This window comes from Uloborus diversus, chromosome 1 (assembly GCF_026930045.1).
Source record: "Uloborus diversus isolate 005 chromosome 1, Udiv.v.3.1, whole genome shotgun sequence".
In the NCBI taxonomy this organism is placed as follows: domain Eukaryota; kingdom Metazoa; phylum Arthropoda; class Arachnida; order Araneae; family Uloboridae; genus Uloborus; species Uloborus diversus.
Genome location: NC_072731.1, coordinates 141,575,634 through 141,647,722, shown reverse-complemented (window position 1 = coordinate 141,647,722; position 72,089 = coordinate 141,575,634). Strand labels below are relative to the sequence as shown.

Here is a 72,089-nt window from a genome sequence, read left to right as displayed (position 1 = left end):
GTTTTACATTACTTTTGCGATTATGTTTCATGCATTTCTGCATTCTTTTAAACAGCTTTACTTAATTGCAATAATTACTATAATTGGTTGACTTCACATTTTAATATTATTGTAAATAAATCGTAAGCGAATCGTAAAAGATGTCATACATTTTTTCGAAATATTCGACTCCCTCCTTTTTTCACAAACTGTCTTCACTTTACTCCCTCTCTTCCCCTTTTCACATGCCACGCTACATTACAAAGCACTTTGTCATAAAAAATGCTCTTCTTTCAACAAAACTGTGCGATGTGAAACGTCTTATTTCACTCCCCCTCCCCTCCTCCGTATCACTAACTGCAACAGTTTGACATCCTCCTAGTTCTCAAAGCGTAACATCAGTCGTGGACGACCCCTTACGCAAATCTTAAAATCAATTTATAAGGTAGTCTTTTAAATGCCTCTTGATTTTTTTTTTCAAAAGACTGGAGAGGGTGAGGGGGAGGGGGTTAAAAAAATGTCACCAGTCTATGATTTTTTTTTCTTTTTTGAGCAATCACGATTGCTTATTGTTCTCACTTCACTGTTTTGATGTCCTATGATTTTATTTTCCCCCCGCCTTCCTCTGCACCACCACCGTCGGCCGGTCGCCTCACGATGATGCTCCTCTACCGAAAACCGTCTCCAGGTTGCGTCACTTGCCTACACACACACGCATACATACACACAACTACACACACATGCGCACGCATACACATGCACACACATACACGCACATTAACAAACACATACACACTACTAACCACACATAAACATACCCCCCACACAAACACACAACTACCCACACACATACACATACCCCCCCCCCACACACACACACAAACGCGCACGCCTACATACACACACACTCGTGATCGAGAAAAACATAATTTAAATTCAAGATGTCAAAGTTCAAACTATTTTTTTTTGCCGGTCCACGGGTTGAAAAAGGTTGCAAAACGCTTTAGACGACGCAGATTAAAGCAAAAGTTGATCGAGTAACCTGCTTTTACGTAGTAGAACAAGAGTCGAAAAAGATAAATTGGTTTGCCCCTTTAAAATCGCGAATGCAACCCCTTTGAATACTTTTTTGATAAATTGAATGTTGCGCAATGAAGGATTACTTGATTTTAAAAATAGTAATAAAATGTTTTTGCTAACAGCATTACCAGACAGTTTCATGTCTGGGGGAATCGAAATTCGCAATAAATTTCCACTTCTCCATCATCCGTAATGCACCTGATTAGGTACACTTATCGAGCAAAGCCAAAACAGTAGCACACTATATACAGAACATACTCTGCCGTGTGCAGGTAAACGGAAGTATCTGCAAAACTGAGTTTTCGAGATATTTGAGGAAACGCGTTTTGGATTCAAAACTAAAAATAGGGAAATGTTATCGCTTTTTTTTTTTCAGTGGAAACCAAACAAGCAAGCTTTACAACAAACATAACGTACAATAATAAATGACGAAATGCAAAAAAAAAAATGAAAAGTGAAAAATTTGCTGTTACTGTCCTATTCACGTCAGTACTATTTTCGAAGGCGATAGTTTGACACGCCAAAAGGTTGTAGCTCCAGCCCCGCTTTTCCATTTCCAAACAATCTCATATAAACTGATTCCTCTCATTTTAAAGAAGTAAATGAAAAATCAGCAGACCATCAAACCGTCAACCCCAATAAAGTGAAACAGTTGGTAGTTCTTAAATGCTAGAAATTAAATTACTAACTTCGTATTTTGTTAAGCCAAAAGTGAGATATTAAGGGAGAAAATCAATCTCAGAGGTCAAACTTTTGCATCTCACATTAGTCAATTATTTAACTTTTAAAAGAGGAAAGTAAAATAAATTGTCGTTTGTTAGCTGTGAAATATCTTTAAACAAGTACAAACCTCCGGCATTTATCTTCTTTATCTCCCTAGACAATTCATTCTTTTCCGAAGTTACAATCGATCTCAAGTGTACAGCACTCACTTTCCAGAAAAATTCCTTAATCAGAACTTTCTATCCCCAGGAAAGAGTCTGAGCACAAGTTTAAACTTTTAGGAAATACCTTTTTATCAACTAAATCAATAAAAATAACGTTTTTATTTGTAGATCAATTTACAAATTGGGTGTTCTAGGCGTAGTAACAAATTGCTTAACGCTAAAAAACTTTTTTAAAGTGTAATATTTCTATTTAAGGCAAATCTCCTCTTAATGTATCTTGAATGTATCAATATATATTAATGAATCTATGACATGGTTTAAAGTAGCGTAACTTATCAACTCTAATTTTTTGTTGCAGTTGATAATTTAGGATATTTTTATAACTCCTTAACTTATATAGTGTATGTTATATTTAAGTTCACTGCTAAGAAAGATAGATGAAAATTTAAAGTTTTTTTGAAGTTTAGTATTTTAAAAGTTTAACTCTAAAAATCGTCATTAAATAACGAAAAACTGTGAAAGTGCATTTTTATTGCACTGAATAAGAGTTAGTAGCATTTGTAGTTAAAGTCTGATATTTAATATTTTTTCAGTTTCTATCCTGATATATTTTTCCTTCTAGCTCCCAGCTTTTGGCTCATAACTTTGGCACCAAACATTATCAAACATTCGGAAAATTTGACAGCATACAAAAGAAACATTATACTGGAATTAGAAGTAAAATTACTGAAAGTTTGATACAATGTTTGCAGTTAAAGAAATTAATTTTTCCATCCACACGTGCAAAAAATAGCCATTTGTGACTTTCATAATTTCGTAGCCAAATAATTTGGCAACTTATTTAAAAAATCCAGCTGAATATCTTTACTAATAATAAAGCTGAAAGTCTCTCTGTCCGGATCTCTGTCTGTCAGGATCTCTGTGACGCGCATAACGCCTAGACCGTTGAGCCGATTTTCATGAAATTTGGCACAAAGTTAGTTTGTAGCATGGGGGTGTGCACCTCGAAGCAATTTTTCAAAAATTCGATGTGGTTCTTTTTCTATTACAATTTTAAGAACAAAATTATCTTAAGATGGACGAGTAAATTATGAAATTATCATAACGTGGAACCGTAACATGGGAACAAGCCAATTGGCGAGATACGAAATTATCATGACGTGGAACCGTAACATGGGTATAAGCCAATTGGCGAGAAAATTCACCATACATTATTTGTAAATATACAGGCGAACCACAAGACCTTTTAATTTTTCTATTACGGGCAAAGCCGTGCGGGTACCACTAGTCGATAATATAATGAAATATTTTTCAATCATTCTCAAGTAGTAGATAAATGACAAGCGAATGTCCAAAAATATCAGTTCTATAAAAAATTAGGACACAACTACACTGAATGATTGAGAACAAAGGTTACTGATTTGTAAGCGTTGACTTGCGATTCGTCCTATAAGGAAAAATCATTAAAATACAACTCACTGGAACATTGATTTGTTTCAAAAAAAATTTAATTATTCAACTTGAAATTTTTTTAGTAGTTTTTACGTACACTTGGATATAAAATCAATAACTGCTGTTTTTTGTGCATGCGCAGTAAAAAAGGAATTCATTTGTATTCCTTTTCCTTCCTCAATGGTTTTATTTCAAATTTCAGTTACAGATATTTCTTACATATACCTTCAAGTTTTTTGAAAGTTAGGTAAAGTTTGGTGGAAAACTCCGCCTGTCATGAGTCTAAGACTCGAGAGAGAAATTGGCCCTTTTGTGAAAAAATGCTTAAAAATATAAGAGAGATTTTTTGCAACAGTATATAGAATAGGTGTCATTGCAAGTTATTTTGTAAAATTTACACTTTTTTTCTGCAACTTTCTGCAATACAAGATGATCAAAAAAATATTTTTCGCCTTGAATTAGCTGTTAGTACCTAAATGCACGCATTCGTCGTGTATTGCTTTAGAAATTTACAAAAACGTTAAACATTGAGAGTATTCGGATACCCTTGCTTATATAGTGTATGTAACCATTATGTCACACAAAAATACTCAAGTTTTTTTTCTTTTTGCCCAACGCTCTTATTATGTTTGCAGTAAGTATTTTGCCAACACAGGTGCTAACTTATTTGCATTTATTTTTAAATTATCATGATAACCTTTAGTTTTTTGACTTATGGACTGTGTACGTTTTTTAACAGACTTAGTTAAATTAAGTAATGATTGCTATGTAATTAATTAACCGCAATTCAAATATATATATATATATATATATATATATATATATATATATATATATATCGATGTCAGCTTTTACGATGGGAGCACTACAAAACTTGCAACCGCATATGAGGCAGGGAGAAGCAAAGAGATGTAAGTGACAAAATTAAAAATTTGGAGATAACCAGTACAAGTAATAGGAGAACCTCTCCTCTGCTTTGGGGCAAAAAATAGTAATATAGTAGCCCCACTTACATCCCTTTGGCTTCTCACCGCCTCATATGATCATACTGCCCTTGGTTAACTTCCGCGAATCTAGCTTACTGGGCGTCACAATTTTCCAATGGTAACGGCTTTGTACCTGTTGTGTTGCCACTCAACGAAATGGTTGCCTATCTCTTGGATATGTACTATATTAACAAATAGCGGGAAGCTAAAGCGTCTCCCCATTAGAGACAAACAAACAAAGAGCTTCTTTGGGATGCACTGGCAAACTAGGGCACTCAAAGCAGAAAGGTGACTCCTTTAAGCCTGGACTAAGGCAGAACATCATGCAATAGACCAACAACCCCAGTCATTACATAAAGAGACTGTAGTTCCTTCCTTGTTATGGTCTGAATGTACTTTAGCCACAGTTTGTTGGCACTCTCTGCTTCAATGAGATGACAGCTGCCTCCAGCTCGGTTACTCACTATTGCAGAGTGATGAGTCCACAAGAAAAACGAAACTGCAGTCTCCGGATGTGATGACTGAACTGTCGGTATGCTGCACGTAAGACTCTCTAGTTCATGAGATTTCCAACGCATACTATTCCTTCCATGTCTTTCAATACCAGAAACAATAAAATATTTATTTATATTTCAGGTCATAACGTGCAACAGAAACATTTATACCCTTCAGATCACCGATACGACCGGGAGTCATCAATTTCCTGCCATGCAGCGACTCAACACCAGTAAAGGTCATGCCTTCATCCTTGTCTACTCCATTACGAGTAAGCAGAGCCTAGAAGAACTCTCATCGATCTATACTCTCATCAGGGAAGTCAAGGTACGTGCTCCATTGTACAGTCATAGAAAAAAAACGAAACACTTTTAATTATTCGGCCATTATACATGCTAGAAAGGAAAGAAAGGTGTCATTCGACTTGGTTTAAAGTCTTCTCTAAAACTACGTAGGTAAAATTTTGATAAGGGACCACATACAAAGCAAAACGAGCACCAACTCTTGATTTTCAAATAGGAACCCCTATTTTTTGCTACAAAATTATGTTTAGACCGCAAAATAAAGCCAGGGTACGAAATTTCACTGCATTCCGTGCAGTAGAACAGGAGTTATTAACGAAAAACGTTTTAGGGACCGTCACCACATTGAAAACCCTTCTTTCAAGGTCACGGCTTATCAAGTAACGGAATGTAAGCAAAGAAAAGATCGAGATTATCCAGCTCAATTCATGATTTTTTGAAGTTCTCTCTTTTTTCCGTAATTCGATACTTTTTGGGCCGATAATGTTGCGCCAAAGAGCGATTTACGGTCAAAAACCTTTTTTTTTTTTTTTGAAAAAAAAAGTTAAAATATTTAGATTTTTGTCTATCAGGATTAACCTAAGAATGACGAACCGGGTTTGACTGGCCCATTGTATAGATCGTTGTTTGGGAAATCGAATAAGGACAAATTAAAATTAATGGAACTTTTTGCCTTTTCTAATATGAACCTATTGGATTGCTTATATAATCATTCAGCAAATAAGCCTCAAAGAAATGTAAATATCAAACCTTATACCTAGAATCATGATGTGAATATGTTTGATAAATGTGTTGCACCTATCTTACAGGTTTATTTTGGAATGAATAGAAAGTCTTTTGATGTCAACTGGAATTGCGCGTTTTTAATTTCGCAGAACATCGGCAGAAGTTTGTGCCACCGCACAAAAAAAAAAAAAATATATATATATATATATATATATATATATATATATATATATATATATATATATATATATATATATATATATATATATATATATATATATATATATATATATATATATATATACACGGCACAACGTGGGTAGACGCAGCATTAAATAGATTGGAGACACGAGCGAAGCAAGGTTTATTTATTCCGTGAAAATTTGCTCGATATACATAAAATGAACGAAGTATCAATCTGAAAAATAAAACAGAAACAGGAGAATATAAATACCCGTTAATGAGCAAACTGTTCATACTCGAACTTTATTTGGTAAAAATTTGGCTATATGAATTAACACAGTGGACAAACACAGTAATTGTTCTAGCGGCTTTTTTGTAATAAAAAAAAAAAGAAAATTTGTTTCAAATCCAAATTTGATGCGGAAGATCATAAAGTTCGGTAATATTAAAAAAGCATAACACAATTGGCGGTTTTAGTTAATGCTATTTCTAGCAACGAGATTCGAGATGGTCCAACCCGTTATTTAAAAAGACAAAAGTTATTTTAGCTTAAACCAAGGTGAACCGAAATCAGACTTCTTGTCATTTCTCCGATTTTGTAACTTAGCACATGCAAACAAAGCTTAGTATTTTTTGATTTTGTTTCGCGTACTATATACTAGCAAATGAACATTTCCTATAGTGTGATGCTATAGGCTGGCGCACCTATAGCAATACTACACGAAGTATAACCGACAGATGAGTTTAATCTATCCAGAGATTACAATTTCGTCCTTGCTACGGATTTCGCAGACTGGAATCGAAACTAATCGTGCAGGATGCAGAAGTCACCTCATTGAAGCTAAGAGTGCGAATAAACTGGTAGGTAAAGTAAATTTATTTGCTGTATGCTTACGGCATCTCACTGGTGAGATAAATTTTCTTCATCCACCAGTTTTTAGGCACTCTCGGCTTCAATGACATGACACCTGCTTCATTGTCCGGTTAAACCAGATGCTCGGTGCAAAGATGTTGTGCTCATTATTAGGAACCACTGCAGCCATCGAATGGGATAACCAAACCGCAGTGGAGACGCGGGCCACATTCAGCCCTCGCGGCTGATCCATGTGGCCGGTTGTTTGCTTAAAGAATAGGACCAGAAAGTTGAATTAGAGTGCCAGTGTCATAAAGGTGGACCCGAATATTCAGATATTGGATTCTGAAAAACATGCATTTAATAAGATAAGCATCTAGTAGTTGATAACAATAATTTTTTACAACTCTTTTTTTTTTTGGTCGATATTTTTCCACAATATTAAAAAAAAAATTGAAATTTTATCTTTGACTTGCGAGAATAGTTTTGATGTGAAATGCACGGACAATGACCGAGAAAATAAATAGAAAAAAAAAGTAATTAATATATAACTAAGAGTAGACAAAAACTCAACTTAATCTAACACGCAAATTAATGTTTTGTTAAATTTTTGACGAAGTCAAAAAAAAAAAAAAAAAAAAACGTTCACAATTAGCTACAACTACTACTTTCGTGCAGAATGAGGCTCAAAGCACGCGGCCCTCTACTGCTACTAAAATTTCCTCTCCTACCACATTGAAAATTATTCAAACACTTTACAAAAAATAATAATAATAATTCCTAAAAACCAGTAAACTTATCTAATAGCAAATATTACCTATTGACCCATCTGGATACTGTTAAAGGCGAAACTTCACACTGTCGGTTATTTTTCGAGTGCTTTTTCCCGATTTAGACAAGGCAATAATTTTTCCTTTTAGCAAATTATTACCGGGAAGAGCCATTAATTCTACACTGTCTATTGCAAAAAAAAAAAAAACAGAGGTATTTTAAGTGTAGCTTTTAATTTTAAAAGTTCTATAACATATTCTTTTATTAAACCTGGCTAATGAGCGGTAATTTACTGAATACATGAAGTAGTGTTTCGCATTATTTACACATTGACGTTTAAACGATATCCACAAAAAACTGACGGTTGCAATATTGTGTTGTTCTTCTGCAGACACAGCGAATAAATTTATTTAAATTTTTTAAAAAAATCATAAACGTAACTCTAATGCAGAAAACCCACGTTATGATTGGTTTGCTTATTTTGTTGAACAATTTCTTTCTTTTTTTACGAAGAAACCAACTTTCATAATTTCTGTTTTAAAAAAGTATACGGTCCCCTACAGTGAGAAAAAATGAAATTTTAAGCATAGTGCAAAAACTACTGAATATTTTGAGCTCAAATTTGGGATTCCCGCATAAAAGCTCTTCTAGATTGTTTTTCTGTTAAAATTTAATATGGTTTTAGATCATATTTTTTTCAAAAAATATTAAAAGAATTCATAAAAAAAACTAAAATTACATTTTAGGTGTTGTAAAAGGCGTTTTTATTATTGGGTCGATTCATATTTTGATATAAAAAAACAATCTTTGCCGTGCATAATCTAGTTTTTGTGTTATGAGTAAAAATATCAAAATACGTTTTAACATTACGAGAGGAATTTTTCAAAACTCGATTCTGAAGTAACTAGGATCTAATTAAACAAAACTTTGCATACAAAGTTTAAAAAGGATGCTGATCACAAATATGTGATAAAAAAAGGGGGTTCTCATTGAAAAATTTGAAGTTGATGCTCGTTTTAATATGAAGACGACCCCTTAACAACAATTTTTTAACATAATTATGTAGAACTTTTTATTCCTAAAACAATGACACCTCACACGTGTCTCTAGTGTCAATAGTCTTTGAATACGATCGAGTGTTTCGTTTTTTTTTTTCTATGACTGTACATGAACTGACGCAGATGCATATTTTACCCCCTTATCTAATCATTACCCCGTAATCTTTTTCTCGTCTTAGAAATATATACATCATGAAAGTCAACTTTCTTTTTTAATCTAAGTTTGTTTCGTCTTATCGGTAGCCAACGCCTATCATAGGAATATAACTTCATGGTATAGCTAATCTTTTGACTTTCATGCGCTCCATGCATCTAAGTGTAGGTAACATTAATAAACGCCTCCGAAACATAATTATAAATGAGACAGTGAGAAGCAAAAGGATGCAAGTGAACTATTTTAAGTTTCGAGTTAAACGCGTTTAAAGATCAGATCCTAGGCAGGATTTCATTGAAATTTTTTTCTAAATCATGCTATACTGCAGTACCTACCAGGACTACTAATACAATCTCTTTCCCCAAGACAGAGGAGAGGTTCACCTACCATTTGTACTGGTTATCTCCAAATTTTTAATTTTGCCACTTGCATCCCTTTGCTTCTCACTACCTCAAATGAGGAAGTGAGAAGCAGAAGGATGTAAGTTGACTTTTCTTTTTGAGTGAACTGCGTGAGTATTTCAAAACGGTGGTAAGCTTTCATTGAAAAGTTTTCCCAAATCATGCCTGTAAAGCCGCACCAGCCAAGACTACTAGAACCATTTTTTGCCTCAAAAACATAGGAAAGTTTCTCTCGCTATTTGTAACCGTTAACTCCAAATTCATATTCTTGCCACTCACGCCTCTTTAATTCTTGGTACAGTCGACTCCCGCTACAACGCGATTCGACTTACGCGAAATGGCTATAACGCGAATTTTTCAGGAGTAACGAATTTTTCGCCCACAACACGAATTTTTTTTGGAAGGAAGTATCAGCTTCGTTATTGGCGACTAAATATTGAGTTTGTGAATGTTATTGCATCTCTTTCAGCATCACTAACAACCAAAGTTCAAACCAAAGTAGTCTAGTGCATCAAATAACCACTCTCAGCTTCTTTCATTTATTTATTTTTTTCATTCTAAACATAAAAGTTGTTGAAATATAATGGCACCTTAGTGCACCTTCATCTAAAGTTTGTGAAGATGGGAAGAAAAAGAAAATTTCTGATAAAAAATATATAAGCACTAAAATTCTGGATATGCATGAACAACTACAAAACTTCGACGGTAGCGCGACATTAAGTATGAGTGAATGTTCCATACGTACAATTAAAAGTCAAAACTTAAAGATATCCGTAAAAGTTCAGAACTTAGTTTAAATACTGAAGCTTGCAGAGCAGTCAAGCAAAGTAAATATTTTGAAAATGGAAGCTGCTCTCGTATTGTGAATTAATAAAGAGATCAGGAAGAGGAGATGTTGCCACAAATTGAAACGTTATAAAGGCGGAGCAAACGCATTTTAAAATGTAGAATTAGATAAGAATAACGATCTTATCATGGAGCATAAATCATCACTATCTTCATTTTTTAACTCTTAAATATTGTTACTGTATCTGCTGTACCATTATAGTTTTTGATTTTAATTTTAACGTCTTTCTTTCCCATTGGTCATTCATTTTGTTCATCTTCAAGTATTTCATGTTGAACAACAGTTTTTTTATTTTTTAAATACAGTAAAAGTTCAGTTCTTTATGCAAGAAACTGTAGTGTATGGATAAGGAATGCTTTAGAGCAGTTTGAGGGGTGTTTATAAGTACTTGGTATGCTTTAAAAAATTTGTATGCATACATTTTTCCACAACGCGAAATTTTGACTAACGCGAGCAGTCTCGGAACGCATCCCTCGCGTAAGTCGGGACTCGACTGTATTTCACATGCGACGTCGGTCTTGTGCTGTTACTTGCGGGAGAGAAAAAATTATAGAATTGTAATCATGTTTTTGTATTTTCTCGTATTTCTATAGCTTTTGACTGAAAAAAGCTTCGTAGAGTGTTTCCTGTATAGAAACAACGTGAAAGATTTCTAATGTCTTTGGTGCTTTAGTGTCTTTGGGGAAGAAGGGAGGGGGGGGGGGTCATGGACGCCATTGAAATTTTCAAAGGGTGTGTTCAGCCGTATTTTTGTTTCTTTTACGGGGGAAGGGGGGATCTTGTTCCTAGGAGTTGCATTCGTGGTATATTTGGGAGATACACCATTGCTCTTAGCGGGCACCGTTGTTAAATGTTTCGAAATTTTCGTTTTGTTTTACGAAATTGCTTTGTGAGAATGATCCGAGTGAACGTTTAGCCAAATTGAAAAACATTTCTTGACATTTGAGCACGTTTTTCTGACCCACCCAAGAAAGCATTGTCTTAAACGACGAAATTCTGTCCCTACGATTGAAGAATCCCCGAAAGTGAACTTTCTGTTTCTGACAATGCGTCTGTGTTAAAAATTGTATGTGCACTTAGAGATAAAACAATACTCACAAAAAATTACTAGGTACAGTGCTGGCCAAATTATTAGACTAAGACTTTTAAAAGCAAATTCTTTATTGATTACATAACTATAGACACATTAACGAACGGTGAAATAATTATCTAATATTTAGTATGTATTCCCTTGTTCTTGATGAGCATTTTAAGTCTTCCGCATACTTTTCACACGGTTTACACCATTTCTTAACTTAATTTAAAAAAGGAGGCAAAAAATTGCTTATACTCACTATTATATATACTCGCATACACATACTCACTAATTACCTAAAACTAACTTTAAATGTAACAGAACACACTAATAAAAAGAACTAGTGAACTGTTTAAGCTGATTGAAGTTATGTTCCTGGTAGGTAGATAAACAAAGAACATAAACAAAGCAGATAAAGTTGCCACCTGCAAATATTAAATTATGCTAAACTAACGTAATAATCAATGCACAGTATGTACTGTACTTTATCAGTAAAATAAATAGTATTTTAGTACAAATAGTGTACAAAAAACGAAAAAAAAAACTCTTTATTCTAATAATTTGGCCAGCACTGTATTTATTGTTTTAAGTTTCAGTTTTCTCTTTTTGTAATGCCTCTTCCCCTAACACAACCTCTCTTTCTAGGGAAACTTGGAAGGCATTCCAATGATGTTGGTGGGCAACAAAAACGACGAAGAAGAAAGCCGGGAAGTGACATATCAAGAGGGCATGGGGCAGTCCCACAAGTGGAACTGCAACTTCATGGAGACGTCAGCCAAGAACAACACAAATGTCAAGGAGATGTTTCAAGAACTGTTGAACATGGAAAAATCGCGAAACGTCAGCCTTCAGAGTGAACGACGAACACTGGCCCAGTTCAGGAAAGATAAGATGAAAGGGAAATGCCTGATAATGTGAACTCACTGTGTTCTTTCTTGATCTTGGGTAGCCCATTTTAGTCAGACATTTTAGAAAATCATGATGATGACAACGAAGAGTGTCGCGAATTATATTTTTTAAAATTCGTTTTAAAATACAAGATGCCGAATTATGTCATACACAAGGGATAAAATATAGCAGTTTTGTTACGGGAAAAAAGACGAATTGACGAAGTTCATTTTAAATCCGATATTCATTAATTAAAAAGACAGCAATTCATTACTTTCTTCCCCTCTGTTTTTCGTCGGAGATATCTGTGAATAAGGCGGGAATTAAATCTTTGATAATGTTCATCACCAGCTATTTATGACGAAAAGTCGACATATGAGGCAGTGAGAAGAAAAGGGATGTAAGTGGCAAAATTAAAAATTTGGAGATAACCAGTACACATGGTAGGTGATCCTTTCCTCTGTCTTGGGGCAAAAGATGGTACTAGTAGCCCTGGTAGTTGCTGCTATACAGCATGATTTAGAAAAATAAATGAATGAAAGCCTACCTAGGATCTGATCTTTAAACGCTTTTAACTCGAAACTTAAAATAGTTCACTTGCATCCCTTTGCTTCTCACTGCCTCATAGGACCAAATTCCTTACTTATTTTAGCTTTGAGCATGTGTATATGTGTCATTCGAAAATATGTTTTTTAAAAATCAAAACAATTAATGTTTTTATGAGGTGGCTGAAAAAATCGATCTACATTGCAGCTATAATATTGATTGTAAAATGAGATTGTTTTTTTTTTTCCTTCTTTTTTTAAGATCATATCATCAAACCATAAAACAGATGATGGTATTTATTATTACGAAAGCTAAATTGCGCTTAAAATATCGAACGCATACTAGATAGGTATTACAGAATCAATTAGAAACATTACCTTTTCTAAAGTTTTATGACTCATGCAGTAATACTAAGTTTGCATAAATAAAGCTATCAATTAATGTAAGGTCGCATTGCAGTCAACGAGCATCCTTGAAGAAATACTTTATCAGGTCTAAATCATCAGAGTTTAAAATATACGTGAACATCATGAAAAAATGTAAAAAGCGTTTCTCAATTTGTTTAATAGTTTATACATTTTATTTTTTAAAGAAGCCGAAGAAATATTTTGTTTATTTTTCTTAATCAGATATCAAAAGTCATCAGCGGCCAGTTAGAGCAATCATTCCCAGGATTTAGATTGACAACCAAAATGAAGACTCACTTGCGAGAAGAAAATCCGTTTAAGGCGTCACGCCTAAGAGGATTGGTAACCACTTGATTCTTTCTTATAAAATGAGAAAAAATATAAGGAAAAAAATATTTCATTTCAATAGTAATATCAGCAGGTCACTTCAATGACTATTCAAGTGACCATTTTCAACATTAATATTTAAAATTGTACTTGATTCTTTTTTTTTTTTTTTTTTTCAATGTATACTATTTGTGAAACCTCCGGATTCTCTGAGTCTTCTAAAAATACATACGTCTTTCTATTTTTGCAGACAAACTAATGCCTTATTCATCATTATCGTTTTGTAAATAGTATTTTTTATTCTTATGGCAAATATTTGTTTCGAAGTCGCCTTCTTCCCAAAAGCAACCAATTTGGTTTTCTCCCTCGGCAATATTCTTTTGCATATTTCATTCAATAGACGATGTATTTTTGAGTTGTTTTTCTATCATTCGAAGTAACAAGATTCACAGTATTCATTAAAATTAATAAGAATTTTTATAGGAAACATGGAAATGACTAGAGAAAAAATCGACTACAAAGAACAGTTCACTAAGAGTTATTTCGCAAACGACTTTTTTTACGTACATACGTAATTGAATGATAAATAAACATCGAACGTATTCTTCATCTTATGCATGCGTATACGGTTTGTCCCAAAAGTAATAAGAATAATTTTTTTTGCCACGAGACTATATTTCCCACACCTGCGCGACCAGTTGCAAGTGATAGAGGGGACTTTAAGCTTTCCAGAGACACCAGGTTCACTTGTCTACGAGTGGTGGGAGACCAATTTTACAGAACCTCCGCGCAGAGCTTCGTCATGGAGAGAACTTTGGAACAATGCTATGCCATAAAATTTTGCGTCAAACTCCAAAAGACGACAATGAAAACGTTTGATTAGTTCACTCAGGCCTTCAGGGATGACTGCTTGTCCTACTAGCAGGTCAAAAAGTGGCACAAGTCGTCGGTCGTCGAGTTCACAGACGGCCGGGAGGAAGTCGCCAATGAGGCTCCTGGGCGCCCATCATCATCGCGAACAGACGATAATGTCCCTCGTGTGAGAGAATTGCTGAACAAAGACAGCCGAATGAGTGTTCGTTTGATGTCAGAACAATTAAATTTTCCGAAAACAGATGTTCATCGAATTGTTACGGAAGACTTGGCCATGAGTAAGGATTTTGCGAAATTTGTGCCAAAAGTCTTGTCGGCCGCCTTCGTTGTCAACTCCTATCTGACCCGGATCGGTGTTTCACCGATGCCACTCCCCACATCCCCGACAGACTTCTTGCTCCCAAAGGTGAAAAGGGAGCTGAAGGGAAAGCATCTGGAGACCCTAAACAACATTCAAAAGACCAGGACAAGGTGCATTAATAGCATTCTCAAAAGCGAGTTCCTGAGGACCTTTGATGCATGGAAAACGCATGGACAAATGTTTATAGACGCAGGAGGAGACAATCCTGAAGAGTATTAAGTTTAATTACATGTTTGATCAATAAAACCAAGTTTTTTGAAAAAAGTCTTATTACTTTGGGACAAACCGTATAGATGGTAATTTATTTTTAAGTCGTTGGTATTAGATTGAGTTAGAAAACCAGAGACTGATTACCTCAGATATACCATCATCATTTATACTTTCTTTCTTCTTTTTTTCTGGAGGGGGGGGGGAAGAGGTTCAAAATCAAACTGCGTTGTGCATATTTCATATTTTTTCTTTTTTTTTTCTTTTTTTTTGTTGTTGTTCTCATGTATGAGTTGTTTCTCTCTCATTCTCTCTCTCTCTTCCTCCAATTTATTCGTATGCATGCGCCTGTCTATCAACGAAATATTTATAGGACCCATACTCTTTAAAAAAGCATCGTAATTACTCCTTCAATTGGCAGCTATCAACATTTAAATGGAAATTTCAAAATCAGAAGTGAAACGTAGATGGCAGTAGCTATGTTTCTTTGGTTCTTTGAGATCCTTGAAATAAATCAAATACGTCATTTGTATTTCCGTATTGAAAATCGGAAATACGGCTTTAGTCATGTATGTTTCTGCTTTTTGTACTTGAATTAAAAAGTTTACATCCTGAAAAATGGGAGGCAAATGAAATTGAAATTTTAAAAGATTGCAATTTTTAAATGTTAAAAAATCGAAGTATTACGTATATTTTCCTTACATAGAAATTTTGGATTTTTTTATGCAATTAAACACAATGACTTCGAGTGTAAAGTTTTTAAAATTAGCTATATTTTGTTAGTTTTTTTTTTTTGCAGACTATAGTAAAAATAAAGATTTGAGGGTACATTAATGGGTTTATTTTTTATGAAGGCGTTCCAAACCTTCTTTATGTACCCCCACTAGCAAAATAAAACACTTTTCTATGTGTATATATATATATATATATATACTATATATATATATATATATATATATATATATATATATATATATATATATATATGGATCATTCTCCAGAAAACGTAACCTATTAACGCAAATATTTTTCAATTTCGAAACCTTTTCCTTTCTTTTTTTTTTAATTCTTACATGAAAGTGTTACCCTACTAGAAGTAACCATAAACAATGGCTCAGCTAAGTTCCAATTATTTTACTCATAAATTAAAAAAATTAAAAAATGCCTTGTTCATGGAAATAAAAAAAATAAAAAAACTTTTAATATTTAAAAATCGAGGCCAATATAATATCAAAGTAGTAATTTTGTTAATTGTGCAAACAATCAGCAATTTTAATGATTAGTGGGAATATAATATTAAGCTATCTTAATTAAAGTACGGCCTCATTAATAGTTTCAAATGTATGTTAAAAAATAGTATTTAGTAAATTTGAGGATATAATGGCAATTTATAATTTCGGTAGAATGCCTATTATTGTTTTATTTCTCCTCCATCAGTTATTTTCACCTTAGAAATAATGACATTGATAAGGTCTGTCACGAGGATGAGAATCACGGAGGTGAGTCTCTTTCTATTAAAAGAGGCCAAAAAAAATACATTTTTCATGCATTTTTTTTTTCTTCGTTGCTACAATCTGCACATGTTAAACGTAAGGAAACATGTTCACTTCTTTTTTTACATTGATTTACATCCCTGAAATTCAAGTTCATGTAGAGGAGAAGTCAGAGTAACCACACTAAATTTTTAAAACAAAATCTATCTTCTTGTTTTTCGAAAAAGATCTCACAACTTCAACTATGGCTGAAAATAAACAAGGAGGCTCCCTTGTATCATGGAAAATAAAATGTGATGTTATTACTACCACGTGTTAATGAGGAATGGCATTTTGTGTATTTAGGTAACGGAGGTGAGAATTTATTGTGTGACATAACTTCTTGTCCTTCTAAAACAAACTAAAACACAATATTAAAAAATTAAATATACTTAAACAATTAGTATTTGAGACATTTATGAAAGGAATAATAAATAAATAAGCATATACTTTTAAATTAAATAAGTTATTAAGCAACAGAAACAGGCACACTAGGTGTCTGACATGCCACGGAGGTGAGAATTCACATGTTATGAACCAAAAATATACTAAAATGAAAATTATTACTAAAAAATTGTTAGCAGGTTTAAATAGATATATTTTTGATGAAATTAAAAATCATTGTGAAATGAATTTGTTCCTAAAAGTTTTTACTGTAAATGGCGTGTGACAGAAAAGTTACACTTTCTGAAGAATGGACCCATATATATATATATATAGTATATATATATATATATATATATATATATATATATATATATATATATATATATATATATATATATATATATATATATATATATATACTGTTAAAAAAAATGTATTCAAAAATGAAACTCTGAATGTATTCATTTTTTTTTTAATACAATTGATTCAAAAATGAGTAAATGTGGCATCAAATACAAACATACGAGAAATACGAGTCATGAAATGAGTACATGTGTTTCTCAAAATTGAACCTTATTGATTCGGAGCTATATTGAGTAATGAAAGTATTCAAAAATTAGTAAATTTTCATTATTTTTGAATACCCATTTTTAACAGTGTATATTTCTCCGATTTGTCCCACACGTAACGGTGAAATCACCCAATTCAGCATGAAAAATAAGAAAAATTCCATTAAATATCCCATTTCTTAAGAAAAGGAAAGATTTTTTGTTTTATTTTACCCTACTTAAAAATCCAATAAGGATATTCAATTTGAAGAACGGAAACGAAAACTCTTTGGCTGAAAGCTTCATTTCACAAAGATAATAAATGACGGTGAATTTTGGAGAAAAAGTATTAATTTCTCTTCTCAATTCAATATTGACAAACCATAAGAAAACTAAAACCGATCCCAAACTGAACAAATTTGGCATTTTATTGGAATCTCGAGTATTGCATTAAGAATCAGATTTCAACAATGGATGCTTTTTCCTGGAAAACCTTCTGTGTGTATCTCACATATTCTCCGCGTATAATATTTTTATTTGTTCAAACCGATAAAATTAAGAATTTTTCCTTTTGCAAGCATGCATGGTAATAGTAGCAAACACAGGCTTAAGCATTATGATGATAAGAAGAGGAATATGTAAACGAGATAAAATGCAATAGACTGTAATAGTCTTTATAGCTTAAAGGTATTCTACTAATTACAGAAATACGTCAAAAAAAAAATCATGTGAATGCGGTGACAATGAAATTAATTTTTTTTGAGTTAAACGAATTAAGTACAATCTGTTCTTAAAATTCAGTTTTATTAACGTCTGTCTAGCCGAAAAAGAAATTATTCCTTATCTTTTTAATCTTTAATGCGTGCTTTTATTAATTTGCTAAAGAAAATTTCCCATACAGCTACTTTAGCCTAAAATGTCGTGGTTCGTATCCAGAATTGATAAAAGCAATTAAAATAATCTTTTAATTTCAGTACAGAAAAATTAACTGCATAACATATGCAACTGCTAACATGTACTAATGCAACTGCTAACATATCTGCAATTTTCATAACGCATAAATTATCTACTTTGTATCAATGAGTGCATGAAGCGCACTTAAGCTATGAATTTCAAGTTCAAGCATTCCATGTGTTTATAGCAGATTGTGCGCATTGTTTCGTGGCAATTTCGTACTTTTTTGACTTAGCCAGCTATTAAAATGCCAAAAATGAAAACCATTACGTTAAAATGTGAGCAAAAGTAACTCCTTGGTTTCTGTAACTATTTCAGAAGGTTCGCGAGTTGAAAATACAACTAGTTCCTGTAAGAAAAAAAAGCATTTTTTAATATGAAAAAAGACAAACTTTTGGTACAATTTTAGAAAGAATTTTAATGTTTATAATACTATACTTTAAATGTTTTTGAAAACAGTCATCGTTTCTTTTTTTTTCTAAAAGGTTTTCCGTGATCCAACTTAATACAAATTATTCTCAGTCCTCAATTTTAAACATTAGATAATCGCAGTGTTGTCTTGTATGTCGAATTAACTGATCTCAGATGTTCCAAAATGCATAATTTCGTATACTTATCTGAATAAATAGCAAAAATATTGAGTGGAAATGATTTTTTTAAACAATTTTTACTGTAAATCTAAAATTGGTGTTGCAATGTTCTTTCTTTTTTTTTTCTTTCATCCACCTTGTTTTTACTTCATGTCAATGATATCAAGAGAAATGTCTGGTAATTTAGCTGATTAAAGTCATAGACCTTCAATGTAAAAGGAATGTTTCGCATTTTGAAGTCTTAAAATACTGAACTTCAGAGGGTCTGAAATATGAAGCCACAAATGTCTTTGTTTTTCCCGTAAAACAGGAAAACTATCACTGTTTAAAATAGTCCAACACTAAACTATCTATCGCTATTCGTGATATAGAAATCAATTAACTCTTTGAGAGACGTTTAGCCTTGTTTGAGGCAACCAATTTTTTCATTATTTGTTTCTTTATTTATTTTTAACTTATAAAGTGACTTCATTTGACTGAAACAAAATTAGAAAACTGGTTACCTCACACAGGGCCAGCTTGCCTCAAGCAGTTTATTATTGTTAACTTGACATTCTTCTTAAAGTTTGATAGGCTGATTCATAGTGTGTGCTACATTCAACAAAGTGAAATAATTTTGACTTCCATATATAACAGGTGATACTTTTAGTACTAGATAACCTAATTGAAAGCCATAGGTGCAATATTAAATGAACTATTTTTTTAGCGTATAGCTGGAAGTTTGTAATATCATAGAGCATTGTAGTTTATTTATAACATATCGAAAATAAATATCTATAACAAGCGGTTTTAAAGACAAAACATGGAGAATATCAATGTACATAAATTAGAATTTACGTAGTCTTTTTCCTTTTTAAAAGTAGAAATAATTTTATAAGCCCTTTTGTGAAGGTTTCTGAAGTGAGAAGTTTGTCCCAAATTAGACATAGGATGGTAAAGTAATTAAAAATACTTTTCCACTTTCTATGAAATTCGAAAGAAAGAAATTTTACAAAAGTTTAAAATGCAACGGGATTTCTAATGCGAGGTGATTGTAAAATAAATCTTTAAACAGTTTGAGTAGTAGGGTGGGCCGAAAAAAGGAAATTTTCCAGAAACAACTTCTAATAGCAGAAAAAAAGTTGTGTATTTCCATCCTAAACATGTGAAAAATGATGAAAAAAATTAATATTTATGTCTTCAGATCGGGCATTGGCAGCAAAGTTTGAAAAAAAGGTCAATTTTCAAATATTTTTATAAAAATTCATATGTTCGAAATTTTTGTTCTAATCCCGTTTACATGCTTCTTTTTAATACTTTCTTCATATATCTTTGAAAATATTTACATTAATTTACAGATTTTAGTTTGCTCATAAGCCGCAATGTTTCATGAAATTAGTCAAAAATCGACGTTTTTAGCTTATATTGCACATTGCTTTCTTCTACATTTGCATTCTTCTTTCAGATTCCAGTTATTTTTTTTTACAATAAATGTGCAATATACAACTCTTTGCTGGAAATTCAATGGTATTGTACTGCAATTTACCCAGAACCCACCAAAAGTAGGTGGCGTCACTTTGTGTTACACCCCGCCATTTTCAAGAAGACTATTTATAGAACTTATACATTTGTAAAAAAAAATTACATTCACAATAACTATATTATTTTAAACAAGTTTCAAAGTTTCGATCAAGGTTTGAAGTTGGACTTGTGACTCAATTTTTGCATTGATGATCGCGAGTATAAAATTTTTCCCATTAATTTATATTATGTCTCATCTGAAAATGCCCAACCTACTGACTCACTAACCAGCTAAATAACCCTTTCAACAGCCGGACTATAAAAGAATAACAAACACTGAAATATGGGTAAAGCTTCATCTGTTTTTGTATAATTCTATACAATTATCTTAGATCTCGATCGAAAGAAATCGAAAATTTTAAACTGGCTTAAAGAGCGAGCAAAAGTATGTTGTCAATGTAATACAGAAATGAAAATGTGATACTGATCTCCATCTCCCAAAAACCAAGATCTTTCAGTCATTGGCATTCGTTAACAAGTGCTAACCGAGTACTGGGTCTGTATATTTTTGAAGCTAAACTACCAACAGAATGAGAAGATTTGTAAATTATATCTTTAAAAATTATGCATCTATGGTTCGATAAAATTAAAATTTAAAGAAAAGAGCAAACGTCCATGAAACATAGACCTGTACACTTTTAAGATGTTACAAGATCTACAAGATAGGTGTTTGATAATCCTTTAAACATCATGGATCTGGCGATTCAAAGAAATGCTTACTTTGCTATTTTTTTGAGAAATTGTAATTGGTCATGGCAGTGGACAAGAGGTGAAATATACAGGAAATGGATTACAGTATGGTATGCAACGTAAAAGATTTCCAATCACGATGCACATCTATAGATATAAGAGAATTTTCACCTCCAACATGAAGATTTGAAGCTTTGAAATATAACAGTTGATTAATTGATCAACTTATTTATTTTACTCCACTTCAGTGATGATGTGTAAAACAAGGATATTTTATCACTTCCAGAAACTATACATTTGCTTTAGTTTGCATTTTTAAAATTCCCATATCCCACTCGGGCAGGTAAAAGGATTGTAGATCAGTGAATCTGTAGAAGTTCATTTGAGGTATTAGACGCAAGAGATGGATTTATCTGAAAAAAATTTTATTCGGAAAGATCAATGCCAAAACTGAGTCTTAAGTTCAAGTTCAAATCTTGCTGGAAACTTAGAAAATTGTTTAAAACCATATAGTTATTGTAAATGTAAGTTACTTTACAAATATATTATTCTTGCACAAAACTCTTGGGAAAAGCAGGGTGGAACACTAAGTGCAACCATCTACCTGTGGTGGGTTCTGGGTTGTTAATGCAATAAAATACAATTGCTTTTCCAGCCAAGAGCTTTTTAATGCACATTTATTGTTAAAAAAAAATATAACTGGTATCTACAAGAAGAAATACTGCAATGTGCGAAATAAGCTAAAAACGTCGATTTTTGGTTAATTTCACGTAACTTTGCGGCTCATGCGCGAACTAAAAACTGCAAAGAAATGTAAATATTTTGGAAATTTATAAAAGGAAGCATATAAACGGTATTAGAATAAAAATTTTGAACATTGGGATTTTTATAAAAATATTTGAAAATTGACCATTTTTTACCTTATTTTCAAACTTTGCTGCCAATGCGCGATCTGAAGACATAAATATTAATTTTTTTCATTATTTTTCCCATGTTTAGGATGGCAATACACAACTTTTTTTTTTGCTGTTAGAAGTTGCTTCTCGAAAATTTCCTTTTATCGGCCCACCCTACTGAGTAGCCCCAATGCTGAAGAATGTTCAGCTAGAGGTCAGTGGAGCGACTTAACTTTCCAGTAGATGCACTACAACTAAAACAGTTAGTAAAGAAAATTTTACAGGGGCTGTTTATAAAGTAAGTACCGTTTTGAATTTAAAAAAAAAGAACAAGTACTGATAGTGCAAAGAAATTTATTGCACAAAAATCTACCACCCTTACGCTAATATTTGTCACATTGCTCCCGTGATTTTCCAAGCATTTGTCATAGCGTGGTACATATTTTTGTATACCTATCCGTAGAAAGTAGTCGCCTGTGCAGCACAACATGGGGTAATATGTTCTCTGAGTCATGATTAATGTTGTGCCATCGACCGTCAAAAAAAGACTTTACATGCCAAAACAAATGAAAGTTGCTAAGAGCAAGGACGGGGCAGTTCGAAAAATGCTCAAAGACATCCCAGCCGAAGCCCTGTAAAAGTACTCATGGTTGACTAAACTGGCGGCAACTTTCCACGAATAGGTATACAAAAATTTGCACCACGTTATGAAAATGCTTGGAAAATCACGGGAGCAATTTTGAAAAATAGCGTAAGGTAGTAGATTTTTGTAAATTAAATTTCTTTTCTCTATCTATACTTGTTCTTTTTACTTCCTTTTACAAAAATAGAAATATTGTATTCGCAAAAAAAAAATTCACTCAAAAATCGACCTTAATTTCCATTTTACTCACCCCCGAATGAATATTGAGGTTTTTTTTTTTTTTTTTCGACTCGACCAGACGTGGATAAATGCATAAGAACGTATATACACGCAAAATATCCGTAATGACGATTCCCGAGTTAGTTACAACGAATTTTCTCGTGACGTCTGTATGTACGTATGTATATATATGTACGGATGTGCGGATGTGCGTATGTATGTCGCATAACTCAAGAACGGCATGTCCTAGAAAGTTGAAATTTGGTACGTAGACACCTAGTGGGGTATAGTTATGCAACTCTCCTTTCGGTTTTATTCGGGTGTTTCTAAAGGGGTCTTTTGCCCCTTTTTGGGGAGAAATCATTGTTAATTTCGATGCAAATTCAAGTGGTGCTATAATTTATCGGATACTTGGCGATAGATCGCCAAGTTTTGTCGCCAACTTGGTGACAAATTTTGGGTTTTTCTATTTTTTTTACATCTGTTTTAATTTGGCCACTGTTTCTGATATTTAGAGAGTAAACTATTGAATCACATTAAAATCGTCAGTAATGGGGAAATGACATTAAATTGGAGTAAAAGGAAGTCATGTGACGCACACATCAGCTCGTTTTGTTTTGTTTTTTTCAAAACGGTACTTTCTTTAAAAACAGCCCTCATATAAACAAGTATAAGAGCATAATCTCAAATAAAGGGTCACTTTTAGAAACATACCTCTGTAGCGTGAATTCTGAGGAAAAAAAAATAATAATTTTATGAATTCATTTGTTACTTGAATTAAATTTAAAGACGTCATTAAAGTGGAAATTAAAGTAAATATTGGTCTGAAAAAAATGTCATATTTATGTCTATAGAGTCCGACTACTCTCGAGAGCCAGGTTGTCCGTAGTATTGAAATTTTACCTTACCAACTAGTTCTTTTAGAACAAGAATCCTTCAGAAACCATCTTGTACTGAATTTTCCTCTAAACGTTAAGAAATATTTTTAGTTCTGTGTTCAAAAAATATTCCCTTCTACTAACAAGTTGCAAGATTGGTCGGTCTCTGAGTGTATGTACATAAATGTTAGTGTAAAAGTCCGAAATTTGGTAATTTTTGACAGTATTCGGTGAAAATCAACATTTGCATACCTAAGACATCGACGAAAGACCGAATATTTCCTGTTAATCTCCAGTGAAAGTCGACATTTTTCAATTTCGCTCTTTTACGGTAACAGTTATGCAGTTGACGCTCGATTTTACGAACCTCCAATTAACATTTACTCATAATTTAAAAACTGCTTGCCAGTAACGAAAAACCCTTCAGTTGAGGAATGTATTCTTTCATTATCTTTTACGAACTAAAAATGAAAAAAATCTCTTTTTCACGAAATCAATGTACGGTATAAGTAGCTCTTTCCTAAGAATCTCTGCCGCAGGAACAGATAATCTCAGGAAAAAAGGTAATTTCTTTCTTTGAAATTGTAATTTCATCTTCTTTGCCCTTATTTTCATAAAGAAATAAATTGGTTTCAAGGCGATCAGCAGATTTTGATCTTACGGTCTGAATTTCTGGATGTCTGTGCTTAAACACTTTTTTTTTTGCTGGTAAAAATAAAATAAAATGTCGACTGTTATTGATAGAACTAAAATGAACTGAAAATGAATGAAATAAAATAAACTGAAAATATGCGTACCATATGTAAAAGATAATTTTTTATTCGTTTCTATTTTGCAAACTCTCGTTTTTAGGAACTTTTTTTCTCTCTCTCTCTCTCAAGAAGTCTGTAAGATCGAGCGTCACCTATATTAGGTACTGTGTTTTTATGTTCATTTTTACGGAATCTCAAACGCATGGGATAAAAGACTAAAGCTCAGAAATTTCCCATGCCATGTGAACGGTCCAAATAATCCTTTATTGCAATACAATTGGTTCGTATGTTCTTTATATTTTTTCTTTTCTTCGACTGAGTATATTTACTTTTGTACTTCTTTGAACAAAATCTGGCAAAAACACCATATCAACGTGATTTGTAAAGCATGTACTACATCTGCATCAACAATGCTATATTTATTAACTACTCACTAAGGAAGAAAATGACTTGAGATTCTTGCATAGAAGAATGTAATTGCTGAGTTTTATTTTTTAAGATAACTTTCTTATTAAGAATAACGTAAGTGTAATTTCAGAGCAACATTTTGCTAATAGCCTAGTGAACTGTATTGAATGAAACGTGTTGGTTTTATCGAGCAGTGAAAAACAGCACGGTTTTTGAAACCGGGACTCGAAAAACGACATTTATTATGGAATTTGTTTATTTATTTATGCGTCTAATTTTTAATTTCATTCATGTTTTGTTTTATATTTTTGGCATACAGCATTTCATTTCATATTTTATTCGCTTTATGTTCATCAAAAATTGTTTTCATATTCAAACATGTTCAAAACCTAACATTCTTGGAACAAACTATAAGGTATAATTTCTTTTTTTTTCCGACGTGATTTTATATATTTTATACTCTTTTTTAACTTCTATTTATGTTTTGTTTGTAAAAAAACATTTCAGAAAAGTTTTACTCTTTTTACTTTTCAAATGTGTACATAACATCCATGCTTCTTTCAATAGTAATTTTATAGTAATGTCTGAAGTACGAAACTTATGTTATTGTCTAACAGTTTTGTTTTCTCTAACAGTTTTTTCATACAGTTTTGTTTTCTCCTTATTAATTATTTATTATATGTTATTTAAAAGTATGATGAAAAGTATGAAAGTTATTTAAAAGTAAAGTTTATATGTTATTTAAAAGCAAGTTTTATATTGCATGTATATTCAGTTAATTGGGTGAATGAGCAGAAATTGTATTCAATTAATGTTGTGCTCAAGTGTAAGTGCCTGTGTTACTGTGAAAGAACATAGAAAATAAACATTCATTATCTGTAATCGTTTGCCTCTTCATCTTTTTCTTTTCTTTTTTGCTTTTGTTGTATTGAATATCTTTGGGCTAACATAAAAAAATGTGAAATGTATTTTACTTCAGAGAACTATTTCTAACTACAGGAACGAACAAATAAAAATAATTAATTTATATTCTTTTTATTTCCGTGAAAATGTATTAAGGTACGTGAGCCAAATGAGGCCAACCTAGGTAAGGTCCAAATATCTCTTGCATTTATGACTGAATTGGCTCCGATTTTTGTATATTCATGAAATGACTTATAAAAATACGAAAAAAAAATCATTCCATGTGAAAATTTAAGTTTAAATTATGTTTGTGAGTAGTTTAACAATATATGGTCAGTTGACTTCTTTTGGAACATGGATAAACGAATCCCCAATAAATGCAGCTCTAAAAAAAACGTACTACCAAACTTTAAAAAAAAAAACTGATAAATTCTTTGTTGTCAGTATAAAAAAATATTAAACCACATTTAATAAACTCAAAAACTCCATATTTATGCAAATAAGAAAGATCGATCGTCTTATTCGGGGCACTAATAAATCGTTATTTTCTGTTTTTTTTTTTTTTTTTCTTTTTTTTTGGGGGGGGGGGGTTTCAGTTCTGCTCGCATTTCGTGCACTTATGTGCAGCTTTATGCAGCACAGGATCATATTCTCCAATCGGTCTTTTGGTGTCTTAGTAAGGACACCAGTGTCCTAATATTGTCAATCACGGCCTTATTGGACAACATCCTAATTTGCTAGGGTTGCCAAGTCAGAGGAAAAGTAACTGTACACAGAGATATTATTCTTTTTGAATTCGTCAATGACATAAATTAGGCTTTCCAGAGCAATTAACTTTTTTTTACTAGTAAACTTAAGTGAACGAACGGTGAAGAAACAAAAATTTACTGAAGATTAGGCTGTTTTAACAAGACTCTCTTTTAATAACTGTTGCTACACTTTTGCCTGTTGATAATAAACTGCGTGTTGATGACGCTTTATCGTCAGTTAGGTTTTCTGATGACGATAAAATCACGATGTGACAATTTTTGCCATACTATCTTGAAAAAATAGGGGGGGGGGTTACCTTATTTGACTCGCTCACCTTAATGCTTCTTCAATATTCCTGTTGTAAGGTCATGACACTGAGCTATTTAGCAAAATAGATAAATAAAGATAGATAAATAATAGATAGATAGATAGATAATAGATAGATAGATAATAGACAGATAGATAACACATAGATAGACAATAGATAAATAGAGTTATATCTGTTACAACAGTAACATTCGAGGGTCTGTGCACAAGTCTTATCCATTACACTGTAAAAACAATATTCAGGAATTTTTCCTGATAGTAGCATATTTGGCATAAAAAAGGAAAGTTTCTCTCTTTAAGTCGGTAACCTTTTTGAAGTTAACCTGGTATCTTTCTCAAAACCTCGTGAAACTTCTTAATGAGAGAAAGACATGTTTTATGGATAAATCAGAAACCTTCCAAGAAAATTTCGGTCTGTTAGATGTAGTTATAGTTTGGCACCTTCCTGATTTATCAGAAAAGCTTCTAAAACGAATATGGCCGAAGGTAAGACAGAAATTCAAGAAAATACTACCAAGGTTGCTTATTTGGCTGCCATTCTCGCAAAGCTAAAATTTCCATAAATTGCATTTCTCCCTTATTTGTGGCTCATTCAATCTGGAAAAACCTCAACTGAGCTGCAGTGAGACAATTAACAACGAATCTGAATACCAAAAAATGTTTATCACTGCAGTGAGAAGTCGGGATTCCTGAAACTTCTAACGATTCAGGAAACTTTTCACACATGTACTTGTTTTTCACAAGAAACAAGTAGAAATCCGTGTTTCAAATGATTATGCGAATAATAATCTTCACGAAACAACAAAATTGCCCAATAAAAACGTTTATGGACCATTCCACGTCAAATCGTCTAAATTAAATAATCGGCCGTGCCGTCATGTCTCCGATTTTGTCCGTTATTATTTCCTTTTACGAAAAAGGAAGTAATGTATTCGCGAAAAAAATTCCACTCAAAATTCGGCCTTAATTTCCATTTTGCTCACCACCGAATTAATGTCGATTTTTTTTTTCAACCCGACCACACTCGGATAAGTGCCTAACAACGTATAGACACCCAGAATTACCAATTTTGACATTCCCTGAGTTAATTACAACGACTTTTCTCGTGACGTCCGTATGTACGTATGTGCGGATGTGCGTATGTATGTCACATAACTCAAGAACGATATGTCCTAGAAAGTTGAAATTTAGTACGTAGACTCCTAGTGAGGTCTAATTGTGCACCTCCTTTTGTGGTTGCATTCGGATGTTCCAAAGGGGCTCTTTTACACCTTTTTGGAAGGAAATCAATGTTAATTTCATTGCGAACTCAAGTGGGGGTTATAATTTATGCAAACACTTAGAAATATATCGCCAAGCTTTTGGTCGCCAAGTTTTGTCGCCAACTTGGTGACAAATTTGGCGGTTTTTTTTTTTTTTTTTTTTTTTTAATTTGGTTTTAGTTTGTCCGTTGTTGGTGATATTTAGAGAGTTAACTATTGAACCACATTAAAATTGCCAATAATGGGGAAATAACTTTAAATTGGTGTAAAAGGAAGTCATGTGATGCACACATCAGCTCGTTTTTTTTTACGAATAGATATCTATGAGAAAAGCCCAAATGTTTTTTAATAGATATTTTGAATAAGAATTACGCTTTAGAGAATTTTTTCAAAAATTCGATTTTTGATCATTTTTCGGCGTCACGGTTTTGGCATAAATTTAGAAAATATCTCTAATTTCTTTATTTTTCAACCAATTAAGCTGAATTTGGCATCAATTTCAAGCTAATATGTTTCTCTTTCAGTGAAAATGACAAAAAGTGTCCTGTGAATAGTTGGGTGTTGCCACTCTTTATCTTAAGTCAGCTTTTATGTTTTTTCAATTGGGAGATTAAATAAGTCATAACTCCAGAGTACCAACTATGATCTGCATTAAATTTTTTGTAGCATATTTAAATCATTCTCTTGCTATCTAGAAAAAACAGAAGGGTGTTTTTTGTTGTTTTGAAATAAAAAAAATAAGGTTTGTTTTGCAGAAAATACAAGTTTTCAATTACAAATCTCTTTTAAGCTTAAAAAGTTTAAACTTTTCAGAACAATTAAAACTGGACTGTAAAAGGATAAAAATTGATTTGTATCAGTAGCTAATTGCTAAAAAGTTGTTTACTTTGGAAAAGAGTTGTGCAAACACCTCCGTTTCAGACTTCACAAAAAAAAGAAAAAAAAACACTTTTGATTGAAAGTGTACTAAACAAGAATAATAATTTAATGAATAGTGTAAAAAATATTTCTAATGGCATTATTTATTATTATTATAAGAATTCAAAAGATTAAATGGTAGTTGTGTTTCTAATGAAATATAATACTGGCAATAATCTAAATACCATTTTAAGTGAAAGTTCAATTAAAAGTATCTTACATCATTAATATATATATACTTTAATTTGTTATAATATAACCATTAGGATGATGTGTTACTTTATACTAAACAATCACTAAAATGTCTAACTAAATCTCCAAACCAAAAAAAAGGCTGCGGTTTCTGCTATTGCAAAAAACTTGGGGTTAAAAATTTATAAACTACCAGTGTAATACAGTCAGTGATCAAAAGTCTCATAATCTAGTACTCCAGATTTTTTCTACCCAGATATTGTATTTACAACTTTAGAGACGAAAGATGAGATCGAGATTACTATTTGTAAAAGTGGTTAAAAAAATGAAATTAGTAAAATTTTATTTAGTTACATATCTGAAAGAAGCATATTCTATTTTTAAAGATGAAAATCTGAACTGTTTTATCAGCTTTTAAAATTTTTGCTCTCTACGACCATAAAATGTTTTCTTATGCGTCTAACACCAGAAGATAAATGAAAATGCATGATATATGAAAATTTCTTTCCTCAACTAAATTATTTAAAAAATTTCAAAGGTTTTTGGGAGGAATATTTTTTTTGCGACGATTTTGAAAACCAGGTATGCACCGAACAATTGGTCGGTATTCGGTATACTGCCTATTCGACAGATAAGCCGAATATTCGGTTCGGTCGAATACTTTAATATTCAGCGACGAATATGTATGCGTATGCATACGCATACACTCATATATTTAACCCCGTAAACTGTAAAAAGAATACATATTAAGTGAAATTAATATTTAATTTATATCTGCCTTATACTTAAGGATTAAGTGACATTAGAAGAACAATATTCTTTAAGCCTAATATTATGACCACTTTACCCCATCTTACTTAAATTGTTCTAAAAAATTATATGGAATAGATTCAGCTAACTGCTAATGCGAAAAAGTTCTTAAGGCATGTAGGAAGCTTCCTGTGCAGTCAATCTGTTCATAATTCTAACAAACAAAAATTCCCAAGGAAGTTAAAAGAGGTGTTTAGATTTTTTAATTTTTCATATTCACACAAAATATTTTTTTTACCAAATAAAATTTTGGAAGTTGTAAAATTTTTTTATTCAAAATGTAGTTTCTAACTGTCGTACGCTAAAATAAAATTGTCACATTCATTCAAACATTTATTTCCAAGCTGTAGCCATTTATTTGCTGTATGACCACTTTACTTCATTGACCACTTTCCCCCATCAAGCCCTATATCCTGTTTATAAATGTAAAGTAATAAAAAATCAACAAGTTTTTGAAGATTTTAAAAAAAATCACAATCTTTGGTGCTAACTAAACCATCTGAACTGAAACATTGTTGGATTGTTGACATGTCTTGCCTCCAAAAGTTTACAATGTGGTCCTTGACTAAAAATGGTTGGAGACCCTGGTATAAACAAAGGTACTTGTGAATCAAAAGCTCTCAGATATTTTCACTAAAAGGACAAACACTAGCATGACAAGTGGCAGTTACCTGTTTAGGAAACAGGTAATGTTTTAATATAACTGGTTAATGTTCAACTTTTTATTTCCTCTACATTTTCTGTTAGTTATATTATTGAGAAAAAATATTTAAGCTACTAGAAGTATCATTCAATAAACCCTTAGTAAACAGTGCCAAAATAAATTGCTAGCATATTTTTTTATTTTTAAACTTATCTTCTTTTGGCTTCTTACTTTTACCTTCCTTTCTCGTACCTTTATAATCCATCCAGAAAATAGAAATTTGGAAGATCCACAAAATGTGCAGTTTTTTAATTTCAGCTTTAAACTCCTCTTGTGATGTGAATTGTTTTCCCTTAAGTCGTAAAGTTATAACTGGTAAAATTATTTAAATTATGAAACATTTCAGTTAAAGTGTCTTATGTGCCTAAAGGTGCAATTTTCGTTTAGCGAAAAGTAAAGTATCATTTTTTTTCTTTCTAGATCACCAACTGCTGAATTCTTATTAGAGAAAGGTCAGAAAAATAGCTGGCTTGTTGGAAATAAAATTGTTTCTATTACAACTAGTGGCTGTGGTACTAAATCTTTCAAGCATGGTTTATGTGAAAGGTGCTATTCATCTTGTCGTGATGTCAATAAAAGTTTGGAATCTGGTAAGAAAATGATGTACAGGTGTTCCTCGTGTAACCCTGTTAATTTGTACTGCGCTATGCAAGACTTTTTTATTTCTTTATTTAAATCATTATTTTATTCATTTTTAAAATTTGACTTATGTCCCTTTAACAGAAGCCATGATGTTTACCAGTTTATTGTGTAGCTATAGATTCAGCTAGAAATGCCCTTTTAACACAAACCAATGCAGCTATCTTAAACAATATGAAACCATATCAAACTCATTTTGATAAATTTACCTGAAGTCTTTTTAACAAAAAGCGATTCAACTGCAAAATCCACAATTCTCATTACTTATGAACACAAAAACACCTTTCAAAGCTTTTGACATTCATTTGCATGGCAGTAATTCCCTTAATTCTAAAATTTTTAGTTTTTTTATGCTTAATTTTTAATAAATTAATATTTTTTCTTCTTTTCAGATCTTATGTTAATTCATCTGCATCATAGACAAAACAGTTTATTTAACAAAATTAATAAATTTTTGGAAAAGTAATTTAAAATTCCTAATAAAAGGAAACCTTGCAATATTTATTGGCACATCCCTGTTCATAACGAATGAATTTGTTCTAAATGATTTGCATGCTTTAAAAGTAGTTTTTTATCATTTGTGGCAGTTTTTTAGAGAAAACGTTATTGTTTTCATTATTTTTCTGTTCTTTTTATACTATAATTTGATTTTTTTTCCCATTGTTGATGGTATTATTTATACTTCCAGATGAAAGCGATTCAATATTTATTGAACCAGAAGCTTCTAGATCTGAAACTTCAGAAACTTTTAACACCAAAAGAAAGCGTCATCGTTCTGCTATTCAGAGAAGGAATACAACACTGTCTAGAGAAATGTTTACAAATGCCAATCAAACTAAAGATGACATTCTTCTGCATTTCCCTCGACATCATTCATCGGGTTCTTTATCCCAGTAAGTCTAAAATAGCAGAAAATGTTGTCCATTTTTTTTATTAGTTCTTTTCTCACTTTTTTTATGTTTAGATATTTTAGTCTTTCATTTAGTCTTCACTTTTATATTTAATCTTATGTTTTGCACTTAATCTGTAACTTATTTTCTTTCAGTCGTCGCCATACTACTTACTTTCCTAATGATAGCCAGGCAGCTGCAAGTTCTTATGGAGAATGGTCTTTAGGAAGTATGTTTGTGTTAAACTCAACTCTTGAAAAAAATTGCACAGCTTTGGTTTTTTAGTGTTGCACTTTATGCATTGTTGATTTAAATTTATTTTATTTTTTTAGAGAAAGAAAGAGAAGAAAGAGGTGGGCATCTGTGTAGTTGTTGGTGCACTAGTTGGGCTGAAGTGCATATTAGACGGCCAACTGGAAATACATCTTGGATGATGAAGATACAGAATCAACTTTTTTTACCTTCTTCTCCTCCAGTAAATAATTACTCTTTTGCAACCTTAAACCAAACATAGCATTTAACTTAAGCTAAATGTAATTAGTTAACTTATAATCTGTAAACTAAATAATTATTTGGCTTTGTCTTGTTTTTACAAAGTTGCTACAATAAATTAAACCAGGCTTTTATTTTTTTTAAGTTAAGAAGGAATTTGAAATGTTGCGTTCTCAAAAATCCCCCCCCCCCAAATTTGTAGAATTTTTTTTTTTTTTTTTTATGTTTACGAAACCTATATGGATCATGAATGCAAATGAAAAAGCTACTGAACTCAAATGTAGTCATCTAGCATAATCAACCAAAACGTTAAAATTCTTTACCAAGTTACATTTTGGCCCTGCCTTTTGCTATATAAAAGAGCCTTATCTTCACTAACTTTAACTTTTAACATGATGTCTTTGGTTTGCTTAACAACATGGGACAGGTCTTGAGTTCATAAGAGCCTGCACAAAGTTGAGCATACTTTCAACAAAATGTTGCCAATGTGTGTTTTTAATATCATAATATGATTACAGTAGATGTTATCCTAGCTTTTGTATGAAGTCTGTGGCTTTGATATTGATGCTTGAAGGACAAATGAGCTACAGTAAGTGAACCTATTGTTGTTCAATAAGATTCACATAGAGACAATTTTGGAGTCAATTGCATTGAAGAAAACTCGCTTCCGTGTTCCTCAAAACCATTCTAGTATCAATTGAGCCCTATTGTGTTATACAGAGCAGTCAGTGACATATCGCCTATTTCAGATTAGCTCATTTGGAGTATCTTAACTCAGGAAATCGCTTAGTTATTATTTAAAAACTCAATTTTGTTTTTAAAAAAATTTACCTTGAAAGACTTTTGTTTGAAAAAAGCTGAAACTATTCATTGAAATAAAATATGATCAACTTTATCCTGTCTTACAAAAGAAGGGAAAAAAAACTATAAAACTGGCATTATGAAAAAGAAATTTTTTTGGTCAAATATGGCAGACAATTTTCCATTTTGGCAACTTTTTTTGCTCATCACTAATATTTGAATTTCTATTTTGATATCTTAAATAAAGTCTTTGAAAGCTGAGTTGCAACTTCAATCAATGAATGTTTTACAAAATTATTATTATTATTTATTTATTTTTTTGAAATGTATAAAACACTTAGTTCTACAAATGTCATTGATATTTCAACTGGCTTTTTTATTTATTTATTTATTTTATTTTTATTTATTTATTTATTTATTTATTTATTTTTTGAAACAGTAACATTCTTGTATTCTTTATTTGAATGTTTTTAATTTGATTGCAATGATTCCACACTTCATACTGAGCAAGATTTTTCTTTTGTAAACAGGAATTTCCTCTTTCTGTCATTAATTCTTTAGTGTTACCACAAAATAGGGACCTTGATGTAGATAGCAGTCTTCCTTCAACTGAAGAGGAGTACAGTGATTTGAATGAGTCTCAACTAGGTATGAATATTAACCTTTAACTTGTGGGTATGATTTGTTTTGAAGGTGGTTGTTCACACATTTGCTAGTACAATAGAACTCCAATCATCCAAGTCGATTTGGACTGGTCCCCATTCCGCTAATCAAAAATTTGTATAACTGGATTTTTTACGAAAAAAGTGTTGATTTTTAAATAATTGCTGTATCGTGGAGTAATTGTCGATTACGTAACCATAATCAGCTTAATCGATTACAGTTTTGTGTAATCATAATCTGGCAATGGGACGTTCGCAAGCCTGTAATCGCAGTTTTAATCAAGTGTTTCTTGCATAATTGTAACTGTAATCTAATTTAATTAATCGTAATTTAGCCTTGTAATCGTATAATCCTGACTTGTTGAAAGTGAAAACTTTTAAGTTGTGATTCTACAATGGTATGGAAAAAATGTAAGAGTTCAATAGAAACATAACTTCAAGCTTTTTAGTTAGAGCCTAAGGCTTTGCTGTTTAGAGGTCGTTAACAGCTATTTAAACCAGGATCATAAACAAGCTCTATTTGCTTTGTAGCCCGTAGGTGCCTTTGAGAGGAACATCTCTGTCTTCCCAGATTTTAGAATTGGTCATCAATTTTCCTTTTCATCTGTCAATGACAGCAATGGCAGGCAGGCAAGTAAGCGAAGCTGATGCCTGGGAAAGAAAACAATATCAAATGCACAAACGCATGTTTTCAGACTCTTTCTCCAGATTTTTGAAAGGGCATCTTATTAGAACCAACAGCACCACATGCCACAAAACCCTTATAAAGCGTGCTAGTGTTCTTGTGCATTTGCTTGTCCTTGCATTTTTTTTCTTTTGACACTTTTGGAAAATTTCAATTGAAGACATACAAATCCCGAATTAAAAGTCAGTTTATTTTCTTCCTGTAAAATGCTTATTTATGTTGGCATAAATTTAAAAAAAGATGATATTATGGAACAATTTTCGGCCCTTTAGAAATATCCTGCCCTGGACACCAGCCCCTGGTGCCTGTGCGATAAATAGGACCTGGTCATCTCTACAATATTAGTAAATAAAAAACAACAATGCTGTGACGTTGTTCACACAAATGTGCAATGAGAAAAATATTTATATATACAGATATATAAAAGTACAGTTGGCTCTCTGTTTAACGACTTTCAAGGGATTACGAAAAATCGTTCTCAAGTAGAAAACGTCTTCAAATAGAATGCTTTTAACACTATAAGTGGACTATCTGTGACTGTGAAAAGCCGTCGTTAAACAGCCAACTGTATCTGTGTGTGTGTGATATCCCCCCCCCCCACCCACGAGTCTAATCATAATCAAAATCATAATTAGCATAACATAATTGTAATCGATTACACTTTTTACATAATCTAATCATTGCTGTGATCGTAATTATGTTTTGACTGAGGATTATAATCGTAATTGCAATCCTCTTGTTTCAGGCTTGTAATCATATTCGTAATTGATTAAATTTTCTCGTAATTGAATCCATCTTGCATGTATGTATTGCAAGATTGACTGATTAATCAAAGCGAACACTAATGGGTAGCTTAGGCTGACCACATGTCGACGGACCACAGTCAATTATAAAACTCACTGCATTATGAGACAGTAATTCATCAACCAAATTATGTTCATGCTGTCCCTACTCTAGCTTTGCGGAGGGAAGAGCGCATAAGCAGTATCATTATTTTGTGATTTGCAGTGCTTTTCCGTCTTAACTTTTTTTTTTTTTGGTCTGAAATTCTGAAAGCGATTTGGATAGTCCGAGTTTTGCTTAATTGGAGCTTAACTGTGTTCCATTTCATCATTTGCACTTAAAATGTTTTATCTTATTGGAAAGAGATCTACTTTATTAGTCCCTGCTAGGTATCCATAGGAGTTCTTGAATCTATATTTTCATTTTTCTCCACACGATTATTCCACTGCGTATCATTTCATTAATATCGCATTGAACATGGTTTGTAGCTAAACATAATACATTTGATAGCCCCTGCTCTATTGCAAATTATAAAATTTCAATGTATTTCAACATCTTTTATCTGGATTAACAAAGCAATCCAGAAAATTGAAAATGTGGGTAATAAGCAAGAAACATCCTTAAATAAGCAGACTTACCATTTATTATGATGTAAAAAAAATTGTAATAATTAAATGAAAATGTAAAACTTTAAGAAAAAAAACCCTTTTTTTTTGTAACAGTTACAAAGAATTGTTTATGACGCATTAAGAAATGTAAATGTATTTTTTGGCATCATTTTTTACCAAATAATTAATCCTCTGTCTTATGTTTCAAGCAAGTGTGGCATTAGAATGGAGCATGGTCACCCCAAAGCTTTTTTATTAATGGATCAAAATAAAAAATAAAAACGGATGTTTGGAGTTTTTTTAGTTGTCTTCTTGCTACCATATCCTAAAATTCATTTTCTAACTTAAAGGTAAAGGTTTTCTTTTTTTTCCCCGGCTTCAAGCTTAACAACCAAGGACTAGTTCTTTTGCGTAAGTTTTATTTGTATTTTAAACTTAATTCACAAAGACTAGAATATATTTGTTATATTAATGTAGTATATTTTATGACCTGCTATTTGTTTTTAAGCAGTTTAATAAGGATGCATGAACATACAACGTACCAGTGAAAGTTATGTTACATTCTAATGAAGTTTTGCTTTTTTTTTTGTGCAGATCATTTTTAATTTAATCTATTTTCAAACTGTATTCTTCTAAAATTTGTTGGGGATAATTTTAATTCATTTTTATGTGTAATGCTTTCTCATGTTTTCTATAGGGGAAGCATCCGATGGTGCTATAGAGATACTGCCTTGCTCTAAACCTAACCCTCCTGTACGGCGTACAAATTCTAGTCCTGATATGAACACAGGTTTATTGCAGTATGAAAAACTTGCAAATGAACAAAATGAGAGATTAGAACTCGCTAATGATATTGAAAAACAAAGGTCTCAATGCATGGAAAATGAGAATTTTATAAAAGAAGATTTCCCCCTAAACAGTAAGTTCTCAATTCAAAGGAAGAAAAAAGAGTGAAGTAATAATATTATTTGTAAAGTTTTAATAACATAAAAAGTAATGTTGTCCTGAATTATTTCTTTGTTTCTTGCTTTGTTCAGGCAGTTAGTGTTTGAACAAAATTATTAATCATTAGACTTTATCTCTCTCTCTCTCTCTCTCTCTGTTTTTTTCCCCCTTCAATTGTGCTTTTTTTATGTTCAGTGCTCACTTTATATGTTTCATTAGTTAGAACTTTGTGTAAGTGATTTTTGTTTCTAGTGTCCGCATATTAAGTGTTATTTAAAAGAGTTATACAAAAAAATATATGTCATGAAGAAAAACAACCTAAAGTATAAAATGTGTCAAAAAATTGTATTTTTATTACACTTTTGAAGCATTATGATGCTTCTCTTCCTGTTTCATCAGGCACAAAAACAATCATTTTAAGTTTAATTTAAAACAAATTTTAAGCAATGTGATTTAGATTTGGCATAAAAATTTCAATCATGTATTTTGAGTTCGTGTAGTGTAGTAAATTTTCTGGGGTAACATAAAGATCGATTGTTCTAGTTAATTGACAGGATGTAGTCCTTAGTTTCATTTTCTGTGATGTTTTGGTGCAGATTGATGTAATATTTATTTAATTTATTTTTCCAACAGAGAGCTCAGAAATTCTAAATTCAAAGGGTGCTCTTAAATTAGATTTGCCTTCTAAAAGTGAAGTCGCAGAGCTAAATTTTTCTAGAGAAAATATGTGTGAGCCAAGTTCAGCTAAAGTTCTAAGCAGTATAGAATGTGAGTATTATTACTGTTGTCCTCTTTTTTTTCATTGTAAAAAAAGGCCAGATAACATGTACATATATTTAAATGACATAGAACTAATTTTTTTCCCTAAAAGATTATTTACTTAAAAATGTGCAATTTTTGCATTATATTTCTTAAATAGTTAAATCAAATAATGAAAAGTAAACTTTACCCTTTACATTTGTTGTCAATTGAAGTATATTTATCAAAATTCTTTTCTGTACCGTCCTCTTTACTTTTTAACTGAATTCAAAGACTTATACAACTGAGAAAATATACAGGGTGTCCACCCTAAAAGTGGAAAAATAGCTGATTCCTAAACCGTTAGAGATAAGCGTATAGTTCCGTTTTGAAAAAAATCTTGAAATTGCACAAAAACTCGAAATTCATGAAATTTTTGTCAAAAAATCAAATTTTTAAAAAGGTACAAAATTTAACTTTTTATACAGTCCCCTAGTACTAGCAATGATATTTAGTAAAACATTCCGGACACACTAACATTTACAACTAAAAAAAATCACTCTTCTAAAATTACTCTTCTGTGACCAAAATTGACTGAGTTATAAAGTTTTGAAAAATGAAGATTTTCGAAGATTTTATGACGTCAGCGAGTTAGCTTTTAAGGGGATGTATGCGAATTGACAAAGTGTGTTAATGGTTTAAATTCATTTTGGTTCTTGTCATCAGGGGGCAATATTAACGGTTGAAAAGATTAAGCAAGTGCTATTTATATGCTCAGTCTTTTTTTTTAAGGGAAGGGGGTGGGGGGACTTCGAAGTGGTTTATCGTTTTGTTTTAAGAACCTCTAATTTCCATTCCCCGAATATCATTAAGTAAATGGACATTATTTTTAAAATTCAAATCAAATAATATTTTTCAAACAATTATATTCTCTTTTTTTTTTTTCAAAAAAATGTTTTGTTTAATGTCGGGGGCTTTTTTAGGCAATCACGAGTTGCTTATTATACTCATTTGACCAAATTTGATGTTGCTCTGATTTTTCAGACTGCCATGACGACGGTTGTTTTTTAATATTTACTAGCAAAAATACCCGGCGTTGCCTGGGTCAGTAATAATTATGAGTAACAACCATTACTTGCCCTTGTTTTCTGTTTTAAGCGAAAGAATTTAAAACAAATCTTTTTGGCGTGATTAAAAATCGAGCTTCTTCCTTACTCATTAAACTAAAATAGCAATAAGTATAAAGAACAAAATAGTATTCAATTAGAAACGAAAGCATGACATTTAAGCTACAAATTTGAAGAATTTCCGAAATATGAAATTAAACTTTACATGTTTAAAAAGATTTATCTGTTAGTACTTTTTTTTTAAATCTAAAATCTTCTCTGTATGGCTATTGATGTATGAACTGTTTTAAAAAATGTAGCCGCCCGTGTTCCCCTTACACTTGCTTTAGCTATTTTGGGAATTTCAATTTTTGTGGGAACTTGGTGCGGGTTAAAATCTTACCAAATTTGCGAGAATCATTTCGGGACACTTTCGATAATACTCCCCCTCCTTACTAATTTTTATTATAAAAATATTGTTGCCAGATGCTGAGATACTTTTGGTCAAAAAAAATGGCGCTAAACGGTTTCATGCGAAATGTTTCCAAAATAAGTAGTAAAATTTGGCAATTGTTTGAAATCGTGCAAAAAGAAAAATTAATGGAAGTTTTTGTGCGGTTTATGGATTTGCCTAATTTTTTTAAGTATCTTTGATTGGCGATATTTTGTTTATATGGTGAAAGCTGAGAAACATTATTACGTAGTCTTTGGGCTCAAAAACAGCGACAGTGGAAAAAACTGCAAAATGCATCAGCTACTGAAATCTTTCTGAAAAAATTCTGGCGATATTTCTGCTGGTTGGTTGGATATAGTGAGCAAGTGTCCAATCAGCATAAATAATAATAAACTATTAATTACATAAGTTCCGTTTAAAAGTAAAATGATCAGCCAAATCCATTTATTTTTAGCCAATCTTGTGGAAAAACATTACTTTAAGATTTGACTTGAGAAAAGCCTCAAAAAGTCAGACGAAACGCAAAAATATTCAGCAATACAACAATTCTTGGGAGTTGAGATGACACACTAAATAATGACTTGGGTTGATGAAAGCCTTCGAACAGGGAACAAAAAAGCTCATAACTCGTTTTTTATACAACTTAGAAACTTCGAACAGATGCTATCTTCAGCAGAAAAATTGGCGCTTTCGATGGACATATAATGTTAATATGTGCACGTTTTTTTCCACCCCCATATTGGGGCATTTATGCGAAAATTGGGACTAAAGTTAGAATAAAAAGGGAACTATCTATCGGATTTTTTTCAAACTGGTCTATAAACCTTCCCAGTACCAAACTGAACAAACGAAGAAAGTTTCAGCCAAATCTGCCGGGTAGTTTCTGAGATCTTAGGGAACAAATTTACCAAACTCCATTTTTATATATATATATAGATTTAGAAAGAAAAATTACCGTCGTCATAGTTACAAATCATCTGTGGTTTTATTTTGTTCATATTTTTTTCAGAGCTGAATACAGGCAGATTTTACATTTAAAAAAAAAGGTTTCTGTGTGTAAAATTACGTTTTTCAGAAAAGAAAATCACCTATGTGATGATACCTTTATGATAAGTGTACGTGTGGATATCGGCCATAAAATCTTTATTACCGCATCCTAATCACTACTTCTTTTTTACAAATACACATCATATTACTTATTCTAGAAAATTAAGTTACAATTTTATGATGGGTGCAAATTTTCCATTTCATTTGTGGAAACAAGAAACCCAACGAATAGGCTTTTGCAATTGGTGATTGCGAAAAACATAATTTAAATTCAAGATAGTTTAATTTTTTTTTTGATGTCTTGAATTCAGATTATGTTTCTCGCAACTACGAATTGTGATCGGACCCTACTTGTTGAATTTCCTGTTTCTACAAATGGAATGGAATGGAAATGAGAAAAAAATTCGCACCCGTCAATTAATTTATGAAACACGGCAAGCAATCAAATCAGTTTTTCAGAAAGAATAATGAAAATAAGACTAATAAGAATATTTAAATTTAAGAACACCTAAAGTCTAGCATTGTTTCAGAAAAAGAATTTCAAGTTGTAACGAAAGATTCAAGCCATCGCTTATATCGTATGCACAACTTTTGTTTTTCTTTCTTGGCCAGAAACTTCCGTTACAACCATTAAATGATAATGCATAAAAAGAAAAAAACATTTTTTAAGTATTACGAAATTATCATCTGCCCTCTGAAATACCATAACAGAAGTTCTAAATAATTCAAACTCTTACGGTTGTCCCTTTCTTTTAAACATACTTTTCTTTTTCTTTATCAGAACACAGTAACTTTAAATGCAGTGATAACCTTTTGCATAAATTTGAGATTCAACTCCTTATTTAAAATCAAATTCTCATATGGAAATTAGATATTATTGAAACAAAATGACAAACAAATAAAGATTTTTAAAAAATCCTTTTAATCATAAATAGATCTTTCAGCTTATAAATAGTCCTTGAAAAGTCTTTTCAATCATTGATAATGCTTACTAATAAAAAAAATCAGAATTCCCAATGACAAGAATCAAAATAAATTTAAACGTATTAATACACTTTATCAATTCGCATACATGCCCCTAAGAGCACACTCGCTGATGTCATAATATCTTCAAAAAATGTGATTTTTTGAAACTTCAAAACTCTGTCAATTTTGTTGTAGAAGAGTGATGTTTTTTTAGTTGTAAATGTTAGTGTTTCCGGAATGTTTTACTAATTATCATTGCTAAGACTAGGGGACAGTATAAAAAGGTAAATTTTGTAACTTTTTAAAAATTTGATTTTTTTATAAAAATTTCATGAATTTCGAATCCTTGTGCAATTTAAAGATTTTTTCAAAACGAAACTATACGCTTATCGTTAATGGTTTAGGAATTAGCTATTGGTCCACTTTTAGGGTGGACACCCTGTATATACAGTTTAACCGCAGATAATTGGCAAACATCCAGTTAAGACAGTCCATCTGAATGAGGGGAAAAGTAACAATTTGATGCGCATGTTTCGCTTATTTGAATATGACTCTGCTTAATTTAGAGGCTAACTACATCTGCAAAAGCTGGCATCCCTGAAAACTAATAGATGCATCCATTTCTGCCTCTAAACTCGAAGTTTGGCTTTCCATCTAATTGACGGTCAAACAGAACATATGATACAAGTAATACATTTTAAAATAAAATTCCAAACAGTGAACTAGTGAACAAGTTACCTAGCTTGAAATTTCCTTTTACGCTTTCAATGTTGCGTAAAATAAACAACCAATTGCAAAGAGGAAGCCTTCATTAATGCCTTAGCTCCTTTGCCTTTATTCCATTGCCTCGAAGTAATTAGCGTACTGTAATCACGATTTCAAGAAGAAATCTTTGGTTTTTGAATTAATACTATAAAAGCTTAAAAGTTATCACTTCTTCGCGTTTTTAATTTAATTGCTAAAATTGAACTTTCAATAAAAAAACTTTTTTTTGCCGTTATACTATTTGTTGTCACCGCAGATTATAAAGGTTTTCTTTTCTTCAGACTTAAGTTATTCTTTAATTTTATAACCAAGTTGTATTCTCCTTTTATATATTTTGAAATTAACTAATTGCTTTTTTTTTCTTTTTTTTTTTTTTTTTTTGTCCTTGCATTTCAAAGTTGTTCGTTAAAAAAGCAATCTAAGATTTTTTTTTCGTTACATGCTGTAATCATTTTTAAAATAGAGTTAACTTGTGTGCTTAAGTAAATATCTTTATTTTTTATTGTTAAAATGCTGTATTCGTTCATTAAAACCTATGTTCTTGATTAGAGAAAAGCTCCCTATGAATGGATGTCAAATGGTTTCATCTGTTTTGCATAAATATGTCAATTAGTTATATAAGAATAACTACATTACTTCTATTCTTTCACTATTACTTGTTATTCCTGCAACAATTAATTACACTGTTTGAAAACTTAGTTCAAAAATAATTTCAATTACTTTTTAGTTCTACCATAAATACACATATGTTTTTAAGAGTAATTTTAATAGTTTCTTAAAATTCTTATACTAAGTGGTTTTTGGAAGTAAAGTTTTTTTAAAAAATGTTCTATAATCTTTCCATTGTAGAAAAATGTAATATACTGTTTTGTCCTTTTTTTTTCCAAAAAAATTGGCTTGATATGTTTTTTAACCATTTTATTAAAAAAGTAGCATTTTTAAAAAATATATCTTTAGTTCAACAACTTTACACAACGTTTAAAGTACTGCATTTTATACAAACCTTCGATGGATTTCAAGTAGAGCCAAAAAAGAAAACCATTATCATTGGTAACGTAAATCAGGGAAATTTGGTGAACTTAATCAGGGAAAAGTCAGGGAACTTTTTTTCTCAGTTCCTGTCGCCACCCTGTGATACTAGATGTCATGACTCGCCACTATCAATGATATAACCTTGCTCTTGACATTTTTTTCCAGGTCAGCAACAGGCATCTATGTCTTCTTTCAGAGATAGGGGACATACTATATCAGTAATGAGTCCTAGTCGTCCAAATGGCTCTGATAATTCAGTCAAAAGGCCTGAATTGAATCGCAGGAGTGGTATGAGCCCAAGGCAAGTTTTAAAAATTTAAATAAAGTAGATATGTTTAAAGTTCTTTTTATTGTTACTATTTCAATGACATGCAAGATCAAGGTGCTCAATGAAAGGAAGTTGAGATGATATTGGGAGAAAAGTGTAATTTACTCCAAATTAAGAATTTTAGTTGGTCAACTTGTAGAAACAAAATTTAAATCTTTCTTTCTTTGACTTTTTTACGATCCATTATACATGAATGTTAAGAAAGTAATCAGCTATGAAGTGAATATACATTTGGACCCCGATTTAACGAATTCATTGGGACAGAAACTTTTATTTGTTAAATCAGGGTTATTCGTAATATTGGGGTGCAATTTTTTTTATTATTTTTTTTAATTACTTACTTTATGAAAAGCCCTAATAAGCAACTGCACAAAAATATCTATAATTAGAAAGTGTATACTTTTTATTCATTATTCTGCAACTTATTACACACTAATAAATTTGAAATTTTATTGTGCTGAGTAATAGATTTTGACAATTTTCTTGATACTTGACTTGAAATAGTTCTTTCGACTTTATGGAGAGAAGAAAATGTTGTGCTATATTTCCAAAAAAAAACCATCAAAAGTGTCCTATATTTTAAAAAATGATTTACAGCCTGCTGCATGAGATATGTTTTTAATTTCCATTCAATGTAAAGCTAGTAACAGTTTTCATCAGTTTCATTATCACTTTCTGCAACAGAATCACTATTCTTTGGTTGCCCCCTCGCCCGTCAAACATTGCTGATTCCAAGAAAAGTGTTTTTCTGCTTTGGACATGATGGACATATCATTTGGAAAACAATTCAGTATTTTCTAACTCAAATAACACCAAAAAAGAATTCGGCTATTAAAATAATTCATTAATTTGGGGTTCATTGTTCGATAAATAGAATTTTTTGCCTTCATTTTAGTCAGGGGAAAGAGAAAAAATTTGCTAAACCACGAAATTCGTTAAATAGAGGTTTGTTCAATCAGGGGCAGACTGTACTATGAAATCTCAGTCTTCCTACTGCCCAATATCTAGCGAGGTGTGCCCACAAGATCTGAGTAACAGCTGTGGTAGGCAGCTGTTTAACAATTAACACCGATAGACTTGATAATACCTTACCAAATTTGCCAACCTATACATTGTGGTCACATTCTAGATAGATAGATGCATACAAATTTCCTCTGCCCAACATGGGTAAGACTGTGGAAAATAGCTTTTTTGAAATATTTAATCCAATAGACCTGCTTTGCTGGTGTTGAACAGCACTCTTTCGGTGGCACTGGAGATATGTATAGTTCATTCTAAAGTTCATTCTGTTTCCAAAAGCAATCTTTCTTTTTCTCTCTTATTATTCAATCAAGTATTTAATCTTAAATACAGTAATTATAGCTTACACTGTTAGTATTTTGACTGCCTGAAAATACAAATTGCCTCATTTCTACTGTATTTTAAGTAGTGTGCATGCTTTTTGACTGCTTGAAGTAAAAATATTTTGTGCTCACATTGTATCATCTGTATTCATAGAATAATTAATTTGCAATTGAGTATAAATTCATCATTTTAAATATCTTAAACCTTAGCACTTATTAAGTAGAAAGGTATGAATGGTTATTTTGCTCTTGCTTTATGTACTGTTTTACATGATTATTTTATTTGAACCCGCCTGTAACAAGCCCTGATTTAACGATAACACATGTTTAACGAGAAAATCGGAAATACTCTATTGGTACAATGTCAAATCTATTGCAGTACAACTCTCTATTAATGAAAAAAACCTGCTATAAGCAAGCAATATCTTTGTGATTCATAAAACATCTGTTGACTTCCAGCTCAGCTTATCCTTTCTTAAAAAAATTCCTATAACTTTCCAAAGCTAACCGAAAGTGAATGATGAAGCCTAAATCCTAAGAACAATGATCATGGTTTTTTTAGTTTGTGAAGTAGGAAATATTGGAAAATTATATATTTGTTGCCAATGTTGTCACTTGTGAGAAATTTACTTCTGAGGATATTGTAGTTCAAATTCAAGTTAAAGCAGGTTTTAAAAAAATAATGAAAGCAATAATAATAATAGCAAATATGAAGGGTTTTAAGCTGAGCCACAATCAACATTCTCTATGATTTTTGTTGTGTGGAAAAACTCATATTTTTTCTCTAAGCCAGAGGTGCAAATGATGTTTTTTGGCTGATGAGTATTACTCAAAAAACAATAATATAAGAATGAGACAATAAGAGCACAATTCAAAACAAATTAAATAACTTATTTGACGCTGTGCAGAGATAAAACAAGCACAGCAAGTATGTATGATGTTTTTCATGAACCCTTTTGAAATGAGTGCTTGGTTGTAATGACCATATATCATGGTCCTTTTGCACTCTTTTTGTTGGTCTTTTTTTTCCATATTTACTTTGCTTTCTTTTTCAGTTTTGTTTTCCTACAACTCTTTCACAATAGTTGCTTTGGTCCTGTAACTCATAAACCACTCTTATTGCTACAAACTGAGGTAATTTTTTTCTCTTGTCTTCAATGTTTGATGTGTTACTAGAATATTAATGTTTGTCACTTTTACCTCTATGCGAAAAGTTTTGCATTAATAGGAATGTTTATCAAAATATTAACATTCCTGTAGCAGCTTATATTTAAAGAATCTGAACCTAAGCTTTTTCTTTTAGGCCAATAATCGAGCTCTTAGTGTATTAGATCACATACCTCCTTATGATACCCACAAAATTGGTGTTGTATACATTGGACCTGGACAGGTAATTCTACATTTATTATACTGGGAATTGTTTTCTTGTACTAATCACAAGGATTGAAATAGGTATCTAGGAATAAAAGTTATTTAAAAGTAACTTTTATTTTTAGTTGAACTTCATTGTTTTATTATTTGAAAATGTGGATACTTCTTAAATTTTACTCATCTTTTTTTTAAATCTTTCTACACATTTTTTTTTTTTTTTTTTTTTTTGCATTATTGAAATAAATAATAAATGTAACTTGTGCATACTTCTGTTTGTACACTCTGTCACTGTCTCAACTTTACAGATTCAAACATCTAATTTGAAATTAGTGCATTAGTGAATGCAACAATGAAACCAGTTTCAAAGCAGATTCAAGTTCACCATCTTTTCCAGCACGGTTTCACTTGTTGTTTATGTTTTCACTTAACTTCACTTTGTTTCCAATCTTGTCGCAATTTTTTTTTTCTGTTTTTTGTAATGTACTAAGTAATGACTGAAAAAAAATTAGTTATATTACTTTGTTGATTCACAATTTGTCGAAGTGTTTTAAATTTTTCTCCATGGCTAAATTGTTTAACATTACGAGTGAAACTTTTAGTGTAACTGGACAGGGAGAAAAATTCTTCTGCTTTACTGATAAGAAGGGAACTTATTTTCCTGGAAGCTACTTGTCAGTGTTTGCCTTTGCATTTCTATTGATTGAGGAACAAAATAAGGGAAAAAATACAGTATGTTGTCAATGTAATACAGAAATGAAAATGTGATACTGATCTCCATCTCCCAAAAACCAAGATCTTTCAGTCATTGGCATTCGTTAACAAGTGCTAACCGAGTACTGGGTCTGTATATTTTTGAAGCTAAACTACCAACAGAATGAGAAGATTTGTAAATTATATCTTTAAAAATTATGCATCTATGGTTCGATAAAATTAAAATTTAAAGAAAAGAGCAAACGTCCATGAAACATAGACCTGTACACTTTTAAGATGTTACAAGATCTACAAGATAGGTGTTTGATAATCCTTTAAACATCATGGATCTGGCGATTCAAAGAAATGCTTACTTTGCTATTTTTTTGAGAAATTGTAATTGGTCATGGCAGTGGACAAGAGGTGAAATATACAGGAAATGGATTACAGTATGGTATGCAACGTAAAAGATTTCCAATCACGATGCACATCTATAGATATAAGAGAATTTTCACCTCCAACATGAAGATTTGAAGCTTTGAAATATAACAGTTGATTAATTGATCAACTTATTTATTTTACTCCACTTCAGTGATGATGTGTAAAACAAGGATATTTTATCACTTCCAGAAACTATACATTTGCTTTAGTTTGCATTTTTAAAATTCCCATATCCCACTCGGGCAGGTAAAAGGATTGTAGATCAGTGAATCTGTAGAAGTTCATTTGAGGTATTAGACGCAAGAGATGGATTTATCTGAAAAAAATTTTATTCGGAAAGATCAATGCCAAAACTGAGTCTTAAGTTCAAGTTCAAATCTTGCTGGAAACTTAGAAAATTGTTTAAAACCATATAGTTATTGTAAATGTAAGTTACTTTACAAATATATTATTCTTGCACAAAACTCTTGGGAAAAGCAGGGTGGAACACTAAGTGCAACCATCTACCTGTGGTGGGTTCTGGGTTGTTAATGCAATAAAATACAATTGCTTTTCCAGCCAAGAGCTTTTTAATGCACATTTATTGTTAAAAAAAAATATAACTGGTATCTACAAGAAGAAATACTGCAATGTGCGAAATAAGCTAAAAACGTCGATTTTTGGTTAATTTCACGTAACTTTGCGGCTCATGCGCGAACTAAAAACTGCAAAGAAATGTAAATATTTTGGAAATTTATAAAAGGAAGCATATAAACGGTATTAGAATAAAAATTTTGAACATTGGGATTTTTATAAAAATATTTGAAAATTGACCATTTTTTACCTTATTTTCAAACTTTGCTGCCAATGCGCGATCTGAAGACATAAATATTAATTTTTTTCATTATTTTTCCCATGTTTAGGATGGCAATACACAACTTTTTTTTTTGCTGTTAGAAGTTGCTTCTCGAAAATTTCCTTTTATCGGCCCACCCTACTGAGTAGCCCCAATGCTGAAGAATGTTCAGCTAGAGGTCAGTGGAGCGACTTAACTTTCCAGTAGATGCACTACAACTAAAACAGTTAGTAAAGAAAATTTTACAGGGGCTGTTTATAAAGTAAGTACCGTTTTGAATTTAAAAAAAAAGAACAAGTACTGATAGTGCAAAGAAATTTATTGCACAAAAATCTACCACCCTTACGCTAATATTTGTCACATTGCTCCCGTGATTTTCCAAGCATTTGTCATAGCGTGGTACATATTTTTGTATACCTATCCGTAGAAAGTAGTCGCCTGTGCAGCACAACATGGGGTAATATGTTCTCTGAGTCATGATTAATGTTGTGCCATCGACCGTCAAAAAAAGACTTTACATGCCAAAACAAATGAAAGTTGCTAAGAGCAAGGACGGGGCAGTTCGAAAAATGCTCAAAGACATCCCAGCCGAAGCCCTGTAAAAGTACTCATGGTTGACTAAACTGGCGGCAACTTTCCACGAATAGGTATACAAAAATTTGCACCACGTTATGAAAATGCTTGGAAAATCACGGGAGCAATTTTGAAAAATAGCGTAAGGTAGTAGATTTTTGTAAATTAAATTTCTTTTCTCTATCTATACTTGTTCTTTTTACTTCCTTTTACAAAAATAGAAATATTGTATTCGCAAAAAAAAAATTCACTCAAAAATCGACCTTAATTTCCATTTTACTCACCCCCGAATGAATATTGAGGTTTTTTTTTTTTTTTTCGACTCGACCAGACGTGGATAAATGCATAAGAACGTATATACACGCAAAATATCCGTAATGACGATTCCCGAGTTAGTTACAACGAATTTTCTCGTGACGTCTGTATGTACGTATGTATATATATGTACGGATGTGCGGATGTGCGTATGTATGTCGCATAACTCAAGAACGGCATGTCCTAGAAAGTTGAAATTTGGTACGTAGACACCTAGTGGGGTATAGTTATGCAACTCTCCTTTCGGTTTTATTCGGGTGTTTCTAAAGGGGTCTTTTGCCCCTTTTTGGGGAGAAATCATTGTTAATTTCGATGCAAATTCAAGTGGTGCTATAATTTATCGGATACTTGGCGATAGATCGCCAAGTTTTGTCGCCAACTTGGTGACAAATTTTGGGTTTTTCTATTTTTTTTACATCTGTTTTAATTTGGCCACTGTTTCTGATATTTAGAGAGTAAACTATTGAATCACATTAAAATCGTCAGTAATGGGGAAATGACATTAAATTGGAGTAAAAGGAAGTCATGTGACGCACACATCAGCTCGTTTTGTTTTGTTTTTTTCAAAACGGTACTTTCTTTAAAAACAGCCCTCATATAAACAAGTATAAGAGCATAATCTCAAATAAAGGGTCACTTTTAGAAACATACCTCTGTAGCGTGAATTCTGAGGAAAAAAAAATAATAATTTTATGAATTCATTTGTTACTTGAATTAAATTTAAAGACGTCATTAAAGTGGAAATTAAAGTAAATATTGGTCTGAAAAAAATGTCATATTTATGTCTATAGAGTCCGACTACTCTCGAGAGCCAGGTTGTCCGTAGTATTGAAATTTTACCTTACCAACTAGTTCTTTTAGAACAAGAATCCTTCAGAAACCATCTTGTACTGAATTTTCCTCTAAACGTTAAGAAATATTTTTAGTTCTGTGTTCAAAAAATATTCCCTTCTACTAACAAGTTGCAAGATTGGTCGGTCTCTGAGTGTATGTACATAAATGTTAGTGTAAAAGTCCGAAATTTGGTAATTTTTGACAGTATTCGGTGAAAATCAACATTTGCATACCTAAGACATCGACGAAAGACCGAATATTTCCTGTTAATCTCCAGTGAAAGTCGACATTTTTCAATTTCGCTCTTTTACGGTAACAGTTATGCAGTTGACGCTCGATTTTACGAACCTCCAATTAACATTTACTCATAATTTAAAAACTGCTTGCCAGTAACGAAAAACCCTTCAGTTGAGGAATGTATTCTTTCATTATCTTTTACGAACTAAAAATGAAAAAAATCTCTTTTTCACGAAATCAATGTACGGTATAAGTAGCTCTTTCCTAAGAATCTCTGCCGCAGGAACAGATAATCTCAGGAAAAAAGGTAATTTCTTTCTTTGAAATTGTAATTTCATCTTCTTTGCCCTTATTTTCATAAAGAAATAAATTGGTTTCAAGGCGATCAGCAGATTTTGATCTTACGGTCTGAATTTCTGGATGTCTGTGCTTAAACACTTTTTTTTTTGCTGGTAAAAATAAAATAAAATGTCGACTGTTATTGATAGAACTAAAATGAACTGAAAATGAATGAAATAAAATAAACTGAAAATATGCGTACCATATGTAAAAGATAATTTTTTATTCGTTTCTATTTTGCAAACTCTCGTTTTTAGGAACTTTTTTTCTCTCTCTCTCTCTCAAGAAGTCTGTAAGATCGAGCGTCACCTATATTAGGTACTGTGTTTTTATGTTCATTTTTACGGAATCTCAAACGCATGGGATAAAAGACTAAAGCTCAGAAATTTCCCATGCCATGTGAACGGTCCAAATAATCCTTTATTGCAATACAATTGGTTCGTATGTTCTTTATATTTTTTCTTTTCTTCGACTGAGTATATTTACTTTTGTACTTCTTTGAACAAAATCTGGCAAAAACACCATATCAACGTGATTTGTAAAGCATGTACTACATCTGCATCAACAATGCTATATTTATTAACTACTCACTAAGGAAGAAAATGACTTGAGATTCTTGCATAGAAGAATGTAATTGCTGAGTTTTATTTTTTAAGATAACTTTCTTATTAAGAATAACGTAAGTGTAATTTCAGAGCAACATTTTGCTAATAGCCTAGTGAACTGTATTGAATGAAACGTGTTGGTTTTATCGAGCAGTGAAAAACAGCACGGTTTTTGAAACCGGGACTCGAAAAACGACATTTATTATGGAATTTGTTTATTTATTTATGCGTCTAATTTTTAATTTCATTCATGTTTTGTTTTATATTTTTGGCATACAGCATTTCATTTCATATTTTATTCGCTTTATGTTCATCAAAAATTGTTTTCATATTCAAACATGTTCAAAACCTAACATTCTTGGAACAAACTATAAGGTATAATTTCTTTTTTTTTCCGACGTGATTTTATATATTTTATACTCTTTTTTAACTTCTATTTATGTTTTGTTTGTAAAAAAACATTTCAGAAAAGTTTTACTCTTTTTACTTTTCAAATGTGTACATAACATCCATGCTTCTTTCAATAGTAATTTTATAGTAATGTCTGAAGTACGAAACTTATGTTATTGTCTAACAGTTTTGTTTTCTCTAACAGTTTTTTCATACAGTTTTGTTTTCTCCTTATTAATTATTTATTATATGTTATTTAAAAGTATGATGAAAAGTATGAAAGTTATTTAAAAGTAAAGTTTATATGTTATTTAAAAGCAAGTTTTATATTGCATGTATATTCAGTTAATTGGGTGAATGAGCAGAAATTGTATTCAATTAATGTTGTGCTCAAGTGTAAGTGCCTGTGTTACTGTGAAAGAACATAGAAAATAAACATTCATTATCTGTAATCGTTTGCCTCTTCATCTTTTTCTTTTCTTTTTTGCTTTTGTTGTATTGAATATCTTTGGGCTAACATAAAAAAATGTGAAATGTATTTTACTTCAGAGAACTATTTCTAACTACAGGAACGAACAAATAAAAATAATTAATTTATATTCTTTTTATTTCCGTGAAAATGTATTAAGGTACGTGAGCCAAATGAGGCCAACCTAGGTAAGGTCCAAATATCTCTTGCATTTATGACTGAATTGGCTCCGATTTTTGTATATTCATGAAATGACTTATAAAAATACGAAAAAAAAATCATTCCATGTGAAAATTTAAGTTTAAATTATGTTTGTGAGTAGTTTAACAATATATGGTCAGTTGACTTCTTTTGGAACATGGATAAACGAATCCCCAATAAATGCAGCTCTAAAAAAAACGTACTACCAAACTTTAAAAAAAAAAACTGATAAATTCTTTGTTGTCAGTATAAAAAAATATTAAACCACATTTAATAAACTCAAAAACTCCATATTTATGCAAATAAGAAAGATCGATCGTCTTATTCGGGGCACTAATAAATCGTTATTTTCTGTTTTTTTTTTTTTTTTCTTTTTTTTTGGGGGGGGGGGGTTTCAGTTCTGCTCGCATTTCGTGCACTTATGTGCAGCTTTATGCAGCACAGGATCATATTCTCCAATCGGTCTTTTGGTGTCTTAGTAAGGACACCAGTGTCCTAATATTGTCAATCACGGCCTTATTGGACAACATCCTAATTTGCTAGGGTTGCCAAGTCAGAGGAAAAGTAACTGTACACAGAGATATTATTCTTTTTGAATTCGTCAATGACATAAATTAGGCTTTCCAGAGCAATTAACTTTTTTTTACTAGTAAACTTAAGTGAACGAACGGTGAAGAAACAAAAATTTACTGAAGATTAGGCTGTTTTAACAAGACTCTCTTTTAATAACTGTTGCTACACTTTTGCCTGTTGATAATAAACTGCGTGTTGATGACGCTTTATCGTCAGTTAGGTTTTCTGATGACGATAAAATCACGATGTGACAATTTTTGCCATACTATCTTGAAAAAATAGGGGGGGGTTACCTTATTTGACTCGCTCACCTTAATGCTTCTTCAATATTCCTGTTGTAAGGTCATGACACTGAGCTATTTAGCAAAATAGATAAATAAAGATAGATAAATAATAGATAGATAGATAGATAATAGATAGATAGATAATAGACAGATAGATAACACATAGATAGACAATAGATAAATAGAGTTATATCTGTTACAACAGTAACATTCGAGGGTCTGTGCACAAGTCTTATCCATTACACTGTAAAAACAATATTCAGGAATTTTTCCTGATAGTAGCATATTTGGCATAAAAAAGGAAAGTTTCTCTCTTTAAGTCGGTAACCTTTTTGAAGTTAACCTGGTATCTTTCTCAAAACCTCGTGAAACTTCTTAATGAGAGAAAGACATGTTTTATGGATAAATCAGAAACCTTCCAAGAAAATTTCGGTCTGTTAGATGTAGTTATAGTTTGGCACCTTCCTGATTTATCAGAAAAGCTTCTAAAACGAATATGGCCGAAGGTAAGACAGAAATTCAAGAAAATACTACCAAGGTTGCTTATTTGGCTGCCATTCTCGCAAAGCTAAAATTTCCATAAATTGCATTTCTCCCTTATTTGTGGCTCATTCAATCTGGAAAAACCTCAACTGAGCTGCAGTGAGACAATTAACAACGAATCTGAATACCAAAAAATGTTTATCACTGCAGTGAGAAGTCGGGATTCCTGAAACTTCTAACGATTCAGGAAACTTTTCACACATGTACTTGTTTTTCACAAGAAACAAGTAGAAATCCGTGTTTCAAATGATTATGCGAATAATAATCTTCACGAAACAACAAAATTGCCCAATAAAAACGTTTATGGACCATTCCACGTCAAATCGTCTAAATTAAATAATCGGCCGTGCCGTCATGTCTCCGATTTTGTCCGTTATTATTTCCTTTTACGAAAAAGGAAGTAATGTATTCGCGAAAAAAATTCCACTCAAAATTCGGCCTTAATTTCCATTTTGCTCACCACCGAATTAATGTCGATTTTTTTTTTCAACCCGACCACACTCGGATAAGTGCCTAACAACGTATAGACACCCAGAATTACCAATTTTGACATTCCCTGAGTTAATTACAACGACTTTTCTCGTGACGTCCGTATGTACGTATGTGCGGATGTGCGTATGTATGTCACATAACTCAAGAACGATATGTCCTAGAAAGTTGAAATTTAGTACGTAGACTCCTAGTGAGGTCTAATTGTGCACCTCCTTTTGTGGTTGCATTCGGATGTTCCAAAGGGGCTCTTTTACACCTTTTTGGAAGGAAATCAATGTTAATTTCATTGCGAACTCAAGTGGGGGTTATAATTTATGCAAACACTTAGAAATATATCGCCAAGCTTTTGGTCGCCAAGTTTTGTCGCCAACTTGGTGACAAATTTGGCGGTTTTTTTTTTTTTTTTTTTTTTTTAATTTGGTTTTAGTTTGTCCGTTGTTGGTGATATTTAGAGAGTTAACTATTGAACCACATTAAAATTGCCAATAATGGGGAAATAACTTTAAATTGGTGTAAAAGGAAGTCATGTGATGCACACATCAGCTCGTTTTTTTTTACGAATAGATATCTATGAGAAAAGCCCAAATGTTTTTTAATAGATATTTTGAATAAGAATTACGCTTTAGAGAATTTTTTCAAAAATTCGATTTTTGATCATTTTTCGGCGTCACGGTTTTGGCATAAATTTAGAAAATATCTCTAATTTCTTTATTTTTCAACCAATTAAGCTGAATTTGGCATCAATTTCAAGCTAATATGTTTCTCTTTCAGTGAAAATGACAAAAAGTGTCCTGTGAATAGTTGGGTGTTGCCACTCTTTATCTTAAGTCAGCTTTTATGTTTTTTCAATTGGGAGATTAAATAAGTCATAACTCCAGAGTACCAACTATGATCTGCATTAAATTTTTTGTAGCATATTTAAATCATTCTCTTGCTATCTAGAAAAAACAGAAGGGTGTTTTTTGTTGTTTTGAAATAAAAAAAATAAGGTTTGTTTTGCAGAAAATACAAGTTTTCAATTACAAATCTCTTTTAAGCTTAAAAAGTTTAAACTTTTCAGAACAATTAAAACTGGACTGTAAAAGGATAAAAATTGATTTGTATCAGTAGCTAATTGCTAAAAAGTTGTTTACTTTGGAAAAGAGTTGTGCAAACACCTCCGTTTCAGACTTCACAAAAAAAAGAAAAAAAAACACTTTTGATTGAAAGTGTACTAAACAAGAATAATAATTTAATGAATAGTGTAAAAAATATTTCTAATGGCATTATTTATTATTATTATAAGAATTCAAAAGATTAAATGGTAGTTGTGTTTCTAATGAAATATAATACTGGCAATAATCTAAATACCATTTTAAGTGAAAGTTCAATTAAAAGTATCTTACATCATTAATATATATATACTTTAATTTGTTATAATATAACCATTAGGATGATGTGTTACTTTATACTAAACAATCACTAAAATGTCTAACTAAATCTCCAAACCAAAAAAAAGGCTGCGGTTTCTGCTATTGCAAAAAACTTGGGGTTAAAAATTTATAAACTACCAGTGTAATACAGTCAGTGATCAAAAGTCTCATAATCTAGTACTCCAGATTTTTTCTACCCAGATATTGTATTTACAACTTTAGAGACGAAAGATGAGATCGAGATTACTATTTGTAAAAGTGGTTAAAAAAATGAAATTAGTAAAATTTTATTTAGTTACATATCTGAAAGAAGCATATTCTATTTTTAAAGATGAAAATCTGAACTGTTTTATCAGCTTTTAAAATTTTTGCTCTCTACGACCATAAAATGTTTTCTTATGCGTCTAACACCAGAAGATAAATGAAAATGCATGATATATGAAAATTTCTTTCCTCAACTAAATTATTTAAAAAATTTCAAAGGTTTTTGGGAGGAATATTTTTTTTGCGACGATTTTGAAAACCAGGTATGCACCGAACAATTGGTCGGTATTCGGTATACTGCCTATTCGACAGATAAGCCGAATATTCGGTTCGGTCGAATACTTTAATATTCAGCGACCAAATAGTTGACAAATTCAAATATTAGGCAATTGGAAAACTATAGAGACACTTTTTGTTTGTACAATAAATGAAGTCCATAGCGTTAAACCAAATACGGCCATACCACCGTCACGTGCGGTTATAATCAGACGCAATAATTTAACCAACATTTTGTTATAAATCTCAATATTTTAATTACACACACAGAAGTGAGCACATTTTTTAATCTGTACATTTGATACGTAGATGCTACCAAGACAGTTACATTTTTAAAAGATAGTTTGTTTTTTGAAATTTAATTACTTTGCATGCGTTGCGTGCGGGACATCCAAAGTACACCTCTTGTAAATTGCTATATGAATTAATTAATATCTTTGCTCTATTAATATAGCAATGACAAGACAAGTTGTAGGTTGTGAAAATTAAGATTCCAAAGTGAAGGAAATATAATTCATCTGATGAGAAATAATAATTTAAACCGTGGAAAAAAAATTACGTAGGGTTTCAACAAAACATGCTGTTTTTTTAAGTTTTTTTTTTTTTTTTTTTTTTGAAAAACAAATGTTTTCAAAAGGTTTTACATTATTTAAAAATGTGAAATCCAATTTATGCAAAATAACCAGCAAGTTTCAGAAAAAATAACAGATTAATGATATAATTTTTTATTACTACTATTATTATTATTATTATAATTTTGTTACACCAGTTAATGAAAATATTGATACGAGCACTGTAAATGTTGCTGAAAAAATTGGGTAATCGTGAAGAATGAGAAGAGTTTGCATGCTGTAGAAGTAACGAAGTTTTGGGTTATATATATATATATATATATATATATATATAGAGAGAGAGAGAGAGAGAGAGAGAGAGGTTTCTGGGATAGCAAAGTAAGATTTGTTTTGCTTTTAAATGGCCTTCGCGAGACGATAAAGTATTCTACAACATAACTAAAGTTGTTGAAACAAACATCCATTTGCAGTTATAAATGCTTCTGGAGATCTTGACTTTCTAGATTTTTAGAGAAATTCGCGTTATGCACGGGACATGAAAACAAATTGATCATATTTCATTTAATATTAAACCTTCATTTAAAAAACCATTTAGGAATGAATTTTAATAGGAAAATAAAAGTATATTCAAAACAGTTTCTATTGTTTATGAAAATTAAGCTTAAAAAACAAAAAAAATCGTGTTTTTGAGTTACGCACATGTTACGAGACATGAAATTTTTGTTCAAAAAAGTCCTGTTTTGAAAAATGTACCATCAATATTCTTTTTTTTTCTTTCATTAATGAAAAGGAACATAATGTAGACACATTTAAAAGTAAAAATATAAAATGATATATTATTTTTACAATAAGCCAATAACATGCAAAGTATGCTGATTGCAATGGGAAAACTTAAAAATCATAATGCTGACTTTCTAGAATTGATTCTATACTTAAAAATTCTGTTATAACAAATTTTTTATCTTTTTTCCTGAGGTTCAACTAACATACTTTAATACTGAATCAATAAAAAATTTATATCTCTTCTCAAAAATTGGGCTTCAGAGCGTTCACAATGGATAATGGCCCAAATGTTAAATTTCCTGCATTTATCGTCTGCACACAAAATTAGTTTGGACTATAACGTTTCACAGTTTACTGCAAAAAAAAAAAAAAATTATTTAGAGTTAACTGAAAGTGTGACCTCCAGGCACTTTTAGCAGTTTACTCTACATAATTGTTTATGTAGAGTAAGGTAACATTGTTTATTAGAATAAGGTTGTAGAGGAGGTTATGTAGAGGAACTTACTTTACATAATTGTTTAAAAACTTCCAGGAGGTGTAAGAGGGGTGGGGAGGTGGGTTGCAGAGAGATATACAAGTTGGAATCATATGTTATTGTAGGTTGCGGAGTACACAAGTTATTATCATGTGTCATTGTCGTAAATGCTCTCTTCGTACGTAGAAGGCATTCGACGGAAGTTCGAGAGCACAAACGTTTTGCCGAAGATAACAATTAATACGTAAAAAAATATTTTGTGTCAATAGTACTTGAACTGAAATCACAAAACATATTATAGTCATTAAAAACAATATTAACTAAGCATCACGATAAACAGCTCAATTAACTTCAAATTAGCTTAAAGTGTTTTATATAAACTTTCGATATTTTGACTTTTGGCACATTTTTGCATTTTAATCTTTCTAAAACTGCTTTTGATCGCACTCATCAGCAAGACTTTCATTTGCAGATTCATTCTTCTTTTGCCTGCAATAATTGGTCATCATCAAATACTTTCTATAGTTCTTTGTTTTTGTTAGGTATGTATTAGGGTGGGTCGAAAAAATCGAAATTCTGCAGAGCATTTAGCCTTAGTGTGGAAAATTTGTGACTCCCTAACGCTAAATGCTGTGCAAAATTTCATGACTCTGAGTTAATGTCTTCTGCTCTGGCGAGAGACTTGAATTTTAGAGATTTTAAGAAAAACATCAAATAAAGAGAAAATTTACAAATTATTTTAAACTCCGCTGAACTTCAAGCCTTACAGCGGTAATTTTGTAACTTTCTGACACAAACTACTGCGAAAACTTTCAAGCCTGTGAGTTCAATTTTTCTGCTCTGGCAAGAGGCCTGAATTTTGAGAATTTTGCACAAAATTCTTTAAATACGAGTGACACATTATAAAGTAACAACATACCTAATGCACTGCAATACTTCGATTTTTTAATCACATCAACGGCATAAGACCACCCCTTGAACCAGGTCCTTCCTTTAAGGGGTTAGGGTGAAGGAAGGATCAATATAATAGCAATCACCCCCCCCCCCCGCCGTTAACAGCCTTTTGTATGATGTTCTCTCATTGTATAGGCAAATAAATCAGAAGAATAATGAACGATCATTGTTTATATTAAAGTTCTTACCAACTTAGGTAACATATTAAAAAATGCCACAATTTTCCTTAGGTAAAATCCTTTTTAAAATGTTAACGGAATGTAACCTCCGATTTTTTGAAGATACACCCCAAAAATTAATTTTATGCAGCAGTTTATTAAAAGTAGGCACTAGAAAAGTAAACAAATGTTTTATTATCTAAATAATTTATTTAAAATTTTTATTTCATTATTAATTTTTCATTACAGATCACCTTTTTTTCCTGTTTACTGGGGCAATTTCAGAAACAGCACAATGCAGCAATAAAAAAACACCCAATGTATAACTTAGGGGCCGATACCGACTATCATTTTAAGGGGAGGGGTCATGTTAAAAAATATGGAGCATTGTGTACGAAACATTTCTCTAACCGTTTAAGTTTCAATAAAAAACACCAAATCGGCCAGGAATAAAACACCTAAAGGGGGCGAAACTGAATTAAATTCAGAAACAGCGGAAGAAAGTTTTTATTTCAAAAATTTACGAAAATAAATGAAAAAACTTTCTCGAACACTTACACTTTATTCTTGAAGTATTCGAAACAATTTGTATCTATATATTTGCATGATATTCTACATCTTCTCAACTTGTATGTAACTATTAAATTGTGATCACATACAATAATGATAGATGGATAATATTCTACGGAGCGACAATTATTCCTCTCCCCCCCCCCCCCCCCCCACCCTGCGCTGATCGCCGAAATGACCGGTCCTGTATTTGAAATGTTAGGCTATAGGATATTTTTAAATAAAGTTAAAGTTTTAGCTGAGTTTCTCCAAGAACTCAATAGATGGCAGCATTGCTACTACATTGATACTACAGTAGTAGACCCTCATTTTACGCGGGTTTGTTTTACGCGGTTTCGATTATACGCGGTTTAAGATTTTACACCTTTATTTTATTTTACGCGGATGAGTTTCGGTTTTACGCGGATGCGGCAATGCAAACAGATAACATTTTCCTCTCTTTCAAAATCCAAACTTCAAAAGGTTGCAGATTAACATAATAAACTGCATTTTGGCGTGCTATTAACCGAACTTGGACCCATGGAGTTTATGCAATTGGTTCCAAAGCTCTTTCCAGAAGTAAAGTTGTTGAACTCCCGCAGTTCAGAACTCATTGGAAGAAGAGCTTTTAGGAGTGACAAAAATGCCAAAACCAACGAGGATATCGACTTCGGTGAAACACAACCAAACGCGTTCAAATTGAAAATTTTCAGCTATTCAGACAATAGAAATGATCTTTCTGATTTGTTAGTGAAGGAAGATTCTATCATGGAAATGACGCAAGTGATCATGAATGCGTTAATGCTCTGCAAAGAATTATAGAGAAAACTTCTTAATGACCGCCAAAAGACTACCATAGCCAGCTCTTCTTTATAAACAGAACACAAAATTAGTTTGTATTCTTTATGCATGTTGTGCATAAAAATCGATATAAGTACGCATTAAACTTATTATGCAATTAGTCATCACTAGTATGAAGTATTTTTTATCTACGGAACCTAACCTCTATTTTAACACTACTATTAGGTCTCAATTTACGCGGCATTTCCGTAGAACGTAACCCCCGCGTAAAACGAAGGTCTACTATACTTTCAAAACATGAGTGTTGGCAAAATATGAATAAGTTCTCATCGTGTTCCATAACTCTACGAAAAATATAGTAAAATCAGAAACATACGAAAAGTTTTTGCTATTCCATGACGGCTTTGCGAGTAATTTAATTAGTAAAATTACTGCAGTATAAAAGAGGCAAAAACATAGTTTCCCTGATTCTAAACATTTTTGCATATTACATGAGACATATTTATTTGAACACGGAAACTTCTAATCGCTTGTCAAAACATTTTTATTCTGAAATTATTAAAGTTAAATGTAGACGATTCACAAAAAGTGAAACACAAAAGTAAACTGATTCCCTGTAACTCCAAAACACGCGTATGCAGTAGTCTAACTAATTTTCTGCATTAAAGCGTTGTTCAATAACTATTTTCTGTTCACAAAGGTATTCATTTATTTCTTATTTAAAACATATTGTTCATTCCAGTCAAAAAATAAATGCCTCTAAAGGTCAAAGTATACAGCCGAACCTCGTTAAAACGAACCCAAGGGGACTTATAAAATTAATTGGCTTTTCCGTAGTTCGTCTTATCGGAGAAACAATGCATCGGGGCGGAGATCACAAACGAAGTTCGCATTAACCTTAATTCGTTTTAATCGTGTACGAATTAACGAGCGAAGTCAATTTCATAACACAAGTCATTTTTAAAATTTGATACACGGATTTTAATATTTCATGGTTTATAAAAAATAATTTTTTAATGATAAAATTGCAAAGTTTTTATGAATACTTATTAGTATACTTATTTTTATGAATACTTATTTAAATATTTATTAATATCTACTGATGCCCAGTTAAGCGTTCAACTGAAATGGTTAATATTGCGCAGGTTTTGATTTTAAGGGTCAAGTGTATGCAGGGCAATTTGAAAGGGGCAAAGGGAAACAGTTTATTCCATTTACTTACTCATTCATTTGCAAAAAAAACTACGTATTCATTTTTTAATTCATTTACATTCTTTCATTTATTCATTAACTTATTCATTCATTCATTCACTCATTTGAAAAAACATACTTTTAATAACCAAATAGAAAATATTTCATTAGGACAATATTTTATTTATTGCTTTGCTCCTTGTATGGGGCAACGTGAATTATTTTCACTTGTTTTGTGGATAAATTTAGTACCCAAAATGTAAAACAATATTTCAATACAAGTTTCATTCTAAAATTCATTGTTCATTCTTTAAATGCTGTAGTTTTCAAAACACATTTCCAATTTGTTCATTTTGAAAAAGGTAAATTATCTCAACTATTTCACTTTGCTCCGAATTTCCCTACTTACATTTTCACAAAAAGCACAGTGGTGCTTTTTTTTTTTTTTTTCAATTGAAAATGACTTAGTTCACCAAACAGTGCAATTATCGATAATGCATAGCCACATAAAAGAATAATGAACGATGCAGAAAGATCACTAATGGAAACAGATCTCACTATATTTGTGTCATTTAAGTTTTTAGTTATGCTGTAACTAGATTTGAAAATTTCATCATCACTAAGCTTTTTATACAATCCAGCATATCTTATTTTCTTAATAGCTGAATCAAGTGGCGTTTTGCAACAAAAGCCCTTCCTGACTGCTATAGCTACATCGAGATTGGTCAGAGAATCCCGAGAAATGAATTTTGTGGTAAAAGGCTCTTTTCCGAATCTATTATTCAGCTCGGTTCTTGTGGCAATAACTGCTGTTTGGGCTTCCATCTTGCTTTCAAATGAATTCTGGTAATCAGTTCTATACCATTCGTTGTTGGCGATCAGTTGACCCATGAACTGAAGTGAAGAAATATTACTGCGAAGTAAAATATTAAGTGCTGGTGCACCTTTGGAAATGTAACATCGATAATATCCAGAACTTACAACAGCAGCAAGCTCTAGGAAATTTCTGACGGGCGCTTGTTTCAAAGGTACTGTTAGAAAAGAAGACAAAATGGCAGCATAACTAAGTGATATTACCATGACAAAGACCATCCAGTTAGCCAAAACGAACTTCTGTCTAAATGATTTAAACTTGATGGTTATAGGCTGTTTGACGACACTAGTAAATATAATAGAAAAGAAACAAGACAAGTATTTCCTCCAAGAAAACGATTTGCTATAATTCAATATAAAAACTAAAGGGATGCTAAAACAGAATACAAGAACCACCGCCCAAGTTTCTATCGTGAAAGGGAGTAAATATTTATATATAGGAGGCAGATTCGTGGGTATCTCAGTATAGAATGTTATTTCTTCAGATTCATAGGGTATCGAAAAGGGGACGACTGATTTCCTTTCTTCAGTTGGTGACAAAAAAGTCATGGCCAAGTCTACTTCTTCCCTCAATACCAAACCGATCATTCCCGACCAAGATCCATTTTCTTCCAACCTTCCCCATTCTTCATCTTTCGGAATCACAAGTTCATATTGAAAGCCTAAAATCTCGGCTATTAAATCCAACAATCCAGCATCCACGCCAGATGTGCGCAAGCCACCTTTTGTGTCTTTATGGATTTCAAAAATATGTTTTAAGAAGTTCACAGCTATTTTAATTTTGCGAGGAAATTTCATGTTATGATTTCTAAAAATATAGTTATATATACAATGAGCTAAAAATATTATTCATTCTTTCTCAAACAAACTTCGTCAAGACACTACAAAATACAATTCCTTTAAAGAGAGAGAGAGAGATTACTTAAGGCATGTAATAAAGATTGCCGAAAAATTGCATACTTTTTTGTGCTATTACTTCTTAACTCTTCAAAAATCCTTCTTTGAGATAAATTATAAATCAATATGAAAAAGACAAATAGCTTTTCTCTTCCTATCACAGAATTTGCTGAAAAGCTGGATGATTTTGCAGTTGTTCCATTGTCCGAGATTTTAAAACTTCCTCTGGCCGAATTGTAACTGTAAAACTTGTTCTCGTTTTATACTTTACGTTAAGCTTAGAATTTCCAATCTTCTGCATACGATATAACTAGCACACACATAAGTTTTAAGTAAACAACTTTGTAACCCAACCACTTTTCAACAATTGCATCCCCTGAATGTATTTTGCGAAGAACTGAATGAAGCTACTGCAAACGAAGAGAGCATAACCGAAAATTAGTATTTTTCAAAATTTTAATTTACTTTTGTTTTTGCAATTGATGTTTCTCTTTTACAGCTTTTCCTGCCGTAATTGTTTGGGTGCGCAGACATTTAAACTTTTGGAACGGGCATTGTACATTGCTGTTGTTTTTAATTATTTATACACCTTAGCACAAAAAGCCGCTAAGGTCTTAATAGTATTTCGGAGAAAATGTCGCAATTTAGTTATTTTTTGGGCAGTTACTAAAGCAAACTCTATTTAACGGCAGTAAATTTTGCAGGCAAAGTCAAACTCACACGCAACATCTAGAGTATTGATGATTATATCGGTTTCTGATAGTAAAATTTGTAATTTGTATTCAGCAAGTGTTCTAATCATCATACATCTTTTAAACCATTTTATAGGAACTAAATACTTAATAAACTGAGCAACAGAAAGTTCTTATTTTTTTTTCAAATTTTCATAGAAAAGCGTTTTGCAATTTTCCGAAAATGATACAATCGATTTTCTTCTATTAAAACTTGTTCCTCGCAGTTTTTTTTTCTTTAATAACAAATGTGCATAGAATAAACGAAATGCTTCATGTTATTTTATTTTTTATTTATTTTATTTATTTATTTATTTATTTATTTTTTTGGATAAAAGCATATAAGTAAGAAGCTGAACTGAAAAAGAAAGTAGCCTATTTTCCCTTAGGAAATCAATAGCTTAAAAGATAAATTGTTACACCCCAGCAACTTTTTCAGTGGATTAGCGATTCTCAACTGGTAGTCCAGCGGACCGGCACCGGTTCGTGGAAAAATTTGACCGGTCCTCAGATATTTTTGCTCGTCCAAGTTTTAAAAAAAACTCCAAACTCAAAAGGAAAAAAAAAAAGAAAACACTACACTACAATATTAATCCTATACGACATCTTTTACATAATTTCGTAGTTTTCTAGTTCTACATATCTTATTCTCAACTTTTTTTTTTGTAGCTGTTTTAACACTATGTAAAGTTCTTCTGTATTTATTTATTTATTGATTCATTTTTACCTAATTATTTTATTTTGTAAAAAAATAAATAAATAAAAAGCTCAAGTGTTGGCAAAAAAAAAATTACAAAAGTTTTAGTCCCCAACTTTTTTTTTTTTTTTTTTTTTTTTTTTTTTTTTTTTTTGCAGAGAAAGAAGGGGGGAGGAGAACCTTGACTATCCTTAAAAGATTCACGTGTTTTTAACGGTCAGCAAATGAAAAGGGTTTTTTTTTTCTTTTGTAAAAAAAAGAAAGAATGAAGGAGAAGAAATAAAGAAAGAAAAAGAAGAAAAATATCACTGGTCCACGATTTTGTTTTTTCAAAAGCTCTCGCCTGTCCGCGGGTCAAGAAAGGTTGAGAAACGCTGTTGTGGATAAATCATCTGAAACGTTGCGGATACAAAAGACTAACCAAACAATGTTTGTTTTATTTATTTAATTGCTTTATTTGTTGTTTCGCTTTTGTTTTTATTTTGTCTTTTTTTTCCCTATTTGTTTACTTTTATTTTTATTTATTTATTTATTTCGCTATCTGCATCTACAGTTGGGGCAAACCTAACCTGGCAGCATTGTGAAGGCTCCTAATCACAATATTACGACGCTGTCAGGTTAGATTTGCTCCCAGCTGCAGTCTTTTTAGACAGCTATAATATGCTGTTGTATTTTTGTATATTGATTCTCCCTTCTTTTCCCTTTAAAATATGAAGAGAAATATACTAACCAGTAGCTGCAACAGAGCGATGTTTTTTCTGTTACCAGGTTAATTAATCGACGTTGATTGATTCTTTACTCTTTTTCACAGTTGTACCTAAAGGTTGAAAAATAAGGGGTGCTTTTTCCCCCTTTCCGGATGGCATTTTTCACTTAATTCTGTTTGAAACATGCTAGAACATATATTGTAGTTCCTTTATTAGTTTTTGAGTGCGACTTTTGATTGCGCATTTTGCGTGAGAGTTATAAATGATGTTTTAACCTTACAAAATGCAATTATTGATCATTCGAACTTGCTGTCCCTAATATTTTCCGTGTTCCGAGCGATTTATAACATTATAATTTAATTAATTATGTTTTATTTTTACTGTATACAGTTCAAGAAAATAATGCAAAAGTTCTCACATTCTCCAATTTACCCTCTGAATATTGTATGTATTATTTATTAAAGAAGATTTTGTAACAACATTAATAATGTATTGCCTTTCGTAATCACGGAGCTGAGTTGGCATAAGCATTATGGTTTCAAATCACATAAATTTAAAAGTAATATCATCCTGCATCATTTTCATGGCTAAATAATTGATTGTAGCACTTTAGTATGATAAGTGAACTTCGACATTTAATTCAAATAAAATATGTATAAATTTTATCTGTTTCTCCAAAAGATACAGCTCCGAAATCTGAACTTCAACAAATTTCCATGAAACTCGTGATCAAAATCCATTTTGTGTTTTTGAAGAGTTGGAGCAAATAACGATATAGAATTTGCTTACATCAAAAAATTGTTATAATTTTCTTTTCATCAATATTCAATCGCAACCATTGCTTAATTTGTGTAAAACAAACGAAAATCCTATAAAAATAATTCAGAGACATACAAGACGAAATGGTTAATGCGTTTCAGAAGGCCACTAGAAGTAACAAAAAATAAATCGCATCATCTGATTGATGTAATCGTTGAAGTTACATAAAAATTAGAAAGACGAACGATACCTGTTTTAAAACTAGTTCCTGAAAAACGAATCTGTCTTTCATGTCGTTAATTGACACGATTAAAATTTACAATGCATGGAATTTGAATATTGAACATGCAACAAATGTAAAGTTAATTTCTATTAGAATTACTAAATACTCATTCAAAACTCAAGTAAATTATACTTTGAGATCCTTATATTGGATTTTGTTTTCTTATAAATAGTGAGTTTTTTTCGAACAGAATTCTATGAAATAAAAAAATATGTATGGCTATTGAGAACTTACCAATAAGGAGTGAAAAATGATATAAATCGTCTACAGTGTTGGTAAACCCTTGTGCATGTCGAAGGATCAAAACTATCATTCTTTCAAAGCAAATTTAAATCGTAATGAAATTTTAAAATTTCGGGGACTTAAATTATCTGGAAGAGACTTGAGTATGTGAACAGTAGAAGTGAAACCGGTTTGAAGGTCAAACTAAATCTCATTTTGAAAGATTTTATATGCATTACAACCATTAAAGGCAAAATAATGGCAGAGATCAACAAAAGCTTTCAACGAAATATAACTGTAGCAGTTGTCCCAATGAAGAATGTTCTAGAAATCGAAAAAACATCGAATGGACATGTTAAACTACTCGGTGTAGATGGCAAGCTGTTGGATTTGATTGCAACTCAGGAATGACTAAACGGAAATTGCAACTATGGGTTGCAATTTCCGTTTAGTCATTCCTGGTGACGGAGAGTGGGGCCGTATTTAAAACGACAGCTGGACTGGGTTAGTTGGGATGGTTCACAGAGTCGAAGCTGATATGGCTATGATGCACTTATCCATCACAGAAAAAAGGTTAAAGGCCGTTAATTTTAGTGTCCCTTATTTGTAAGAAGACACAACATTTGCGACGAATTTCCTCGGTTTCAAGCCTATAACAGAAACATTCATTAACCCATTCGAAAGTGTGGTTATGCTGTTTACTTCTTCTTCTTGTGATGCCACATTTTTTATGTTTTTTAGGGCCGTGGTAGCCCGATCGGTAGAGTGTCGGATTCGGGGCCGGAGGGTCCTGGGTTCGAACCTCGATGGTCGAAGACCCACCGTCGTCATTAAAGGGGACTGGGCGACGTTAAATATGCTCGTGGTCTCAATGTCCTCCAAGTGAAACGATACCTCTGGGGGTGCTAGTACTAGGTAGCTATTAGCTCCTGGACTAGTTCTAAATTCTCATTAACTGTTCGATCCGGTGATGGTGCTGCCATCTATCGGTATATAAAATAATGGAGGCAAGGCACTTAGTATGCAGTCCTCGACATAAATACAGTTGTAGTCAGTTGTGACTCTGAATAGGAATAGGATTATGTTTTTTACTGAAATGGGGCAAACTGTATCCGGCATTACGCATTACTTTTTGGGCTTTATGGTACTATTCTGAGGCAGTCGTTGTCCATCAAGCGAACAACATTCCACTTTGGATTGCTGATCAGCTTTTGGTATTTTTTGTTCATACTTATTTCTCTCAGCTACTCTACAGTTCTGGCATCCTTTTTGACTTTGACCGCCAAACAGAGCTCCTTTCGAGACATTATAGAACTGTAACAGAAAGTGGTTACAAATGTTGTGCCCCAAGAGGATCTTCTGAACTGGAATTCCTCTCCCACAATGGAAATAAGTAAGTAAGAGGTATAGGGCAACACGTAGCCTTGAACAACTGGTACATAGATTGCACCACCTCTGTAGATGTTCTTGTTAACCCAAAAACTAGTGTCCTAGCATCGTGGACGATACTATCTCTCATCTTAGGGAAAGGTGACCTTGCATCAAAATTCATTTCGGAAAGTTCATTCACATATGAGCCATTCCATACGAAATGAGTAAAATTCACAAAAAAGTGGTGGCCGCATGGTAACAGTTTTTTATGAAATTTGATATACAGGTTCCTTTTATGTCTATATAAAAATATCTAAAATATTTTTGCTTAATATTTTTTATTTTTACATGCGATTGAAAATTGGTCAAACTGAACAGCATTCTCATAAATGCTAAATGTTGCATTTTTGAAGGCTTGTATTTTATTAACTATTTAATGAAAACATAAAAGTTATATGTTGTTCCAGTTTATGGAGTAGGGTATAACTCATCTGATATCAATAAAATTTTCACAATTATTATAGTTAACTTTTTACCGAGTTTCAAAAACTGAAAATATTTCAGTTTTCTCATAATTAAGCATTTTATTTTTTAATCTCAATCTTTAAGGAATGCATTAGCTTTGCTGAAATTAATACCCAATAATGTGCTAAGTATCAAAAAAAAATACCTTACTGTTGAAGCTGTATTTTAACTCCTTTGTCTTCCAAATCAGTTTTAAACTTAGTGACATTTTGTAAAATGATGTTTTTTCCCTTCACATCAGTGGCGGATCCGCAGGGGAGGGGCGATTGGGGCGATCGCCCCCCTCCAAAAGGTTTGTAAATTAGAAGAATTTCCGGGAAAAGGTCACCAAGCTCTCCCCCCCCCTCCCCCCCCCCCAACACATTACAAAAAAATCACCTACAACTGTATTTTTATGACTTTATTTCCAAAAATTTTCCAGGGGAGAGTCCTTTAATCCCCTCTCTCCAATGTCATCGAAGATCGCCTAAATTTTGAATTTTTAGAGCTTTAATTTCGAAAATATCGGCGGAATCGGAAACCTTTTCATAAATGTCGTTAATGAGGGCATTCAATTACGTTTTCAGAACTTCAATTCTGAGAACATTCCGGGGGCGAGAAACCCCGATCCCGAGCCCTTCCCCTAACATCAATGAAGATCCACTAACATTACGTTTTTCAAGCTTCAATACCGAAAATTAGAGGGATAGATCCTGACCCCATTCTTTTTAACCGATTTCAAAAAAGGAGGTTATGATTTCGTATTGCGGCTTTTTATGTATGTTTCCGTATTTCTCCAAGAATACTGGACCGATTTGAAAAATTCTTTTTTTTTTTTTTTTTTTTGTTTGAAAGGGTATACTTTCCAGATGTTCTCATGTAAATTTTGTCTGGATCTGATGAGGGGTCTCGGAGAAATCTAAGAAACTTTAAATTTCATACGTTGTGGCTACGTAGACCAGCTTTCGTTAGCTGTGGGCACGTCACAGGTCACGTGGTTTTGGCGTGAACGGTGCATTTGTTCGACGGAGGAATCTTTGTTTTAACAATATTTAATTCTCATGCATCGCGATGTTTAATTTTCACGGTGCCGTCTGTTTATTTTAAATATAGTCTTACTAATGTATTTATTACTTATGTAGCAAATCAGTAAAGTAAATGTATTTTGCTTCGAAAATAGTTGAATTAATTAATTTAATATAAAAAAATTTTTGTTAATAAATAACTTCATTTATATATATATATATATATATATATATATATATATATATATACATATATATATATATATATATATATATATATATATATATATATATATATATATATATATATATATATAGCTATTATTTTTTTTTTTTTTAATATTTCAGTTTTGAAATATATTTGGTGTTTAATTCAAGGGGAATTGATGACAAAAATTCCCCCCCCCCCCCCGCCTACGATTAAATTTATATTCCTTAATAAATATATCGTAACTTGTGTCCAATTTCTGAAGCTTGACAAGTATTGTAGATTTAATATTTCATGATGCCGTCAGTTTAATTTACAGTTATGGCAATACTAATTAACAGATTTTCGTTGGGATTTTTTTATGTACTATGCTCCCCGATTATTAGAAGACGAATGGAAAGATTAGGAAAATTCTTTTTCTGTTTGAAACGGTATACTTCTCCCGGTCGTCTAATGGTCTTCAACCTACACATACACAGGTATGAGGGATCCTGGAGAAATCGAAGGAACTCTTCAAATTTCTTACTCGCGCTTTGTTGTTTGTGAATTCATAGCGTCTCACTTAGTGAAACGATTTTTATGGTTTTTATGTTTAATGGATAGGAGTAATCAAAATTAGGTATCAATTTTTGCTTCACCATATTTGTTCTTTAGAAAAACGTTATGGGCAAAAAAACAATAAACTTCATTTAATTTCAATATTAAACGATTAAATATAAAATCCATTGTTAAAAAAAGTGCCTGAAATAAAGGTACTTTCTTTACTCAGTGTTAAAGAAAGTACCTTAAAGCATTAATATTAATCTGGCGGGGGGGTTGAGGGGTATTTTTCCTTTTTAGGGGGGTTCTTTCTTTGGGGGAGTAACCCCCCCCCCCCACCTAAATATTTCCCCTGTATTAATCATTAGTAGTCATATCGCAAATTTTGAATAAGGATTCCTCTGTAGCAAACAGGAAATTCATTTAATACCTTTGCTCTCGTAGTATATTTTGATCTTCATATATACAACATCACAATAGGTACCCGCTTTCTACTGTGGTGTTGATCTATAGCGAGGACAAGTAAAGAGAAATGTGACTTTTTCCACAAGTTACGTGGTACGTATTATTGTGAAATATAAAATAGTTATTTTCAGTAAAATACCGCCCACTAAATATACCATGCCTTGCCTTCATTCTTCAAGTTGAACCGAGCCGTTGCTTCGGTCACTCGTCTGGTCTGTGCTAATTATATTAGCTACCAGTTTGTTTGGCACTCTTAGCTTCCTTAAGAGATTTGCTCAGTCACTTTCCTATGTCGCACCCAGCCGTGCGGGGGCCCGAACGGTGGAACCTAAGGCATACAGCTAAGAGGTGGGGTGTGTGCAGAGAAAAGTCACTTTCCTATGACGGGCTGATTAGTGCTAATAAGCACGAAGCTACAGTTCTCGGCTGGAAATGACTGAGCTGCCGGTGTATTTCATGCATAAAATAGTTGACAATCATTTACATTTAAATGGTTCTAACTAAATTAGCGCACAAATAAATCCTGGAGAGAAACAAAGATCCATTTTTAGTGCCAATCGTATAAAATGTTATGCGCATTAAGATTTTTTTTTCCTTTTTTTAACCAACTTCAAAAAAGACGTCCTCAACTCGTCGGAATCTTTTTATGTATGTCCCCTGTAATCTCAAACACGTATAGACGAGTTTGGGATTTTTTTTTCGTTTGAAAAGGTATATACTTCCTAGGTGATCCCATGGTCATCAGGTCATATCAGAAGACGGGATCCTTGAAAATCAAGAAAACTTTTCAAATTCTATGTTCAAAGTTAAAGCGATTTCTGTTGTTTTTAGTGACTCGTGAATTTTTTCGGAAATCATACTTGAATAAAGTCAAACTCATGATGAAGACAATTTTCTTTGTAAATAATTACGAAATTTAAAAAAGTATTTCTTCACAATCTTCGGAAGTCTCCGAGACGCTGTGCTCTATTTCATTCTCTGTTTTGCTCATCTTAGCTGTTTTCCGACTCCTGTGCTTGACACTTTCTCACTTGAGATGTACGTAAGGAGTGTACCATATACTCTACCCTCCGTACTTATTTGATATTTACACCACCAAAAAGAAAAAATAAATTA

The 72,089-nt window shown here is 32.0% G+C and overlaps 3 protein-coding genes across 3 annotated transcripts in view; 2 read left to right on the top strand and 1 right to left on the bottom strand.

Annotated features, from left to right (window-relative positions):
* LOC129221772 (GTP-binding protein Di-Ras2-like) overlaps window positions 1-12,167 on the top strand; it is an 18,006-nt gene extending 5,839 nt beyond the window's left edge. The window contains exons 2-3 of the mRNA XM_054856192.1: window positions 5,021-5,206; window positions 11,895-12,167. Of these exons, the coding sequence (XP_054712167.1) occupies window positions 5,021-5,206; window positions 11,895-12,167 (459 nt within the window). The remainder of the gene's footprint in view (window positions 1-5,020; window positions 5,207-11,894) is intronic.
* Window positions 12,168-31,231: 19,064 nt separating this feature from the next.
* LOC129216002 (tuberin-like) lies at window positions 31,232-52,051 on the top strand. The gene is made up of 11 exons (XM_054850140.1): window positions 31,232-31,370; window positions 32,108-32,312; window positions 32,465-32,538; window positions 32,642-32,784; window positions 34,133-34,250; window positions 37,038-37,259; window positions 37,919-38,053; window positions 43,559-43,694; window positions 46,120-46,198; window positions 46,368-46,454; window positions 52,040-52,051. Exons 2-11 carry the CDS (start codon window positions 32,233-32,235, stop codon window positions 52,049-52,051), a joined length of 1,086 nt encoding a protein of 361 aa, XP_054706115.1. The 5' UTR covers window positions 31,232-31,370; window positions 32,108-32,232.
* A 10,045-nt stretch (window positions 52,052-62,096) lies between these two features.
* Window positions 62,097-63,362, bottom strand: LOC129215992 (glutamate receptor 2-like). The gene has a single exon (XM_054850128.1). It carries the CDS (start codon window positions 63,360-63,362, stop codon window positions 62,097-62,099), a length of 1,266 nt encoding a protein of 421 aa, XP_054706103.1.
* Window positions 63,363-72,089: the final 8,727 nt, after the last annotated feature.

What these genes read in the sequence shown, in the direction of transcription:
- LOC129215992 (XM_054850128.1), bottom strand. Translation starts at nt 63,362, where the DNA reads ATGAAATTTCCTCGCAAAATTAAAATAGCTGTGAACTTCTTAAAACAT.
- LOC129216002 (XM_054850140.1), top strand. Translation starts at nt 32,233, where the DNA reads ATGTTTACAAATGCCAATCAAACTAAAGATGACATTCTTCTGCATTTC. An exon ending in TTTGAATGAGTCTCAACTAG is followed by an intron (nt 34,251 to 37,037) that starts GTATGAATATTA and finishes TGTTTTCTATAG; the next exon opens with GGGAAGCATCCGATGGTGCT. An exon ending in AGGAGTGGTATGAGCCCAAG is followed by an intron (nt 43,695 to 46,119) that starts GCAAGTTTTAAA and finishes TTTCTTTTTCAG; the next exon opens with TTTTGTTTTCCTACAACTCT.